Below are 72,089 nucleotides of genomic sequence, written 5' to 3' on the forward strand. Positions count from 1 at the left end.
TTTTTAATCCCACCGGGGACTACGACAAGGTAATGGACTTTCGTGCCTGTTGTTCAATATTGCACTAGAAGGTGTTATGCGGAGAGCCGGGGTACGATTTTAACGAGATACAGTCAATTTGTTTGCTTCGCGGATGATATGGACATTGTCGGCCGAACATTTGAAAAGGTGGCAGACTTGTACACCCACCTGAAACACGAGGCAGCAAAAGTTGGACTGGTGGTGAATGCGTCCAAGACATAGTACATGTAAGCTGGTGGGGCCGAGCGCGACAGGGCTCGCCTAGGTAGCAGTGTTACGATAGACGGGGATACGTTCGAGTTGGTCGACGAGTTCGTCTACCTTGGATCCTTGCTGACGGCTGACAATAACGTTAGTCGTGAAATATGGAGGCGCATCATCAGTGGAAATCGGGCCTACTGTGGCCTCCACAAGAAGCTGCGGTCAAAAAAAGTTCACACCCGCATCAAATGTATCATGTACAAAACGCTCATAAAGCCGGTAGTCCTCTACGGGCATGAAACGTGGACGATGCTCGAGAAGGACCTGCAAGCACTTGGAGTCTTCGAACGTCGGGTGCTAAGAACGATCTTTGGCGGTGTGCAGGAAAACGGTGTGTGGCGGTGTAGGATGAATCACGAGCTCGCCCAACTCTACGGCGAACCCATTATCCAGAAGGTGGTCAACGATGGGCAGGGCATGTTGCAAGAATGCCGGACAGCAACCCTGCAAAGATGGTTTTCGCGTCGGATCCAGTTGGTACAAGAATGCGTGGAGCGCAGCGAGCTAAGTGGGCGGATCAAGTGCGTATCGATTTGGCGAGCGTGGGGCAGAACCGAGGATAGAGAGATGCGGCCACGAACCGAGTATTGTGGCGTGAAATTGTTGATTCAGTGTTATCTCTTTAGATGTTAACTAAATAAATGAATGAATGACTAGTATTGGCGTCAAAAACTAAAATGTCGGAACTAAGTTAAAATTGTTACATGGGTTCTGAAAAACATCACAAACCTTCCTATATATAGGTAAGGTTTTGTATCTTAAAATAAATGATAAAGCTGTTTTATTTTGTACATGGGATAACGTTATTATGGATTTGAAATAGTTAGTAGAAATCAAAACTCAATTTCAAAAAAGTGCTTCGATGTTTTCGTCAAGCATACCAATCAACCCATAACTCACCGTATTCATAAAAATTACGTCAAAAATGCAACTCAAACCCCTCCCGGTGAATCCGGAAATTCCAAAATATGCTAATTTGCAACCATCGTATGTTTCAAACCAGATACCATCGGAAATATTATCATCGGCGTTCTCTGCTCCACCTGCATGCTCCGTCTCCCCATCTCCCGGATGACATTGACCCTACCCCCAAATTCCGATCCAACGGGCATCATTCCACGAGATGGCATTCACCACGCACTGTTGACTCTACATCAACCGCAATTTTCTGCGGGCATCTCACATCGCCCAACGTCGCATCGCATAGGGGAAAACGGGGTAAAACCAACACCCCAAGTGAGCAGGTGAAATCAACTCTACGCGATTCTTGTAAGAGTTGTGAACAAAACTCGGTTAGAATTCTGATCATTTTTAGAATAATATTTTGGAATCAAAGGCACCATTTAACAGTAACACAAGTAAATGTTAACGTTGTATGAGTTTGGTTTCCGATATAATTCATGTATCCATACTGAAATAAATGTTTCGTTTTATATTACAGTCAACGTTCGATAAGTCGAAATTGAAGAGAGCATCGAGTCAGGGAGGTATCGAATTATAGAACACATGACCAGTGAAAATGCGATCCAAGGGACAATCGAGTTAGCCATGAAACCCAACTTTTACTATGGTTTTCTAACTCAATATCGAGATATGAAATCATATGACTGTACAAGCTCTATGGTGAAGGATTTATGAAGACATTTTCCATCTCGAAGTCAGGGATTCCAATAATAAAAAAAATGAAAGTGTATTTCGCAGAAAAAAGTCAAAATTTCGTTTCGTTTCGTGAAATTCCGTGTCGTATTGAATTTTGTATCGTGTTTCACGAAACATTTCGTTTCGTTCCGTCATTATCAGAGTATCTTCGTCAATTGGCAAAAAAGTTCTCAGTTATTAACTGAGGCAATGTTCATAAAAACACTAACTGAGAACAAGCTATGTCCCAGTTTGAAAGTAATGACATAAATCAGAAGAATAAAAACAATATTTCACAAGCAAAGTATGGCAAAACTACCGTTTTGATTCATATTACGGACACTTAAGGCCTCAGTTAACCCCTCTTCATTTTTACCGCCAAAAAATATTGAAATCGTTGTTTTTCAATATTTTTGCACCATTTTTTCACAAGTTCTCAAAAAACTCTTCTAGTTTTAGAATCCGTGTAGATATTGATCATTGGTAATCTGGTTTTGAAGATATTCCGATGTTTCTTGGGGGACCGACTCTCTTCATACAAAATATCTTTGGCGGCCATTTTGTTTTTGGTCAATTAATAAAAAAAAATAAATTGTGGACATTACAACGACAGGTTATGAGGAGCTACTCTGAACAATTCATACAAATCGGTAGAGTATTCTTGGAGATGTCTAAAAATTACGATATGATGTTTTTTGAAGTTTTCAAGATCTTTATTTGGCCAGCGTGGTACCAGGCATCAAAATGCTCATAACTCAAAGACGGCTGCACCAAATTGCTTCATTTTTTCACAACATAATCTCATTAATGTATTATAACGAAGAGTAAACATCCGAATACGATAAAAAAATCTGTAGCCTGAGAAATTCAAATAGGTTATGGCTACGCGTTGGTCCCCAAGGAGTTTTGAAATATCTCCGGATCCAGATGACCAATGATCAATATCAAAACAGATTTTAAAACTAGATGAGGTTTTTGAGAATTTTTGAAAAAATGGTGCAAAAATATCGAGAAACTAAAAAGTTATAGCAATTCAAATTTTGTTTTTGCGGTAAAAAATGAAGCTGCCGGTAGAGGGGTTAAGTATGACCGATTGAAAAACATAAAATTTGGAACATAATTTTTGATACCTGTGCGTTATCAGGCTTTTAAAACACTTAACTTCTGAACGGTGGGCGAAGATTTGGATTACAGAGCTTGAATTACCTGAAATAAATAAAAATTAGTGATTTTCCATGATTCTTATTCCGGACGCAGCCTCACTTTCGCTTCATTTTACGGACACCTTGTTTCGAATTCCGGACAACTCACAATAATTAAAACGTAAATAGTTGAATTATAAATTGAACTCCGGCATCCATAAAAGCAACGTTAAAACTAGTTGGGCATTATAAATTTTCATGGATTACTTTTTGAAATTTTCATTAAAATGCGCCTGAAAGTAAGGAACTTTCGAACGGGGAATTTTGAAACATTTCATTTGAAACCTTTCCCATGCAAAGTAGAGTATCCGCAATTAGAAGCTGTCCGAAATTCGAATCAGAACGGCACATCAAACGATGTCGATTTTGCCCCGTTTTCCCCTATATGCAGTCGTGACCAACGAAACAAACGACAAACAAAGTTGAACTTGCTAAATGTGTGTATACTAAATGACGAAAATTAAATAAAATGATCTCCGCTAATATCGCACCGGCCTGCGATCTGACCTGGGAAAGAAGACAGTCGATATCATCTTCTTATTTTTTGCATCTTCCGATGCTGCGACGGATCAGTCTTCATCATCACACCAACGGACTAATGAGGCTCGCATAAATCAAACTTTGGTGCATTTCACACACTGACGCCGGATTGAACATATATAAAGCTTACCCAATTCTTTCCAAAGCCATCAGAGTGCCATCATCCTCCGTATCATCTAAGCAAAGTGATCGCAATCGATCCGTGTGTGCCATAGAAGTTTAGTGTCCTTAGTTCGGTAAATTATGAAGCTGTTTATTGGAGCTGTTGCCCTTCTGGTGGCCCTTGCGCACGCTGCGCCCCAAACTCGCTCGGATGCCGGAAGCCAGATTCTGAGCCAAAACTCCGATATCCAACCCGACGGAAGCTTCAACTATGCGTAAGTGTGACACAAAAGCTGCATCTAGGATTCGAAAACTAAGTTTTTTGAAATTTTCAGTTTTGAAACCGACAACGGAATCAAGATCGAAGATCAGGGAACCATCCGCCGAGTGAAAGTGCCCAAGACTGACCAGACCGGAAGAACTGTTGGCGAAGAGGAGATCCCCGTTTCGGTTCAGACGGGATCCTTCCAATACACAGCTCCCGATGGACAGGTTTACACGGTCAAGTATGTATCAAAGAGATATCCCAGATTAGATCCTGCATGATGCTAATCAATAATCTTTGTGGTTCTTCTAAATTACAGATACATCGCTGATGAGAACGGATTCCAGCCACAGGGCGCCCATCTTCCAGTGGCTCCGACTGTCTAAGCAATCGATACTTGCTTGTATAGAGACCTGTAAATTTTGTGTCTGTAAATTAATGTAATTATGTCTGTAAATAAATTCTGTTTCAACAACATTAATATTAGTGCGAGTGCTGCATTCGTTCGATATTTCCGATATTCCATTAATAGCATCCCATTCCAATAAATGATCTTTAAGATTATCGTAAATATTTGCTTCGAATGTCCGGATATGAAGTATTCTCTCTAATAATACTAGATGAAATGGTGCAATTTCCATAAAAAAAACTGACGTGAAATCCCCACAAAAAAAACGACGATGGTCTTTTCTACTTGAATAAATATGATGCAATGATGTCTTGCTTGTCAACAGTAAACATTGAGTGGCATTTAGAGCTGGAAACGTTCGGTTTACGTTTACAAGGTCAGTATTTGATATTGATCTTTATCAAGGTGAGCTAATATCCATATCAGTACGGAATCATTAACAACCACACGTTAATTTATGGAATGTGATTTATCGTTTAGAGAATCATCAATGAAAAGTAAGCGATAACTGTCACATTGATTGTACCCCACCACCTCAAACTGTATATAAATCTGTATAAAATTACTTCTTAAGTCTTAAAAGACTATTTATAAATAATATATTTAGGGACAAAATGTCGGAAGCCAAAACGTCGAAGAGACAGAACGTCGACTAAGTTATTCTTTTGGAAGAGAACATTCTTTTAAAAACTTTTCGTTCCCTTTCAACTCTTTCCTTTCGACGTTTTGACATTCTACGTTTTAGAATTCGATGTTTTGGCTTTTAACGCATTGTTACCCAACCAGTGATAAATTGTCATCGATAAATGCTGATTTCTCATCATAAGTACACAAATAACAGCATAATGTTATGATTCAGAATTTGTGCAAGTTAACTTGTCTTCTTCTTCTTGACATTACGTAAACTCGCCTTAATGAATGGTTATTGAAGATGATTTAGCTTTCGCCGATCTTTATGGTAACCAAGAAGCATTCAACAAAGTTTGACAGATTGGACGTGCTGTAATTAATAATATGAACGAAAACAATGAAAACGAATATTAGTTTCACAATTTCTCATAAGAAATATACTAGATTTGTTAGATATAATAGATAGATTTATTATATTTATGTTTTCAATTTTTGTATAAAAAAATACAATTTACACCGTCTTTAGCACATAGGCTGCACAGTCTGAACAATCACTAAACGTTAGGCAACGGCAACACAAAACACCCAGTAGTCCAGTGTTTGACGAAAAGTTTAACGAAAAGTTTCCACCGACTGGAGCGGGAATCGAACCCACACTTCGTGGCACAATACGCCCACTTTACCACTGAGGCTGTAAAAAAATAAGGTGGATTAATTAAAATTTCCTGTGGTCATTTTGACAAATGTACCCTAGGAATGAAAGAAAGTTAAAGAAAAACAACAATTTATTCAAATTCGCGTGAGCAATCTAAGTTTGGGTTCACCCCCTCAAAAACATCCAAAAGTGTTCAGTCCATATCTCTGTGATTACGCGTCCAATTGAAACTCTCTTAGACGCATTCGAAAGAAGTTCGGTTGAAAAATTGCAGAGATATTTACAAAAATGATTTGAGTGAGGCTCAGGTAAACCCAAACTTTTGCACGATTTACATCATACTGAGGGGTGAATCCAAACTTTTGCACGATGACTTGAATGACTGTTTCATTTATAAAGAATAGTTTCCAGATTTTTCCGCAAAAAGTTCATGAGTGCTCTTCAAAGAATATAAGATTACGATTCTAATGACACCTTGTTTTTAAATTTTGGTCTGTCCAATGCTGAGAAAATTAGCTATGTTTTTTCAGTGTGTTTTGTGAAAAATGCCACAACTTTAAGTAAAAATTTAGAAAACAAAATTCAAAAAACGTGTTTGAAAAAATACATACGAAGTAAGAATAACTCTTTGCCTTTCGAATGCGGCTAAGAGAGTTTCAATTGGACGTGTCATCCCAGAGATATGGACTGAGCACTTTTGTATGTTTTTAAGGGGGTGAACCCAAACTTATGCACGGGAGTGTATGTTCATAATACTTGATCTACAGGCACACATACGTCATACTTTCACCGATGTTCATCGACCACCTTTCAAACGGTGGATTCAAATATATTCATGAAAGAAAACATCCGGACATACAGATAAAAAAGGCGTAAACAAGGACGAAAAAGAAGGTACATGCATTCATTATCATCATACTCAGGATTGAGTACAACAATGTGCCACTCGGAAACGCTAAACACATCTATCAGTGTACCACTGGAATATAGCCTGCTTCTCAGCTTAGTGTTCAATGAGCACTTCCACAATTATTAACTGAGAGTTTTTTTTGCCATAGTTGCCATTTTCGTATTCGTATAGCGTTTGACAGGTACGATGATACTCTATGCCCAGGGAAGTCAAGGAAATTATCATTACGAAAAGATCGTGGACTGACCGGGAATTGAACCCAGACACCTTCAGCATGGCTCTGCTTTGTAGCCGCGGACTCTAACCACTCCGATAAGGAAGGCCTATAAGAGCTAAAGAAGGACTAAGGAATATATCATATATAGCTCATAGTTTACATCGTAATGTGATGCAGGTATTTTATTATGAATTGTACAAAATTGAATCTGAATCTATATATGAGAATTATCAGTAGGTTGAATAGAGGAATGGGAATACAGTGGGTAAAAATCATACCATTTTTGGACTTTGACGGCATTTTAATGAATCCTTCTAATTCTGCTCATCTCAAGCAGAAAAACAAGTCCAGCCGCACAAGTAGAAGCAAACTTTCGACTCAGTACAGTAACGTGCCATGACCAGCGTTAAAAGCCACATGTTAAAATGAACACTCGTAAGTTTACAACTTCTGCTTTTCAAAACTTGGAAATTTTCGATAAAAATCACCAAACCTGTTGGCCCATCGGCTAAACACACTGATCTAAGCATTGGGCGTGCATGTCCTCGTGACTATGATTTTGATCACGATTTGTTCCAAGTGTTACGTCTGTTTATCTGTGCTTGATTCACATACCCAATCCCATTAGAAAGTACGGGGCAGGGTACCTTTGTCCAATAAATCTGTTATTATTTTTACAAAAACAAGTTCTATTAATTGAGAGGCATTCAATTAGAACTGAAATGTTCACCTTGTGTTGAAAAAAAAAACAAACAGTGTTCGATCTTAGACAGAGATACGATAGATATTTAAATGACATAAAACAATTTTGAAATTAATATTTTTTGCAGTTAAGAAATTTGCTTGTATCAGATTGAATGTGAGAATATAACCTAAAACGAAGCAGTTGTGCAAAAACATTAAAACTATTCAAGGACTTATGCTCAATATGAGCAAATGATTCACTTACCCTGCTGATGCACTTTCTATAATGGAACTTATTAGGGTTAAGGTCAAAATTCATTATAGAAGTCGCCATAGAATTTTCGAAAGAAACCTTTTGGAATGTTACAAGTAATTGCTAGAGTACCTAGAGTACTTGCTAGGGTATCTATACTACTGGACGGAATTTAGGCTGTTCATCTCCTATTTCTATGATTTGCTCTTGATAATTGCCCAAAATTTTTCGATCGGTTAGATAAATGGACAAATTGGTGGACTGATACGTTTCAACTTCTCTCACTGAAATCGACGTTATCATGCAACCATACCATGTAATACCAATCTATGACATCACGACTTAGGGGCCTTCCTTAGCCTAGTGATTAGTTGCGCCTGTAAAGGTTTCCTTTAAAAAAAATGTCAGAATTTTTGCCGTCATTTCTCGCGATTATGTTGGTTTTTAAGCGTAGTTGTGCAGGATTCTTTCGCATCTTTGCATTTCATCTACGACAACTAATAAGTACCTCGCTATGACAGTAAACTAATTAATTATAAAGAAGCGGTCAAATACTAAGTAGAACAGTCTTGAAAGTACGCATTGGCTGGTTTTCACACAAAATGGTCAAGTTTAGATGTCTGGATCTGGCTTCTAATGATCCGATTGATCCGAAATTTTCACCGCAGCTAATGAAAAATGAGTTTTACTCAATTGTAAAATAATAACATTTTGCGGAAAAATGAATTGCTTCAAGTATTTCCATTTTAAAATTATTTGTTAGGGTAAGTGTTCCCTTAGCTGTGGGTGTTCCTATAGTTGCAGTAGTACCATTTTCACTGATTTTATTACATCAGCCACAGAACCGACACTGCCAATCGACGTCTTGGCTTGTTGATACGCAGAATTGTTGAAAAGAGCGTTCGAATTGCTTTAAAACTGATGAAATATCACTTAAATTGCTAAAACTGTTCTTGCTTGTACCAATAGTTGTGGTAAAGTATTCCTATAGTGGAGGATCCCAAAAGAAACCCACGGATACCGCAACTATAGGAACACAAATTAAAAATATACCACTACTAAAGGAACAGTGAACCAATAGTGAAGGTATTATTTTTCACTGACATGCCGTGGATTACTGCGATGAAATCATTTTTCTCATTAAGTCAATGGTCGTTACTTCCCGTTACAACATTAACATTAGCATTAGCATTAGCATTAAGCATTTCGCACATATTCGTAGGTGGTACAGTCCTAGACCATTGTATGAGGGATACCTCCTTCCCGCCCGTTACCAAAGTGAGAAGTTTGGGACTAACCTCTAACTCTTAGACAAGATTGACGCATCCTCCAATAGTCGAGAGCTGCCCTGGCTACGTCCTTGGGAAAGCTGGGGAATGGGAAAGGATGATTGATTGAACACCTACTTAAGAAAGATGCAGAGAACTCTACGACCTCTCATAGGTGTTACGGGATGTTGTGGAATGTTGATGGAAAGGGTAGTGCCATAGGATACGTTCGGTAAACGTTCTAGCCGACAAATGTTCAATATTTACGCATTGTTATCATGCGCTGCTTATCTGAACGAACCTGCAATCCGTCGCTCCACTAGCAATGAATACTTACAAACTTTCTGACTTCTGCCATCACAAAATACTCGTTCTTCGCTTTTCACTTTTTCGAAAGATTCGAATTTTTCCTCTAGCTATAACTTTGATTCCTTCGTCAAAATGACCCTTTTTGCACGGGGAACTGCCTGTTGTCATAATCAGCTTCTGTATTGACTACTTCACTGAATCATTTGAGCAAAATACGTAACACGATACAACATGTTTCAGAGTACTTCTTAAAACTTTGTTTTTGGAATTTTTGCCTATGAAAACACTTTTCACTTCCACACAGCATTTTATTGCACGAAGACCTTGAAAAACACTCACCAATTTAAAGCTTTTAACCTCGCTTTTTAGAAAATTGTTATACATAAGAACAAATTTCAGAAAATTATCCTTGTTTTAGTATTTTTCAAAGAAAAAATAACCCACAATAGATCATTTTTATTTATGTACCAAATGTTTTGGAGGTACCGTCAAACGGGGTAACTCACAACAGCGGTAAAACTTGCAACACTTCGACATGATGTTAAGTAGACGTTTTTTGTAGGGCTGAGTATTTTTTTAATATGATTTATAACATCGGTATTGATCATAGTCTTGGAACAGTAGTGTTAAACGTTGTAAATATTTTTATATGTTGGTTGTTTGCTGTTGGTTGAGATATATATATATATTTTTTTTTCGTTTGATGGAATAAACAAATTCATAAAAATCGTTCCCTGTAGCTCACAAACAGTAACAATTGGAAGTTTTACGTCTTTGCTATTAGTTAAAGCATGGCTTTAAATAAACTATTGCTAATGTCGTGCTTTTCAGAAAAAAAAATCACAACATTTTTACCCTTGTGGGGTATCTTGCAATAAACATTTCAGTTTCAGTTTCTAGATTTTTCTTGTCGTTTGTTATAGTCAATACATTTAACAGCAAAATTGAACATCTATTTGTACCGTAACATTTAATTTATTGTGCCCCATTTATTTCATCGTTGCAAAATTTCAAAATACAGTCAACTCTCCCTAACTCGATATTGAAGGTACCATCTCTAACTCCATATCGAGATACCGAAAATAGGCAAATATTTTCAAAGCTAAACGATCACTCCGACATCTGGTGGCTAGTAGAAGAACCTTCAAAAAAGAGATTGGGTTGAGAACGCACCGTGTGCAGCAGAGAAAGGAGCACACAATTTACACTTTTTTTCGGAATAGTTATTTTGTAGAGGATCATAGAGCATTGAAAAACATAATAAACTTGTTTTCCAACGAAAATGTACAGATCCGGTCAGTGATCATGTACGATTAGTGGGATAACATTGGAAAATTGGTGTTTGGAAACATAGGTTATAAACTTCCGGATTATTTGTTAGTGGTTAAATTTGTTGTGAAATCACGCGTATCGCAAGAATAATGGTTTCAAAGAATTATGCCAATGGAAAATAGTTCAATAATCGATTGATTAGGATAACGGCCGTATTTTAGATCCCATAAGGAAGTGATTTTAGTTTTTTGCCCCAGTTTATTAATTGCACAGCGTAACCAAGTCAAAGAACATGCCAAAATGTAGAGAAAAACTTCCTCTACGATATAAAAATGCTCATACGGTCATGTGGGATCCAAACAACGTCGAAAATAATTGAGTTGTGAAGCACTGTTTTTCGTTATTTTGGACACACCAATACATTTTGGACCCTCAAAGTATATATTTTGGACCCCCGGCAGTTTTTATCTTTTGGAGACAAAGTCCATGACACTGGTTGTATAATTGCTTGCCCATAGTCAAATCAATGGAAAACGGAAGAAATTGTACGCTTTTAGTTCAGAAATTTGAAAATAGTTTTTGTTTACATTTGAAAAATTTCTGACGGCTTGAATTTCTATGTGTAACGTGTTGTAACGGTTGCTTGGATGAACCGATTATATTAAATTAATTTCAGATAATAAAACAACATTTTCTATGTTCGAACGGTTGATGAAAGTGCGGAATAGTCCATTCCATTCATTTTCATTCCAAATGGCATACGAATTGAGTTGGTCTTTCGATTTAAACTGGGAAATTTGCAGGAAAATGGCTCAGGGAGTCAAAATATAAAGGGGTCCAAAATATATTGGTTACCCTATTACTCAATTTTTGGGTTAAAAAATTGAATTTTGGTCGTAAACAAACATTTTCAGTGACATTTATTTCATTCTTCCCCAGCGACCTCTATATTTACCTATCGAGTAAGGGAGAGTTGACTCTACACTGACTACACTGACTATTACATTATTGTTAGAATTTGTATTCATTACTCTTTAGAAAACTCTAAATTATTCTTACTTGACTCAAAGCCAGTTTTAAGATCAGGTGATTGCGCCAATACTAAAATTAGAATAACCAATTACGTTGCAAGAACCACCCTAGTGTGTGGTCACTCACGCCTAGCATAGCCGCAATCGTGTCCAACACATTGCACACACTATCTCCTATACGCAATATAGAATAGGCCTTTTGCACCGATCGCTTCCCGATCGTGTGTGTTAATTTTACCACTTCTAGCCAGGAGAAGCAGGCAAGATCAGTAATAAATAAACCTTTGCCGCGTTCGGTTGAAACCCGCTTGTACCGTAAAACGGGGTAACTTTGATAGTTTTTTCGAAGAAAACTTCAATATTTATGCATGCTGTTTCAAAAAATTACAATTTATATTTTTAAAACAAGTACTGACATCCTAGCTATCGATTGCACTTGATAAATTGCCAAAAGATTTATTCTGAATGGATATATAATTTTTCATATAATCGAAAGTCGGTTTTCTGTTTTGGGGAAACTTTGATAATGGAGTATGAATCGAACAAGATTGAATGAATTACGGAACATTTATAGGGCGTTGCATACCTCTAGGCGTTTAACGCTATATGGAAATTTCTGACTTAGATTACAAAAATGGTCCCAGTTTGTAAAAATGGTTTTCGCTAAGAGATTTGAGACCGAATTCATGTTCTACTATAACTAGGCTATCATGGGTAAGTGACGAACTCATTATGACTTTATCAAATAGTGGTCATAGAACAGATTGTTTGTAAGCGTTGCAAAAATGCTAAAATCTTGTAAATTTTTAATATTTGCATAAAAATCCTCAAATGCACTTGATTCCAACGAAAATAGCTTTGACATGAAGTGTCATATTAAAACTCTTTACTTTTGCATTCGTTTTTCTTAACTAATTGACAGAAACTTCATTATTTCGTTTAGTATGTTGGGGGTCTCGCACTATCAAAGTTACCCGCATTATCAAAGTTACCCCGTTTTACGGTACTTTAATTCTAAAATAAAGTGTGTATACCCTTCCGCGAAATAAAGTGTAGTTCATTGACCGTGGACAAAAAGTGTTTACCTCCGTGATAATATCACCGCGCGTAATTAGTGATACCGGGATTGATTACACGAACTACCGCTTTATGTGCGTTAACATCAGGCATCGTGAACTTCATATGTAAACTGTAATTTTAAGGCATATCATAAAATGTGGAATGTCTCTTTGATTGAAATCTATATAAAAATCAATTGTATTAAGCATGAACCAAAAAGTTCACTGTCTGTTCAGAAGAAAATGAATACAATTTTGTGAATGGCTTTCTACTAGCAGTCAAGTCTTTATTTCCAAGAGTATCACGTTATATTGCATCAAGAAGCAATTTTGTTTATATAGATCAATTTGATGATTATGGTACCTGCGTTTACAGTATTTTTATGCTTTTACCGTAGCACATTAAAACTGTTTTTGTACAGTTATCGCACATGGTGGCATGCAACCATGTGCGATAACTGTACATTTTCGTCCCTCTGGGTCCAACGAATCTGAATTTCAATAAAATAAATACCGCGTGGTATGGTTTACGTGGAAATTAGTAGCGAGAGATCCTCCAGTACTGGACAGCACCCAATATCGGATGAAGTTGAAAAATTGAGAAATAATGGTGTAATCAAAATGATGTATTAGAAGAAAAAAAAGCTATTATAAAGACTGGAGAGTAATGTTTGCGTAGAATAACATAACCTTGAAATATGCATGCCTTTAAAAAAAAGTAGAGATGTTTGAAATCTTTAAAAGGGCCAACTTAAATTTTTTGCCTAAATAGTAATCATTTTGAATTCATTTTGAAACTGTCTTTTACATCACGAAAGCATGGTCGAATATAACACTGTTCGAAAAAAAAAGTCGATCGGAGACCGGACACCCCGGGCTTGAAAGTATGAAAATAAACAAAAATGATGGCGTTTTCAGAATGTTTGTGTCTGTCCCAGATCATTTTTAAAATATACTTGAACATATCACATTTTTTATTGTAAAATCTAATCTAATCAATAACCCGACACAGGGTTTTATTTTCAAGACAGCACAATCCATGTGCCATATTATGTTTTTAACTTGAAATCAAATTTGAAGAGTTGAACTAAGATTTGAATGGAACCCCCTCCCCTTTTTTTGTACCCTCCTTATCTTTAAAGTATCGCAAATGATGGAATATTTGATATAAATGATTGAAATAAGCGAGTGATTAGTGATACTGCAATCCATCAGCTATCTCTCCAGAAATATCGTGGTTTATGTTTAACCCCTTGACCATACTGTGCAGCAGTATTATAATCATAATTTGAAAGTATGAATACATTTAATACCATATTAAAACTAAATGTGAATAAACTATAATTTTGGTCAAGCACCTCCTCTCCCCTCGTTTCATCCAGCTTGATTTGTAATATGAATTGTTGCACCCGTGTCTCAAGATACCTTAATTTTTCACGGATTCCGTCGATCATGGTATCCAATATGCAGTAAAATGAGAAGAATGAACATTCAGAGCAACATCGTAATATGTGTTATTTTTCATCATATTTGAAAAAGATTTTCGTTGGGCACCTTACCAACTAACTTAAACTGAAATTGTTTTTGTAAAGGTTTCAAATGCATTAAATTGGCAATGAAACACTATTCCAAGAGTGAAGTCATTTGATGATGTACAAATTTACAGAGTTTGAGCCATTTCCAGATTGTGTCCGGTATTGGGAGCCACCTTTATAATTGGGCAATTTACAACATTATAAAAAGATGATGTCGAAACTCATATTAAAATTATTAAATTTATTTGTGTACACTACGAAAATATAAATATTTGTCATATATGGGTAAAAGGACCACATAAAATCACATAATATTTTTCTGTATTATGCATTAATGAGCGGTTTCTTCATTACCGATTAGGTCTTAAACCAGGTATAATGGTATGGGTAAACGTGGTTTACGGCTTAAGCGAAGGTGAAGAAATCGGCCCTAAGTAGCATAAGTGTCCGGTGAATTAATCATTTTTCTACCCATATTGCTCTGGAGCTCAAAAGTGTTGCATGTTACCTTGTTTGACGGTACCGTAACATTGATCGAAATGTCCCTCCCTGTAAGTACTTCAAGACAACATACATCGATAGAATATTTTCCATGCATGAATGGTGCTTCTCTTTCTTATATTCATAGGCTTATAAAAATAGGGTTTGCGTGAAAACTTTTCCAAGGAATGATTTCCATAATCATGGTTGACACCATCAAAGATTCAAGGCTTACATGAGTTTTGCAAACAATATAACCCTTTCGGGACGAAGCATACTTTTTTGAAAAGTCTCATGCAGGGCCGGATTCACATATATTTTCTCTCCGTCTTCAATTCTTTATTGCCAATTAGTTACATTCACACATCATGTAGAATGCAATTAGTTTTGGAGTGTTACCACTTCGTAAAAGAGATTTGATTATAAAGGTGAAGAATCGCACATCCCGAAAGGGATAAACAAGGAAAATGTAGTGTTTACTAAAAATGGCATCGTCTTTATCGATTAAGTAGACACAATTTCCATAGGCATTTGAAATTTAACAAAATTACAAATAACTATAAAGAATAAAGAATTTCTTTATGAAATTGCCTTCTTTTAGGCGTATCCCAAGGTTAGAGTTTTTAAATTTTCATCTAAGTCTTAAAGTTTGATTTGTAAGAGTTTAAACCTCATATTTGGCTTCATATTTGGGGCCGGGATTTTAGAAAGTAATGTCATTTTCAACCTGAATCAAAAATTCATGTAGGGTAAAAAATTGGACATGCATACAACTTGGACAGTAGACAGTTTCACAAAAATCAAAATTTCTGGGATTCAACCAGTCACCCCCTAGTCCTAGTTGCAATACTAAAACAAACTACCAGACAAATTTTCATCCAATTTGGAGAAGATTAGGAGGTGCCTCAAGTTGAATTTGTGTTTTTTTTGGCTATTTTGTACCTTCAAAAAATTCTAACGAGAATTTGGAAAAACAAAAATCAAAATAAATACCACTAGTTGAACGTATCCACATAATACAGTTAAAGGTAATAATAAACGGATTCGTTTTGTGATAACAGCGCCACTAGCGTTCTACTACTAATATTTCTATTATTCTCATGCTCATTCCTTCCTTATAACGAATCAAACGTTTCGGATCCCCAACAACACTCGTTTCAATAATAAAGTAAAGTTTATTCCATCGCTTGTGGATAAGCCATTCTTTGCGTTTACGCTAAACGCTAGAGAAAGGAAATCACAGTCTTCTTTTCAGATAAGTCGTTCTCGCAGCCATCATTTGATACCGCGAGCCATAGCAAGAAGTTCAGGTTCAACAAAGATATCATCATTAAGCTAGGAAGCCTGATGTCAGCGCTTCGGTTTATCCTAATATAAATACACACACGAATATCCTAAGTCTCGCCGCCGCGTTCCGCGCTCACTGATGGTAGTATTGGCCGTTGTAGTCAAGTTCCGCTCGCTGAGCAGCCGTTTCCGCGTACTTCGGGTTAGACTTGGCTTCCTGCTCGCGACGCTTGATTCCGGCGTAGATCTCCTCCAGACCCTTGCGGATACCTTCCGGGATTGGTGGTTCGGTTGGCAGATGGTCTCCGGTCACACGGAATCCCTTCTCGTCGGCGGTGTACTGCACGTGGATGATCTGTCCGTCGGGAGCTTCGTACGAGTAGGCACCCTGCTGAACGAGCACTCCGTTCGGGTGGGCATCAGAGAAGTCCTTAAGGTAGCCGGATTCTTCGTGGACAATGTTGTTACCGGTTTGATACCTTCAAAAAGGAACAGTTAGGCAAATGCTAGAAATTCCATGGAAAGATTGGGCACTTACTCGGTTTTATAGCTGCCATCTTCGCCCTGTTCCTTGTTGTATTTCAGAATCGGAATCCAAGTGGTGGTCTCTTGAGTGCGCTTTTCGATGTTTTGCTGGTGTTGGTGCTGTTGTTGCTGTTGTGGTTGGTGTTGCTGTTGATGCTGTTGGTGATGGTCGTAGTCATTGTTGCGCTGCGGAAAAGCGCAGGCCGAAGCTAGGAGCGCTGATAAAATCTGAAAACAAAAAAGTAGGCAAATGATAAAGATAAAATTGTTCAAATACAAATCCTAATGGGACTTTCGCGATTAGATCACTACAAAGCAACGTCGTGTCTGGATTCGATTCCTGGCGGTCCACATTCTGTCACACGACATAGGAATGCCAAATGCAATGATAACTTCTGAAGGAGCAGCAGAAAAAAAAATCAAACATTGTTGAATGATTCTTCAAGATTTTTTGGTCCCAAAATTGGTGAAGGCTCTGCAATGGATTTTTCTGCATGAATTTTCAATGGGACTGGTGTTCTAATGGCAGATTAAGGTTGAGAGAAATCTTTGAAAAATCAAAGTGAACTTTCCCATGAAATTTACATGTCTAAGTATCTTCTTGAGTCTTGCATATTACTTCGTTTAAATTATCCCTTTTGAACTCTCGCCTTAAAAAAAACTGTGATAGAATATTGAAAATTGAAGAAATAATTCACTGAATGTTGATCAAATTTTGAAGGTTGAAACTTCAATTATTTGAGACTCAGATTTTATTTTTCATTCTAACCTCCCTTCCTCTTCTTCATTCGAAACACAGTGGGTCTAAATAATCGAAAAATATTTGCAGGATAGTAAAGACTGAAAACCCGTTGCATCATTTCTGAAACATTTATAACTGTTTTTCTTCTTAAATTCTTGGAAAATATCAGTAGCAACCTTGAAGGAATATCTGGAAAATATCTGGAACGATTGATGAAATACTCCACACTGAGTGCTCTTCTAAAATCGTTCAAAGAAACCTTTTAGCATATCCATTGTGTGAATCACATGACAGTTTTTAAAGAATCATTTTCACTGCAATGATTACATTAGAAATTTTGAGCTCATCCCCTAATAATTTTGTGCATAATTGTAAAGAGTATTGTATTTGTTTTTAAGTAAGAATATGAGAAATAAAATAAAAAAGCAGTTTATTTTTTTAAGGATTAATGAAAATACAGATAAAGAAGGCTAAAAGAATAAAAAGTAAACTTTTAAATCCTAAATAATTTCAAACCGAATATTAGAAACCGCACAACCACACTATAATTCTAAACACGCATCAATCGATCGGATGCATCAATCATCACCGATTGAGGAAATTACATAACCTCAATTGAGGGGGGCCATACTTTACCCGGTAGAATGCACACACCAATTTGCATTGAATCTTCCCATTCTCTTCGTGCTCGGTTGCTCTTATTCAAATTAAATGCTAATTAGGCACCGTCGTCCGCCACTCACTTTCAAGCAGCATCAGCTGATTGAAAATTCTCGTGCTCCAATCCAGTCCTTTCGATTTCCGAACCCCTGTCGAAATCGAAAGTGAACTTCATCTCGTTGCGCTGCCATACTATAAGGTATTTAGTAAATCTAGGTGGCCATAAATATTTCGATGCGTTGTTTTGCTATCTTTGTGTGTAGTTAGTAGCGGAACCACGGTGCTCCCCTGACTGTACTCACCAGTCGTTTTCTATAGTTAAGCTGCATGTCTGGGCAAACTTTCAAAAAAATCGTAGGGCCCGTTTTGAAGTTACGCCCCTTTCATTGTATAAGTCTACTAATTCAAAGGAAGTCTGAGATATTCTAACGAATTTTTATTGGAAGTGATTATCAGAAAAAAATACTATCAAAATTTGGTTCAAAATTAATTTGTTTAGTAATTTATAACCTATTGGTGGAGTTTTGAATGAGAAAATAAACGAAATTTGAAGTTACTCCCTTTCTGAGGTGTAACCATTGAAAACACTAATTTCAAATAGATTAATTTGGCATTCTAATACCGATAAGCATGTTCAATTAATTTTAATGACACATTGCACTTACATGTCGCCAAAGTCTTTGACAATTAATTAATTTTTCAAAAGCTTAGGCGCTGTAAGGCATTATGGAGCCATTTTTGCGACATTATTATTACTCAAAAAATATTGTTATAGCCCAACTAGCTACCCCTTCGGCTGTTCCGGAAAACTTTGGAATGCCCTCGAAGTTAATCTTCAATCGCTGAGTACTGAACTATTGGTCAAACTATAGAACTTTAGACCACTGTCAATACTTTTGTAATCGTTTGTGATCATTTCTACATTTAGAATTTGCACAAATCTACAATTTTTCCTTTGGGTTTTCCGGTCTTTTCGATTACACAAACACATAAGAGCCCTGGATAAATACAATAGTGAAAGAATTATATAAATTAATTAACTCATTCTCAAGCTAACTCGTGAAGAGCAAGCCTCAGTACGTGAAATACGCTTAAGAGAAGTAAGAAACATGCGATATTATTTGGTTTAATTGATTTAAAAACATAACTGAATGCTATTGTCCAAATATATTATTACCTTGAATTACATTGTCCCGTGATAATGGAATTCGAAGTCATTCCATTCTAGGAACTGAAACATAGTTGTTCATCGATACGTAAATTCCAGTTTTGATTAACGGAAAATCGTAAATTGTTCTGTGGACCTGTTGATTACCTGATAGGCTACCTACCATAATATGGTTTGAATTCTACACAAACGGAATATGTATATGTAATTTGTTTTTTCGATCACGAACTGTGCTTGTGAAGTAAAGACTCACCAGCTGCTACAACCCTTCACAAACGAAAAAAAACATACCTTGGAAGCTACACAAAGTTTTTCAAGCGGACAAAGCCAAACATTTAAAATTAAGCTCTGTAAATACTACGATTTTGAATTCCATTAGACAAAATAATAACGGATTTTTTAAACTTTGCATTATTCTCTTCCATTTTGTATCGATGCTTTCTACGTCATTAATTTTATTTCAATCCATACACTGCTACCCATAACCGAAAATTCAACTCGTATAGTACTTCTTGACGTATGCTTTGCTTCGATATACAACAAGTAGCAATCAGTAGCACGTGAAAAAACCTGAATCGTGAGTACATGGGTTCACCAACCTAGCCAGAATATTGTGCTACTAGAACTAATTTGATTACATGATGAAATTAGCTCCGTAATGCTTTTACGCACTTGAGCCTATGAAAACTCAATTAATAGTAAAAGACTTTTGTGGCATGTTAGTGCAATGTGCCATTGAAAACAATTGAACATGCTCAACGCTATTAGAATGCCATATTATTCTATTTATAATTAGTGTCTTCAAAGATTACACCTCAAAAAGGGCGTAACTCCGAATTTCTATTTTTCCTGTAAAGTCTATTTTCTCATTGAAAACTCCACCAAGATCTTACAAATAACTAAACAAACCAAATTTTGATAGAATATTTCTTCTGATAATCATGGGCCAATGAAAATTCGTTAGAATATCTCAGATTTCCTTTGAATTAGTAGACTTATACAATGAAAAGGGCGTAACTTCAAAACGAGCCCTACGATTTTTTTGAAATTTTGCTCAGACATGCAGCTTAGCTATGGACGACTGATGAGCACAGATTTGATGGAGATTTTTTTCTGATAATAACGGTCAGGGTAGCACTGTGGGAACACGATTAAAATGATATTTTGACGCATTATGCTTGATTCACACCAGTGGTTGCCAACCATTTTGAAGCGGTCACCCCCTTGCAAGAAATGATGCATTTGGACGTGTTTGATTCGCGTTCCATTTCAATTTATTGATCGAAAAAATTTAACGTGGTATAAATGGAAGAAAAGACGTTCCTCCGGAATGCGCGCTTTCTTCCATGGGTGAAATGGATAGTATTGATAATTGCATCAAAATGAGCAATCAGTTCGATGCTTTAGACAAATTTTCCGAACACCAAACCGAAGCAGTCTCTAGGACTGGCTCTTTAATTCAAGTGAGGAAACAAGTTATTCCAAATTTGGGGGATTAAGGCAGGAGATCTTGAACTCCATCAGGGGAATCAAGGTTTCCTTCCAAATCGCAAAGAAAGGAGACTGTCGGTTTTTTTGCTGGAAACTCGTAAAGATCTCGAACTTCTTCTCAAACATTTTGAAGAGAAGAAGCACAAAATTTTTACTTAGGGCGACAAAACTGAACGTTTGTTGAAAGTCGTCTTAAAGGTCTCAAGTGACTATAAATCACCTGAAGAGATCGAAAGTGGAATAAATGATTTACTTGGATTTTCCCCAGTCCAAGTAATGATTATGAAAAAAAGAACCCAATCTGGCATTGTTCGGAAAGGGCTTTCTCATGAATATTATTTAGTTCACTTTAACAAGAAGGAACTAAATAATATTAAAGCTTTAGAAAAAGCAAAACTTTTGTTCGATGTCCGTGTGACATGGAACATTTCCAGAAACCTGGAGGAAATTTCCAGAACCCCACTCAATGCCGTCGGTGCCAAAAGTGGGGTCATGATACAAAACATTGTCGCATGGATGCTAAATGCAATATTTGCGGAGCTTCTTCTCACGCTGAGGACGTCTGTCCTGTAAAGGATGATACCACAAAATTTGAATGCGCAAATTGCGGGGGTCATCATATATCTAAATTTTCGGATTGCCCTTCGCGTAGGCGAGTCGAGGCTCGTGCCAGGCAGATGAAAGATAATATCCGTTACGATAACAGTAACGGTCGTATCTGGAATTCCCTTGGTAGAGTATCGAACAATGCTCATTTTTCAGTTAACGATCACTTGATTAAGAATCATACCCATCAGGAAGATTATAAACATGCTTCACAAACTTATTTTATTCCTGCGGGTAGTCGTTCGAATCTTTCAATTTCGAATAGATCTACCCAAGAAAAATCCTAAGAGTGGTACAGCCATGCTCAGAGCAACACTTTGATCACAGAGTAAGCTTGAGTAACTCAGATTTTGCTCAAAACTATTTCCGGTTACTATGAAAGCATCCGGCATCACGTGTTCGCATTATTCAATATATCAAATCGATTTTTTTCGCAGCATCCAACTTAACGAATTCAAAATTTCTCGAACACAAAAAGGAATTTCGACTATGGTCCCTATTTTGGTGTTTTGATGAAGTGACTGAATCTTAAATTAAGTAACGCCAATAATTAAATCTATCAAGCACATTTCCCACCATATTGAGAAATGTCTAATCTTACATTGCTTTCGCGATCTCCATAAAAAAATATCGATATTATCACCGAATGAGAAATTGTTCATATCTGAAGAGAATCATAGTAAAGACAAAAAAATGAATTTATAAATGATGAACAAGCTTTCAAATTCACGCTCACGTGTAAAACTCTTTATTAGGCGCTCTAAAAGAATAGCATCCACTCTAAGCTGAAAGCATAAATGCTCTTGTAAATTTGAAAAACTCGGACGTTTTGCTCCTAGTGGACTTTTGCCTTTTACAATGGTCTAGCTTACAGTACTCATTGTAGCAGCCGGAAAACGTTGAAGCGGTATTCTACACAGAAAAAAAAATCCGTTCCGTGAACAGCAGACGTGAACTTGTCAACAAGCAAAAGCAAGCAAAGTTCACGGTGTATGAACTAGATCATGTTTATGTGACCGTTGGTGGTTGGTCATGGTGTATTTTTGACAGTTCACGTTTTCCAGAACTCTTTTTTGAGCGTGAAATACACTTTTAAGACAAACAAGTCCGGATATCGGACGACAGTAACCATCCACACGCTTTCATAGTCTATAAATTGCTCGATCTATCCCAAATTCAATAACGATTGCAGCACATAGGATAACGCGTTTCTGCTCAGCCCATTAGCTTCTAGTAGTATTCGGTAGAGCACTAGCACATTTTGTAACAGCTGTTATCAACTTTCTCTGCCTACCGTGAAGCTCTGGTACTCGATATCACTCATACCAATAGCATGAGTATTCGTTAAATGTGGACTTGCAGCTCGGGGAATTCGTAGCCTACGTCCTTCTGGCAGCAGCTGTCCATTCCGTCAATTTACAATCAGAGAAATAAAAATCTGTCTACGTAAACTAACGTCATTTTTGCCATAGATTTCTACTCAATAACAAGCTACCCTACGGGTTGCTATGTGAACTCCTAAACAAGAGTTACTCTAAATCTAACTCAAGAGTTAGCTCAAAAGCAAAAGCTGTCCCACCCCTAGGGAAAATCCTATGCCAATATCGTAGCAGGCAATTTAAACTCCTCCCCTTTTTATACTACACGGAAAAACCCCGTTGCCGGATTCATGAACAAAAAGTCATGAAATCATAATCTTTTATATTTCATGATTTCATGACTATAAGACATGAAAGCATGAATATTTTCCAAGAATTTGAGTGCTCCTGGCGTAAAAAAAAACAAATCTAACTCTCACTTCTTTTCATCTTAGTCAAAGCGTCTTTTGCGTTCGGTGGTGCTTTCAAGTGTAATAAAAAAACACAATATTTGTGTATTGCTATGTATTGCTTGACAAGCTCGTCGGAGCTTTTAGCTGTTCAGATATGATAAGTTCCACACGTCTAACAATACAACGGTTCACACAAGCAGCATGTTCCAGTTCCACATTCTATCTACGCGCAGTGCGCATCGTACCTTCGTGCTGTGCGTACACGAATTCTCTCTGCTCTTGGAAGTTTTCTTAAAAACTACCTAAAGCAATAAATCAGTACTTTTCAGTGCTACATAAACAGTACTTTTCAGTGCTAAAATTCAAATCAGTACTTTTCAGTGCTACTAAAACAGTACTTTTCAGTACTACTTTTTCTACTATTGATCCCTTTACGATCCTTGTTTGGACCCGTGCCTTCGATTTTTCGTTGGACCCGTTGGCGAAAGCTAGCGGTGGTAATCCTTCTTGGACACCGTCTTGGGAAAAAACCTTTCGAAGGTCACGTCTTCTTTCGTTTATTAACTAAACATGGTATCAACAACTAACAAAAGGAAGGGTGAATCTCTGAATTCACTACTTCCTTCCAAAAAAGTGGGTTTTAAAACTGTCACTACACGTGGCAAGAATGGAAGAAAGGACGCTTCCCCGGAATGCGAACTTTCTTCCAAGGGTGAAATGAATAATTGTATCGAAATGAGCAATCAGTTCGATGCTCTAGACAAATTTTCCGAACACCAAATCGAAGCAGCCTCTAGCCCAGGCTCTTTGATTCAAGTGAGGAAGCAAAGAGTGCCGCCTATCGTGGTCAGTTGTTCCGAATTTGCGGGATTTAGGCAAGAGATCTTGAACTCCATTAGGGGAATCAAGGTTTCCTTCCAAATCGCAAAGAAAGGAGACTGTCGCGTTTTGCCGGAATCTCTTAAAGATCGTGAACTGCTTCTCAGATATCTTGAAGAGAAGAAGCACAAATTTTTTACTTATGACGACAAAACTCATCGTTTGTTCAAAGTTGTCTTGAAAGGTCTCTCAAGTGACTATAAGTCACCTGAAGAGATCAAAAATGGAATAAATGATTTACTTGGATTTTCCCCAGTCCAAGTAATCATTATAAAAAAGAGAACCCAATCTGGCTTTGTTCGGAAAGGACTTTCTCAAGAATTTTATTTAGTTCACTTTAACATAAAAGAACTAAATAATATTAAAGCTTTAGAAAAAGCAAAACTTATGTTCGATGTCCGTGTGACATCGGAGTATTCGGAAAATTGGATTGATCAATTTGCTTCAAAAATTTGCCCTGATTTTGCTCCTACCTCGATTACATTCAAAACTCATCAATTATATAATTATTATCCTGATCTTTGTAGCGAATTTTCAATTGAAGAAATGAATTTGGCATTATCTATTACCAAAAATACTGCTCCAGGTATTGATAATATAAAATTTATTGTGCTAAAAAATTTACCTATTGATGGTAAATTACATTTACTATCCCTATATAATTCATTTTTGTTTCAGAACATTTTTCCCTTAGAGTGGCGTTCCATAAAAGTAGTTAGTTTACTTAAACCTGATAAAAATCCTTCACTAGTAGAAAGTATAAGACCTATTAGTTTATTATCGTGTCTTCGCAAACTTATGGAAAGAATGATTCTTAATCGTCTTGAATTATGGGCTGAGAAAAATAACATATTTTCATCATCTCAATATGGATTTCGAAAAGGTCGTGGAACTAGAGATTGTGTAGCTCTTCTAGCTTCACATATTGAACTGTCGTTCAACAAAAAACAAGATGTTGTTAGTAGGGGAAGCTGGTCCAATTCGGACCCTGTTCTAATACGGACCATCAAGCATTTCTCAATACTGGCGCTATTGTAAAGATCGTGTGTATCGTTTTTCTACCCACCGTCTGGCTAGGATCTAACTCAATACATTTGACGCCATTCAGTTTATTCGTTTGATTTTTATATTAGTTTGTTGTTTTGAAGTGCTCTAGTATGCTAGCGATTAGCATTACTTGCAAGCTTCTGTAATTGACAATAATTTTTCAATCTTTCTGTGTTATTTTATAATCGAATCCTCTTAGCCTAAGCTTTCATCTGACCATATGGTTTTGATACATATATGCACTGTTTGAGCTCAACTAGTTTGGAAATCTCAAAATGTGTGTTGGTCCAATCCGGACCTTTTAATATGGTTCAATACGGACCTCCTGATTTTCAACGAGCATTAAGTCTATTTCATAAGCTCCACCCCTTGAAAATCTTCTCGACTTGCCAGAAAATCACAGAAGCTGTAATATTGATGGATGGTGCCTCTGTTTCTGTTGCAGTCAAGAAAAAGTCTTCGAAAAAACTAAGAAATACGACAGACCACCCAAAAAAGAGTCAGCTGCTTGAAAAGCATCTGCATTAAAATACCACAGTCTATTTTGGATACAGCTTTCAAAATATGTTTGACAATACGATAAAAAAAAAACATTTACGAGTGCTGAGAACAATACAGTCAACTTTCCCTTACCCGATACAATGTGTTTTGAATATAAAAATTTGAAGTTTGGCTTAATTTTATAAATACTTTAATATAGCGTACTTGAACGCTAAAATGTACTCCAACTTGTAGTCCCGAGACTCAATGCTGTCTCTTTCAGTTTCTCGGACAAGTTCAAATTTTTAACCCGATATATTCATGAGATGATTCAATATATTAAAATTTTACTAAATTCTAAGCAAAACTAGATGTTTCCAAAGATTTTTGTCAAAATAATTTTTGTCAAGAATTCAAATATATGTATGTGTTCTTGATCTCGATATCTCCCATACATGATACAGTCAAACCTCCATGAGTCGATGTTCCATTGCTCGATATCGACTCATGGAACCATACTAAAAGTTATAAACCATGGTTACTATGATGATCCCTAGAAACAGCGTTCCAAAGAATATCTGTTCCATGACTCGATATTTCCATGAGTTGATGGTCCCTTCAATATCGACTCATGGAGGTTTGACTGTAGTCAGTTTAAAATTGAGTTAGGGAAAGTTAACTGTACTCAATTTTGAACCAGGCTCGGATTTCACGAATGTTTTATTTTATTGAAAATCACATTTTATTTGAGCAAGTTCTGACTCGAATTTTTTATGCTTGCGCTTATAGGAGAAGTTCAACAAGCTTCGATACCTAACAAATCGGAGTTATATTTTATAACTACCATAGCATAAAACGATAAAATAAAGGGTGGTCCGAATTAGAACATGGGGGGTCCGAATTTTAACAGGGTTGGTCCAATTCGGACCTTTTGGAGAATTTTGTACAAACATGTCTAGTCATGTCCTGGTAGGAGATATCACAAATCTCTCTGGGAGAAAAATTCGCACGCTAAATCAGGCTTTCACGAAAACATAAAACTTTTCATGTCGTCCATCGTGCTGAAAAGATATGACCAAAAAACTGTTACTAGGTCCGAATTGGACCATGTTCCCCTACTTTTCTTGATGTTTCTGGTGCGTATGACTCCGTCCTAATTGATTTGCTTTATAAAAAAATGAATGATTGTAAAATTCCAATCATTATTTCAAATTTCTTGTGCAATTTGTTTTCCTTCAAAATAATGCATTTTTTTCATAATGGATCTTCCAGAATGGTCCGTTATAGTTACTTTGGTTAACCACAGGGTTCTTGTTTAAGTCCATTTTTATACAATTTATTCACCAGTGACATCATTTCCATTATTCCAAATGGATGTTATTTCATACAGTTTGCGGATGACAAGGTAATTTCTATTCATGGTCGTAGTAGAGAAGTAATTCGTCATTATATGCAAATTTGTTTGGATAATATTTATACATGGGCTCATAATAATGGTTTCAGCTTTTCAGTTCAAAAAACAAAATTCATATTATTTTCACGGAAACATTCTCCAATAAATATTGATTTGTATCTTAATAATCAACAAATTGAACAAGTTATTGATTATAAATATCTTGGTATATGGTTTGATTCGAAATTAAAGTGGAATAATCATATAATATATATCCAAAAAATTTGCTCAAAGAGGATAAATTTTCTTCGATTGATAACTAGGACATGGTGGGGTTCACATCCTAATGACATGATCACTCTTTACAAAACAACTATTCGTTCAGTAATGGAATATGGTTGTTTTGCTTTTGGTAGCGCTGCTCAAACTCATTTTTCTAAACTAGAAAAAATACAATATCGTTGTTTGAGAATTTGTTTAAATTTGATGAATTCCACTCATCCTAAATCTATTGAAATTCTTGCTGGTATTATTCCCCTCAAGTATCGCTTTCAGGAATTAAATTGCAAATTTTTGATAAATTGTTTTTCAAATGAACATCCTATAATTGATACATTAAAATCTTTGTTTGAAATTAATCCTACTAACAGAATATTGAATTCATTTATTTATTGTTCTGCAGAAAATATTATTCCAAATTTATCTGTACATTTTCATGAATATAGCATGGATGTTCATTCTTTTCAACCAATTGTTGATTTATCTTTACTTGAAGAATTAAAACAAATTCCTTGTCATGCTTATCCCCGTTATGCCCCATTGTTATTAAAACGTAAATTTATTGGGGTAGATAATGATCAGATTTTTTTCACCGATGGATCTTTAATTGAAAATGTGGCTGGGTTTGGTGTATATAACTTTCAACTGGCTCATTTTTATAAATTAGAATCTCCTTGTTCCATTTTTACAGCTGAATTAACAGCTTTATATTTTACATGCAATTTGATCAAAAATAATACACCTAATATATTTGTGGTGTGTTCAGATAGCCTAAGCTGTATTCAAGCTTTGAATTCCATTAGCTTCAATATCAAAACCCATCATATTGTTTTATCAATAAAAGGGTTATTATATGATTTATATTCTAGAGGATTCGTTATTAAATTTGTTTGGATTCCAGCTCATTGCAATATTTATGGTAATGAACAGGCTGATTTATTGGCAAAACTGGGTGTTTTTCGCGGACCGATATATAAACGCGATATTAACTATTCGGAATATTTTACTAATTTGAAAAAACATTCAATAAATGATTGGCAAATTTCTTGGAATACAAGTGACCAAGGTCGATATTGTTATTCCATTCATCCGAAAGTTAAAGTATTTCCCTGGTTCCGACATCTTCCTGTTGGACGTAATTTTATTTGTTCCTTTTCCAGATTAATGTCAAATCATTATATTTGTAGTAGTCATTTGTACCGCATGAATATCACAGATTCAAATATTTGTGAATGTAATAAGTCATATGAAGACATAGAACATATTGTTTTTGAATGTTGTCGTTTTGATGCACCTAGAGAAAAATTACTGGAAAATATAATTAGTTTGGGTCTTGATATTCCTGTGTCAGTTCGAGATATTTTGGGAAATCATTCATTCCTTATCATGAAAATTTTATACAAATTTTTAAATGAAATTTCTTATCGTGTATGATACTGCTCGTTTGTTTTTTTCTGGTTTTACTTTCAGAGACAACAATTTTGGCACTCATCCCATCTAATCGATTGGCTTTTTGGATACGTGCTTGTGAACATTCATACTGATTGAACATGGAAGACTTCGGCTCCGCTATGGATCGATTCCGGGAGAGCCTTTATTTAATGTATATTATTTTATAACGTTATTCGAAAAGATAAAGAGGTTTTGTGCCTTTTTGAGAAGATTTCATTAGAATATCACTCAAAGGGGTTTTTCCTTCTTTCAAAATTCGTAAGTTAAATAAATAAATAAATAACCTGTGATCTTATGCGACTTAACTTATGATAACAAATGGTGATTTGACAGCTGCTACGAATTGATTCGATTTACTTTGTACAAGTGTACGGAACGAAACAAAATGTACAAATGAACTCAGAAAAAAAGCGTTTTGTGCGAGGAAACTCATCAATCTGACGATATTATCCACGGTAATTTGCGAGTTTGATGTAATTAGTATGAATAAACGAGGTATAACGTTAACTTTCGTGCGATTTCTGGTTGTCTGGGAATCCAATCAGCTCTACTTTCAATTATTTTTGAGCCGACTGGAATATATATGAAACATATATTGACTCTATTCTTGATGTTAACATTTCTTTACAAACAAAACTTGATATTGACAATGTCCTTGAAACTTTAACAAATTTCATTGTTGAAGCCAGAGGAATTCAAATTCCAAAATTTGTATCCGTGATTGTAGACGATGATCTTAAACTCTTGATCCATCTTAAAAACGTAAGGAGAAGGCAATTTCAACGCACTCGCAATCTTGCAATGAAAATTATATTGCAGGATCTAAAAAAAAACAAATTTGAAAAAGGTTTTCTCAGTTAAGAGAAAAAAAAATTGAAAATAAAATTTCTCAATTTAACCCTAGCTCTGAGCCTTTTTGAAAATTATCTCAAATCAAAAAAAAAGCTCAGGAGCCAAATCCGGCATTGTAAGAAATATTCAAATTATTACTGAATCCGAAAAAAAAACTCAAAAACTTGCTTTGCACGCATAATTTCAATTTAGTACTCACTAGTTCAATTGAAAATCAAGTTACTCAGGACTTCGAAAGCATTCTCAATCCAGAGAACGTTTTCGAAAATTCCTGATTTGGAAGAAGTGAGAACTATTATTGAAACATTCAAAAATATGAAAGCCCCAGGTGATGATGGAATTTTCTTCATCCTCATCATGAAACTTCCAGAGAGTACCTTATTATTTTTAGTTGATATATTTAACAAATGTTTTCAGTTGGCATAGTTTCCTGACAAATGGAGTTGAACCATACCAATTTTAAAACTGTAAGGGATGAATGACCTTCGTCTCTCTCAAACAACAACAACATTTAAAACCGGACAAAGATCCTGCAGAAGATTCTAGCTATCTAGGAGAAGGTTTCGACCGTGATTGTTTTTAAATTATTATTATTCTATGGCTATATCGGTCATGCGACTCAAAGGTAAAGGGAGTCTATAGAAGCAAATGATGAGCCTGTGTTGGTAGCAAAGCTCAAAGCTTTGAGCAAACCCTTTTCCAGTAGAGAAGCTAGGCAAAATACAAGACGCTTCGATGCTTACTGACTTTAAAATGGCTTGCTCAATTTTCACCACCTAATTATATTTCAATCTTGTCGCTCCCTTGCGACGCCTATGCACCTATTCGTTTCCATCATTTGCTTCTATAGACTCCCTTTACCTTTGAGTCGCATGACCGATATAGCCATAGAATAATAATAACTTCTAGCTATCGTCCGATTAGTTTGCTTTCCTCCATCAATAAACTTTTTGAAAAGGTCATTTTGAACAGAATGATGGTCCACATCAACGAAAAATCATTTTTTGCCAATGAATAGTTCGGATTCCACCATGGACATTCGACCATTTATCAACTTTTACGTGTAACAAATTTGATTCGTGCCAATAAATCCAAAGGATATTCTACTAGTGTTGATCTTCTAGATATAGAAAAGCATTAGACAGTGTTTGGTATTGAGGCTTGATTTTTTTTTCATTGCTGTCTTTAGAGCTCGGACCTAGTTGATCCATCTCGCTGATTGAGGCTTGATTGGAAAATTGAAAAAAAACTTCAATTCTTCAATAGTACACTTCAGGTTGATAAGAACTCCAAGTCTGAAAGCAGGTATTCCTCAAGGCAACATTTTGGGACCAATATTAAACAATATTTTCACATCTTACTTACCTGAGTGAAATCAGGCATGTCAAAAATCTTTGTTTGTGGATGACACACCAAAGAACGAAGCCTGCGTGTTATATGTAATAGATTGCAAAATAAGTTTGGATATTTTTTCTTCACGCTTGCAAAAATGGGAGATTTCTTCTAATGCTTCCAAAACACAACATATAATACCATTTTATCTGTAGAACATTTGAGATGTTATGGCAAACAAAATGTAATATGTTGTTTACAAAATGTTAGTAATAACTCTTTTCAAAATAAGAACAAAGTGTTGCCTTACACAGACCACTAAGATGTAGGAATTGAAAATAGTGTTTAAAATTTCCACAACTATTCAAGTAACACATGCAGAACATTATTTCAAAACACGACCGAATTTCCAGAAAGGATTTTTGACCAGCTAGATTCGCCAAACATCCCTTAGTGCGCCGTTTGCCTCTTCTCAACTTCATGCCCTATTTACTTTCCAGTACAGCACACGATCTACCCAACACTGTTCTTCTCGTTGAAACTCTAGACACATCTCTACTGGCTGCAACATTTGGAAAGGTAAAACCAGTATCGGCGCGTGGCTCGTATTACCACTCCCTACAAAGCACAGCCTCTCTCCCATTCCTGAAGTACCCTCAATTACCTCCACACTTCGACATTTGATATTTCAGATTCATCTAGAAGTCATCGGAGAGCTCACCCACAACAGCACTCAAACGAAAACGAATGTAGGTGGTAGACAGATACCACGCGACTATGACGGTTGTTAGGTAATCCAGGTCGGGGTCCGTATTTCAAAATCACGAATCACGATGTTCTACGAGGAAAGCCAAGCCCAAGGAATAGACCCTTGGAAGTCAAAACGGAGGGCTTGACACCTTTTCATGTCGAAAGCCAGAGAGTCTGCCAACTGCTCCCCCAGATGATATATTGCAACTAGCGACCACGCCGCTTTTGTTCACGATCGCGTTTCCAGGTCACACCGAAAGTTCATTCACTCTTTAGAGCTGCCCTTTGCCGCAGGAGGGTCACAAGTTTTCTTACATAACCAATTGCTCTACACACACTTACCAGTAACTTCATCTTTATAGAGATCACGCACTTTGCACTTTCCACTGGAAATGTCACCACCCCCTTTTTCAAATTGGTTTGGATTCAGAACCGAATTGTGCTTCAGGGAAGAAAGTAAGATCTAGACTGCGGTCGGAGATCCCCATTGATGGGTCTTTATATACCAACCGTCTAAATCTGATGCAGTTTTTGTTTTTGTTTCGTACCTACACCTCTTTCGGCGTGGAAGCGAGAGCCCCCAAGTCACAAAGACGAGCTGTGGTGCCCCTCTCTGCCCGCATGGCAGTGGATCATTATTGGGGGAAGGTCTCTTTCGCACGCCAGTCTTTTGCGGGTCTTCGTCAGGCTAATGCCAACTGGTGGTCAACTGTTTCCCGGCATGCACACTAAGGTGGCCCGTTTTTATGTGAGAAAATTTGATTTGTTAAAATTCTAAGCTACATAAGCCACTGTGAATATTTGAGGGGAATCCTTCGATTATAAGGGGGACTAAACGAGCTTGAAATTTGTATGAAGAAATGCGACCGAATACAAACAAGATTCCAATTTTATTTTTGACCATATATGGTACTGTAGTAGATGAATTTCTTTCATTATTGATTTGAAAGTTCTGCAATGAATGCAGAAGAGACCGTAACAAACCAGACGTTTCCGTTTAGATACGAAAACTTTATATCTAGAGAACTTTAATTCGCTTTTCCCACGGGGTGGAACTGGCAGAAAATTTTGATATGTACTTCGGGGGAAGGGTACTAACGGGGTAGGTGAATCATGTAATCTATAGGCAGGGTAATTTGGGATAAGAGTTCGCTGTTGGGCTTTTTTAGCTCACGCAACAGAAATTTGGCACCTTATTAGCTCAACTGTTTACAGATATAAACATAAACATTTTATTAGAAGTACTATGAAGTTTTAAATAAAGTAGTGTTTTGAGCCGAATATTGAAAAAGTGTTCAATAAGAGCTATGTGGTGGTGAACGTGAAAAGATCAAAAACTTTTGTAATTTTTCAAGTTTTTATATAATGAATTATTGTTTGGGTACCGTCAAGCGGAGTAACTTGCAACAATTTTCAACTTAAAAGCTATATGTATGAAAAATTTGAGGATCCAAATGAAACAAAAACCATCTGGTACCCTTATTGCCACGTAAAGAATACAATGCGTTTTTTATCAGTTCATGGTTTTCATGGATCAAAAGAGACAAAAAAATGAGGTGGGTAATGTTGGTTACATTACCGCGGGGTTGACGTAGAACTACTAGGAACACAACTTCGATCAATTCTGGGTCAGACTCTTACAACAGTGCTGTAGCTTTTTGCAGGTGATAGGATGTTTGATGATAGGTGCCGTGATTGTGAGTATTCAATCACGTTATGGTTTTAAGGAAGATCTGTCATTTGGCTTGGAAGCTTTTTCAGAGTTTCGGATTTCAAAGTAGAATACTTTAAAAAGGATTTGATTTGATTATGATGTTTGAATGATAGTGAAGTTGTACTAGTTTTTGTTGTTATTGATCGGATGAAGTTTTTGAAAATTAACTCTTTTTGGAATCACTTTGGTGGTCCTGAAACGGACCATTTGTCGTTCTGTGGTTCCGAGAACCAGTGTTTGGCGTTCCAAGAATAATCTAGTGATGTGCAAGATGATTGAGTTTGTTTGTTTGGTCATCGCTTCCTTGTGTTGTTTGGTTGGGTGATCGGTTTCAGTTCTGGCTCCAGCTGTAGTTCGCCAAACTCCTCCAGTAGATTAGATGTTTGATAGCTCGTGTGCTTCGATCGTGGGAATCGATAGAATCGGCCTATGGTAAGAAAAGTATGAACAATATCGACTGCACTCTACACTTATATTTTTTAATAAACGTTAAATCAATACAAAAACCACCTAATGTTTTCGTTTCATTTGGACGATTTACCAACTTAAAGTCACTGGTGACTACAATAAGATTATATTGTTTTACATAATTGAATAAATTAATGGGGCATGAACATTTTCGTATCTTGCACAGTAGTACCTGGAGAAATGTACACTGTTATTAGCAGTACTTCAATGTCCATAACCATAATCGATGCCGCACAAATGTCTCCAACCTGATCTGCTACGCAAAGCATTGCATCATATTCCTCACTAATCTTTTGAATTGTGTGAGGAACAGCTACGTTGAAGGGCGTATCCTTCTGGTAAATAGCCACACCTCCAGCTCTCACGCATGGGCGTTTGAACTGGTTATGCAGCTGTAGCCAGCAATGTCGACGGAGGAGTGACCGTCTAGCCAAGTCTCACTCAGTGCAAGGAATTCTACACTGGTCAGAATTTGGTCTGTAACAATATCCATTGCATTAGCATTTAGGCTCTGTACATTGATAATCTTCAATCTGCAGGCAGAGCTGCTACAATCCAGTTTGTCTCCAAGAGTCCGTTATCGATGACTGCCTCGTTCCTCAAGCCAACCCTCTTGGGAGAATTACTGCCTTTGGCGTGATGGAAAGAATTGGTAGAGTTTGTCAAAAATAATCCTTGCAGTGAAGTAACCCGGGAAAAACCAACAGTTAGTGCTCAGTGTCAGTGCTCACCGCATCAAAACAAAGGCGCCACTGTATATGGGATTTAACATAGTGACAGCATTGCTGTTCTGTCAAACACACAAGGCTATGGTGGCGCTATATATGCTTTCCATAGCGGCCGTTTTGGTTATTTTAATGATCCATTGCTGATCCTGGCTTTTGTCATAGTCGTACACGACCTCGGGGAAAGCTCCACCTTGCAACTTATAAACAGTAAAAGCACAGGCACTAACCACCGGAATCTGAATGCGTTTGCATTTGATTATGCCGCTCAGTTTGATGCTAAAATAACAATTCTCTATACAGAAGTGAAATTGGAATTTCAAAACCAAGAGCGTTACGTCGGCATGAAATATGTTGAACTCTCAATCGAAAGACAAGGCATCAAAGGTTCATTTCGTTTACTTACTGAATCCCACATACCTGTCCAAATAGATTGATAACTGTTTCAAAAGAGAACGTTGATTTCAAGCAAATTTACAAATAAGAGTGCTATAGAAAAGTTGACGTTATTTGCTTTTCACTCTCCGCTTGGATCGCATCTCAGCAGGCAACAGATCGTCTTGCTCTGACCAGGCCTGCTTCTCAGGCACAGACATCGATAGAGAGGGATCCCCCTCAATTGTCTTGCTTGAGAATGAGATGGTTGTGACCAGCATCTAAGTCCTAAATTTTAAATAAACGATAATTTGAGGATGTTTCCGAGGACACTGCTGCAGTGCCGTCAGGATGTAACGACAGCATAATGTTCATCTTGTACATCCCTTGTCAAGACATCAGTTTCATATTTTTATGATATTTTTAATGGATTTCTTTATTGAAACTAACATGTAGAAAAATTTCGGATCAATAGATGCTTATTACAATTGGTCAAGAAAAATTTAATTAACAGTGTTTAAAATCTGTTGCAATTTTAATACATTTCCCAATTTCCGTACTCGATAATTTAGGAAGTGCTGAGTACTATGATGTTATTACGGTCCGACGGCGCTGCAGCGATGTCCAGGAGTAAATTCTCAAATTTCATGAGGTTATGTGGGATAGATTATGTGAACCAAATCAAGTTTTGTACAATACCGCAAAATTTAGATCGTGATAGATAAACCAGGAAATATTATTCAATAAACCCTTTAACAATGTTTGTTGGCCCTGAAAAGGGAATGCTGTCACAGATGAATGGCAATACGGGATGTTATCAGTTGACTGCCATGGCCAGTTTTTACAGGTTTGTTACATGGAATTTGTGGAATATGCCCTGTACATCGTACATTTTCAGCTTTAGACATTTTCAGGACACTAAATCGGGAGATTACAAATACTACATTATATTATATTATGTTTCATTTCATTACATTACATTTTATACTATATATTATATTACATATTAAATTATATAGCATTGATAATATACTGGGAAGGGAGAGAGCATCAGGGCATCATTGAAGTTGCAACTGGACAATGAAGTAGAGTGCGCCCTTCTTCTAACAAACTATCTCGTGGAAAGCTCGATAAGTACTGCAAATTCCAATACTCAATCTGTTGGATCATACTGTTGAAAGGAGATTCTCTACTTCCCGCGGGTTTCACGTAAGTGTCTCTGCTTACGGGTCCGCCACCTACCATTTGGCCCTTCATACAGCAGTATGTTGAAATCAGGTTGGTAATAAATTTGACCTCACTGTTGAGTGGAACCGCAAGCAGAGCAAGATTCAAGCAAGGATGGTGGCTACCTACCTGCATGCATACACAAGAAGTCATAAATAAAGTCGAAAATATTTCTTTTTTAACTCTTTTCCACTAATTTGATGGCCCTGAAAAGGGCTTTGTTAGTTTCAATGCTCTTACAGATAAATAACACTGTGGGATGTTATCAGTTGATTGCCATGGTCAAACGGGGAAGCCTTTACTCAAATGTAAAAATTTGAGCAAGTTATTTGCTTATACAACGAACCAGCTGAATTTTTCGTGGCGTGGATGGCACACAACAGCAACGGGTAGTGGATCACCGGGCTTAAGTCGAAATCTGGAAACGTTGCTCACTCTTGAAATCTTGAGCGATTTCACTAGTCCAACGCTCGATTAGCAGCTCCTCAGACCAGCAAGTCAGGGGGCTTCAGGTATTTGTTCCTAGCGGGATTGCTTCTCGACCACCAATGCTGATTTCATCACGAGTCGAAATCTTGAAGCGCGGGTCAACAGCTTCTGGGCCGATGAAATTTGCGGCTGCGATGGCTGGGTGAACGCAAACAAGCAGTGAACCGCAAAGCGAGAATGACTCGCCCGACCGTGATCACAGTTCGACCACAAATTCTCCTGTGAACTGCTTCCTCTTCTTCTTGGCGGCAGCAGCGGTGATGGCTTTGGCTTCGGACGGCATCTTCTCTCGCTCGCTCGACAGTTTTATTTGAGCGAAGCAAGACGAACGGGGGGGGTCCTTCGCTATCGATGTCTGTGCTTGAGAAGCGCGCCTGGTCAGAGCAAGCCTTCCTGTTGCCTGGTGAGATGCGATCCAAGCGGAGAGTGAAAAGCAAATGACGTCAACTTTTCTCTAGCACCCCTATTTAAAAATTTGCTTGAAATCAACGTTCTCCTTTTAAAAAAAAAATATTAAACTGTTTGGACGGGTATGTGAGATTCAGTAAGTAAACGACATGAAACTTTGATGTCTGGTTTTGTGATTAAGGAATTTCGTTAAGCCAGCAAAAAGTTATAAACGTTTAAAATATTTCATGCCAACGTAACGCTCTTGGTTTTGAAATTCTAATTTCACTCCGGTATAGAGAAGAAAGACGTAGTCCTACGTTAAAATATACATTTTTAATATTATCTATCTCGTGTTGTTATGATCATTTAATATTTTTCTGCAGTAAAAGAATGACGATAATGAGTAACAGTTAACTCTACCCTTAGTAAACTAATTATTATTGAATGAATTACGAATATTATATCAATTGGATTGAAAACTTCATTGGCATTGCAAAGGGTGTCCCCACGGTGAATTTCTAGCATATCATAAGTCTTGAAAGTTATTGGAAAGCCATTAATGCAACTTTTCCACAAATAACTTATTTTTTATACAAATTTAAATCAACGCGACGTATCACACATTCATATGTATGTCGTATGGTCTCTGTTGGCGTTTCGACATAACTTTCATCATATTTCATGCAGAAATTTTCCAATGGTAGATCTAAAAGTTAATTGTTATACAGATTTTCAAAATTATTCATTATTTTCACGAAGAAAATAAAATTATATCTAATAATTATGCGATTCACGTATATTTTCTAAAATTTAGTACCAAACGTGTATTCAATTGTATGAGGTACACAAATTTTAATGTTACTGAAAAAATATATGTTCAATTTTGCCTTTTCATGTGTTTTAGATGACAAACGGCAAGAATTATCAAACAATTTAGATCAAAATTGCTGTAGCAAGTTACCCCACAAGGGTAGCCAAAAACGTTTTTGAATTTTTATATAAATAATTTAACTCAATACTAAATGAAACTACAATTCGATTACATGTCGAAGTGTTGCAAGTTACCCCGTTTGACGGTAAATTTTGTTTGACCTAAATTTAAGTACGTTCAGAAGCATAAGTGCTTGTTGTTACCTTGGCTTCTGGGCAAATGTTTGCAGCCGCCATGGGCCAGTGGTTGCTCTAGGTTTTAAAAGCAAAATAAACATTTCATTTTAACAAATGCATCATCCGACACATCCTGTTTCTCTTTTGGAACGCAATGCCAAGAATTTCCTCTTAACGTTTTGTAGACAGGAACAGTAAATGAGTCGGCATAACCTTGTCGTTCTTCAGTGCGAACGTTTGCCTCCACAATGATCATTTGTCCACACCATTTTTTTTAATTACTTTAAAATTTCTAATTTCGGTACGAAGAAAACTCGTAGTTAATCAAACACATAAACTCCAGAATACTAACTCGTGGTAGAATTTTTATAGAAATTCCTGTTTTCCTGATCAAAGTTCATTGAAGAAACGAATAACTTGAAGCATTTTTAAACAAATCTGTTAACTAAATCTACAGAAAATTTTCCATTTTGTCGGATTTCTTGAAAAAAAAAAAACAATCGTGAATAAATTTCAAAATATTCGAAAAAAAAACATGGCAAAATCCAACATTCAAACACAATTAAAAAATAGAAACTTAGGGTAAATTTGTGGCAGAATTTCTATAAAATTTTGGATGTGGAAAATAGTAAAACCAGGACACAATTGATTTTTGATGACGAACTCGTGAGAAACCTCTGGATATGACTAGTTTTGCATACTAAGATTTAAAAGCAAACAGTAAACGATAAACATCGTCCTTGTTAGGTAATCTCTATTTATTGGTGGATTTGACGTTAGAGAAAAGTCACTAAAACTTTTGATTATTTCTAAAATTTATTCAAATATAAATGTTGGAAAGTTAAATTAACAATCGCTTCCTTAGTTTTGCTAGAAGTAAAACTTCCGCCTGAAACTTCTACAAATTTTGCGTTGTCTACCAAAAATACACTTCAATTTTCAACAAAGTTGACCAGGAATCCTTATCATTATTTAATTTTGATTTCCACGCACACTACATTTGCCTTTATAATAACTTATCGCCCATATTCTTGTTTTCGTTCAAGTGCTCATATGATCGACAACTGTTTTTAATTTCCATGTACGCCAGCAAAATCAAGTGGGCCATGGATTCGAACGAAAGTTGGATCCGCCGTTAACAAGAATGAGGGTGTATATCTATTTTTTGCTGTTTGTGCTACAGATGTATAAAAAGCTACAAATGCATAGCATAGCATAGCATAGACTGACTGTACATGTCAATGGTTGCTACTCCGTGATTGATCGGAACTGGTAATAATTGCACTGCGATCCAAATGAATAAAGGATGGGAGTTCCCGCTTACTCTCGGAGTGCAATTTTAGCAGATCTAATATTATTGATCAATAACGGCGCCGGCCAAGTCCTTACAGTCAGTTGGGATAGGGAAGGAATGTTAGGGTGTAATGATTGTTGCTTCTAGAGACCGAGAATACCTCTGCATCTCCACAATCACCTCGGGAAGGGTATTAATTAGTGGAGAAGGAAAAGATCTGGGAGTCACCTTTGGTCAGTGATGCGATCCATGGATAAGGAGGAAAAATACGGTTTATACTTAAGGCTAGTTTTTAGTTTTGTCTCAAAAAGTTTTTTGTAGAAGATTTGAAATAAACGTCAACATCTGTAATGTCGAACCATTCAAAAGAAGTTTTTATTAATGGCGAAAAGAGAAAAATATATGCGTATATTTTAAATTATATGAAACAGGAATAATGCCGACACTTGTAGAGAAGAACCATACAAAGTTTGTTTGAAAATTACATAAAAGTATTACTGAACATTTATGCCTCAAGAAGAAAAGTCCCAGATAGCCGTAGCGGTAAACGCGCAGCTATTCAGCAAGACCAAGCTGAGGGTCGTGGGTTCGAATCCCACCGGTCGAGGATCTTTTCGGGTAGGAAATTTTCTCGACTTCCTAGGGCATAGAGTATCTTCGTACCTGCCACACGATATACGCATGCAAAAATGGTCATTGGCACAGTAAGCTCTCAGTTAATAACTGTGGAAGTGCTCATAAGAACACTAAGCTGAGAAGCAGGCTCTGTCCCAGTGGGGACGTAATGCCAGAAAGAAGAAGAAGAAAAGTCTTTGGTAGAAGTTTCAAAATAAACGTCGACATTCATAATGTCGAACAATTCAAAAAATATTTTAAGTAATGTCAAAAAGTTTCTATGTTTATAAGAATTGTATAAAACAGGCATAATGCCGACACTTGTAGTGACGAACCACACAAAGTTTGATTGAATACAGTTAAACCTCCATGAGTCGATGTTCCATTACTCGATATCGACTCATGGAACCATACTAACAATCAAATTTCATGGTTACTATGATGGTCCCCTCAAACAGCTTCTCATAACATTGCTGTTCCATGACTCGATATTTCCATGAGTCGATGGTCCCTTCAATATCGACTCATGGAGGGTTGACTGTATTACAAAAAAGTAACGTTTACATGAAAAAATGTGTTATCATAAGCATGAAATGAGCTCACCAGTTGGTAATCCATCCTCGACTGAACACGAATATCTTTTCGCACTCACACAGCGCGAACAGCAAAACTTCTCGGCGCCTCGAAAACGAACCGTCTTACTTGGGCTTTGCAATACACGCGATCCGAAAACCAAACTCCCGGCGTCCCGAAAACGAAGCATCTTGCTTGGGCTTTCCAAAACACTGCCAAGCAAAACCCGCGAACCGGAAACCGAACTCCCGGCGTCCCGAAAACGAAGCGTTTTGTTTGGGCTTTCCAAAACACTGCCCACCCGTGAACCGAAAACCAAACTCCCGGCGTCCCGAAAACGAAGCGCCTTGTTTGGGCTTTCCAAAACAAGACCAGCAACTGAAAACCAAACTCCCGGCGTCCCTAAAACGAAGCGGCTTGCTTGGGCTTTCCAAAACACTCGGTGTTAGAGTTCTCCGGATGAAAATTGAAAAACCATTGCCGTCAAACGTTGTTGTGGAAGGTAAGCGCAGCTACGTTAGCTACCCGAAAGACGATCAGATGTATAAAAAGCTACAAATGTATGAAAAATCCAACTTTTCATAAAATTATAGCTGAACAAAAATTTTCAAAACAAAAATAACAATTTTATAATTACAAATAAAGAATAAAATAATATGTTAATCAGTCCTTAGTCCGAGAAGTAAAAGGTTCCAAAATATAAAAAAAAAGTAGAATAAATAATTCTGCTTGAGATAGGTATTTAGACATAACAGTGTTTAACCTTCAATGAGGTGCTTCGAGAAATAAAAAAATAAATAATTTACTTGAGTATATTTTTAGTTTTCTATCCAAATTTCATACCAAATGATCAAATGAAAACGAATTGGCAGGATGCCAAAGTTGAGCATTATGTATGAAAATCGGCTTTTTCTGCTATTATTCTGAAAACAACTGAACATATTTAGATATTTTCTTATAATTGTTTCGTTTAACTTATATTATCACATTCATACTAATAAAACTATAAATTTGGTATTATGCAAGCATTTAAACAATCAAGTTTGTTATTTGCAAAAAATAAATTTGTTTCAAAATTGTTATCGGTTAATTTAAAATCCATCGTATTTCTGCCTAAAAACGAATACCGTAATTTCGATATTATTTACATAAAGACTGGAACGCGCAAAAATTGGTCAACTTCAAACGCTTCAAACGCGGTAACACAAACTAATCAAAGGACACATAGCAACTATGATCGATATCACCGCCAAACTAGAAAAAAAAAATTATTCTTTGACATCGCCTTCCTTGAGAAAAATCTTAGCGCGTTTGGTGTTCCCACATTTGATATAACCGTTTCAAACGCACACAGCAATATTTTAGACTGGCCATTATTCAAAAAAGATGTAGAACTCATCGCCCAACAAACATTTTGGTTGAAAAAGAGTTGAACAAATCACTCTCAAGCAGATTTCAGCTGAATAAACTGTTGTTTAGCTATTAATGTTACTTGGGCGGGGCACCCCGTAGATAAGAGCCATAGGGTAAGAAAATAGCTCTCCCAAAATTTCAACTCAATTGGTTGCGCCACCAGCTAGCACATTCAATTTGAACTTTGTATGGGATATTTGTTTCAAATATATTGAAAATTGACCTTATGTCTCTGTTTCGTTCTAGTATACTGTTGATCGCTTTTAATTGAGCCCAGAATGATAAATACACTAGTTGACACCCTAATGAACACGCAATTTTTGGAATGAAGGACATGATAAGGATTGGGATCAGGGTTCTTTGCACCTTGTAGCTCATCCGAAAGATAGTAGTAGCTCAATTATCGTTATATGGTTATATAGTTACCAATTTCTTACCGGTATTCGTCTAATTTATAAATTTTATGTCATTAATTAGATGTTTAAAAACGTTTGTCATTGTCACACCGAACATGATTCAGCAATTTTACATAGTTTTCATTGGAAAAAAATCACAATACACAATGTGATGAAAAATGAATAAATAAAAAATACCTATGATTTCTATAAATTAGGTGGGGGGCGAGAAAATCTACAATGCGCCTTAATGACTTCCACCGCTAACCGCACGGGCATGAAGCAGAACCTAACTAATGGTGTTCCGCAGTGCAATGAAAAAAAATAAGAATTCTGTTGTTTGATCTTTATGGGCCACCCTAATGCACACATGGCAAACGGTTCGAGCCGGTTCGATGATCATCATCTTCAGATGGTTTAGATCTGCTTCTGCTGCTGCTGCAGCCAAGATGGTCATTTGAGCCTGTAGAATGGTATACCAACCAACCAACACCCTCCCGGCGAACTCGTTTTTGTTTTTGGTCAACGTAAATCAACTGTGACCGGTTGGTTGTTATGCAGAGGGCGGTGTAATAATTAGTGATTTTTTGAATATATTATCACCATTAGGAACATATGCAGGTCAGAAAAAGTCAAACACCAGTTGAAGAATGTGTAAATTTGCTAGTTGACGTTGAAATGTATCTTGACGTTTGTAAGATTCCAGCGATGTTAAACCCTGGGCAAAAAGTGTTCTGGCTAGAAGCTACGACTGTCGATAATTATATAATTATTAGTTGTGGATCAAAGGAAAGGAAGAGTAACAAGACTGATTTCAAGACAATCACCGAGGCAATAAATGGAGGACATGGATTGGAAAGTTGGATCTTGGAACGTGAGAACTGTCAATACAATCGTATTGGGCTTCAAGCTCTTAAGTCTCTAGTAATAGGCAGGCCCAGAACAGTAGGACAGTACATTTGCAGCTTTTTCGATTTTCCGTACAAAAGTATCAAATTTGGAGAATTTAATCAATTTATATGAGATTTTCACAGTTTTTCAGATATGAATTGAATTTTTACATATAGTTTTGAGCGATTTTTTGTTTGAATTATAACTTTAAAAGCCTCATTCTTAACGGTTTGACTAAAGAGAAAATTTTGACTTTTTTTATACTTGACAGTTTTTTTTTTAATATCTATTTATTCATGATGCTTTCAGAAAAACTGTAGAGTTCCTTTTCTTTTGAAGATAAAAAGAATTCTACTACATTGCACTCACTACGTGGACTTCGGTAGATAGCATTTCTGAGAAACATTCATCCATATAAACACCGTTTAACCCGAGGATTGAATTGCCTGCAGCACGCGACCCATGTTTAATCTTTGCTAAACCGTACAATCATGTCTTCACACATACAGGATAGAGTCATCCATCGCATCGGTCACCCTTTCATCAACTATGACGCCGCTTCATGGCAGCATCTTAAACCGTGCCGAAGAGGATGCGAAGATCTGCCGTTTAAAAGGCAGCAGCCGCGTCTTGAACGGGTGGTTGATTTTGGCATTCGTATTGTCTTGAGTTGTAATCTGTGAGTAGACATCTGCTACCGCTGCTCCACATCCATGCCAGCAGAAGTAGGTGACGTTCTTTTACCATAAGGTAGGGCAAAGTGGTAAAAATGCACTCTTGGGTTAAAATGGCCCGGTTCACATTTAATTAAATTATAACATTTATAGCACTTGCCGAATAGGAAATATACAAAATCAATCCATGGATAGTCCTAGAACTAGTCTCTTGCTAATCCTCTTTAACATAAAATTATTACAGAAATTTGAAGCTTTGTGTTGATTCTCATCAAACACGGATTTCCAAATAAGCTTTTTACATAATCAAATATTATAATACTGTTCAATAGAACAACTTTCCCGGGAAGCCCACAAAGGCTAATAAGAGCAACGATGACATGTATGCAAAATTGTAAAATGCGAATGAGCCTAAGTCAGCACTTTGAACCATCTTCCCCTACTAAACGGTGCTGCTGAGATGGTTCAGATTGCGGATGAATCTCGAAGAACGACCTTAGAAGGCAACGATTGTTGTTTCGGATGGGTTCCGATGTTTTAGATTGTTTTTCGATCGTTTCAACAATGAACGTGATTCGTTTCGTTTGTCTATCTCGAGATCAGCCTAACTGGAAATCACGTGTCCTTGTTTCTTTTTTAGGGAGATCCAATCGTAATTGCGCTCCCGCACCCATTCCGACCGACCGCAAAGTTGATAATTGTGTGGTTGGTGGATGCGTTTCGAAATACCTAAAAGTTTACGTTCACGCGGCGTTGTGATGGACGACCAACGGTGAATACCTGAATAACTGACCTGCGCAGTCGAATTACGTAAGAGAGGCGCAGCTATTATTGAGTTTAACACTAGCCTGGAACGTTTACGCACCCACATTTACGGGGTCAGCGTATCAGATGAATCTGGTTGACATTTATGATCTCAGTTCGAGACAATTTTTTATTCAACTACCTACGGTAAGAATTTGCTTGCTTGTTGGTAAATATGGTAAATACTCGAGAACATGCCATTGCTGAGAATACAATGATTAGGTCATGACAAACTTTTTGGTAAAGTCTATGCTTTCATAAAAAAAATCTGACTACTGAAACTCTTCTATATGGTTGGCGTTATGTCCGAGTGACCAAGCATTCTCCAATTAAAAAAAAATGTTAGAAGTTTAACACTTTGTAGTTCTTGAGCTACAAAGGGCGGGTTTCAACATGCGGGCACGATCTTCAATAAATCCAGTCAGTTCATCTGTTTTGCTGAAGACGTGGACATTGTCCGAAGAACTTTCCAGGTGGTTTCTGAACAGTATACCAGACTGAAACGTGAAGCAGACCGGGTTGGATTGAAGGTAAATACCGTAATCCGGGGGCAAATTGATCACTATTTTACAACTTTTTGTTGTGTTGTCCTTCAGAATTCAAATATTGTCAAATAAATTTCGACAAAATCAGTACACCATTGATCTTTATCAGTTTACGTAATCGAATATTCATGAAATAATATTTAACATATCATAAAAATAGTTTTAATATCAAAAAAATAAAATGTCACTTTGGGGCGAATTTGATCACCATACAAAAAAGCAGGTTTAAAAATAAAAAAAATCCCTCTCTACTGAATTTGGGTCTCCTGAATCTGAAAATGATGTCAAAATTCTTACAAGTCGAGTATTTAATAATTTTATTGCAAAATTAAATTTTGAAAATCTGCCTAAATTGCCTAAATGTAGGCAATTTCCCTTAAAATGAGCACATTGTTTGAGAATAAACGGTTTAATGAGCAAAAAACTATACTTGTTATTCTGCATGATATGAAAAATGAGTTCAGTAGTTCATACTTAAGCTTACACAACATTTTAAATACCTACATGCATAGCACCAGTGGATTGTTTAGCACCGACATTTCCAACTGTGTTGCTTACACCATCAAAAAGTGTGAATATTTCTATGCAAAACTCACTCTACTAAAAATGAAATAGTTGAAAATCATCATTAGACATCTATAAACTAGAAAACGAGGAATTTATGTGGTGCCAACGAAACCTTTAGCATCCTTGGGAGGAATTGTGTTGTTGTACCGACCTGATCAAAATCGCTCCAGTGATCAATTTGCCCCCGGTTTACGGTACCGTAATCCGGGGTAACATTGATCATTTTTCTGAATATTTCTTCAATATTTCGTTTGAAAATGCAAATGTTGCAGGTTTTATATTTTTAAAACAAGTACTGCCACCCATAGCTCGAGACTATATACTGTATTTTGTTTATTGAAAGATTTAAGCTTGTTAGGGGCCTTCCTTAGCCGAGTGGTTAGAGTCCGCGGCTACAAAGCAACGCCATGCTGAAGGTGTCTGGGTTCAATTCCCGGTCGGTCCAGGATCTTTTCGTAAAGAAAATTTCCTTGACTTCCCTGGGCATAGAGTATCATCGTGCCTGCCACACGATATACGAATGCAAAAATGGCAACTTTGGCAAAGAAAGCTCTCAGTTAATAACTGTGGAAGTGATCATAAGAACACTAAGCTGAGAAGCCGGCTCTGTCCCAGTAGGGACGTTAATGCCAAGAAGAAGAAGAAGCTTGTTAAAAAAAATGTTTTAGGCGATTTTTTGATTTAGTTGATATGGGGTAACATTGATCACCTATATAAACAACGCTCGGTAATACTGAAAATGTCGTTACTTACTTAAATCATGGCCCCTGAAGCCGAATATGAAGGCCAAACGCTTACAAGTCATTTACTTTTTGAGTTATTTTAAAATTAAAAACACCTCGAACCTCGGAATACGCCTAAAGGTAGGCAATTTCCAAAGGGAATTTTACATTCTTAACAGTAATTCGGTAATGTTGCTTAATTGAGCATACTTATAAAAGTTTTGACAACGGAATCGTTTTCGGCGATGTCATTTTTAGTAAGAATCACATTTCCTTGCTTATATCGTTTGCAGAACTTATGTGAGACATGAATCTTCGGTAGTGTCATCCTAACCAATCAAAATCATTATTTCGAAAAGTTGACAAATTTACGCATAAGGTAAACGCAATTTTCACAAAAATATTAACATTTTTTAGCTCATGAATATAAGAAAGAGAAGCACCATTCATGATTTGGAAATGTTTCATCAATAAATGATAATACGAACTTTTGATGAGGTGAGTCATTCTGATCAATGTTACCCCGCTGATCAATGATACCCCGGATTACGGTACGTCGAAAACGAAATATATGCTGGCTGGAGGTAGGGACGTTCCGATACTGCGAAGTATCGATATTTGATTCCATACGATTATCGAATCGAAGTATCGATACCACCGATATATTGAATGAAAATATCGATATATCACAATATCATTTGATACATTTGAAGGGCGCAGCATTCTTGTATCGCCTAGTTACCTAACGTTTAGTTTCCTACGATTCACAAGCAATTCTTAGAACCCTCAATATTACCGGCATTTTTATCGATATGGACATTGATATTTTCTTGTTTTTGATATTTTTTTTTTGTTCAGAGAGACTTTACCCAGAAGGGGCATTCGTCTCTATGTTTTTGATAAATCATATAACAATTGGTATGTGAACTGCTTTCAAATATTTTTAAAAGCAATTGAATTTCAAGAATACTCTACAATTATTATCCAAATATTGGTTAACGATATATCGGAAGGAAATATCGATACCTCCGATATATTGAACAGGAGATATGGATACCAACATATCGAATATCGAAAGCAAAATATCGATATTCCGATATATCGGAAGTATCGGAACGTCTCTATTTACACATGATGTTGACGAAATTTTGTTCGAGCCTCCTTGTCTGTTCTCTGTGGTCTCAGTTCCATTAAATTTTTATTCTTAACGTAGTAATCTTTCACTGTTTATTCCTATTCAAAAGAGTGCTTTTGATTATTTTGAAATTTTCTTCACGTGCAATGATTTTGTGAACTCGGTACAAGTAAAATTTCTCATATGACAATTCCCGCATAGAAAAATACAGTTTGCCTTGTTTTCCAAACAATGAGATTCTTCTAACCGGTAAGGTTAATATATCAAAAACAGTTGCTTCTTTGTTAAACAATATCAGTGGTAGAGCATTGAACCATTTCAAATTATTTGTGTAACGAACAACAAACAGTGACAATATTGGAAAGTGTCCAGAAATTGTAAAACTATACGGGAATGAAAAATTGTGGGAAAGGGTTCATTCACAAATTTCATAACGCCAAAAATGGTCGTTTTCGTTACCCACCCACCCCCTCGTAACGCATTTTGTATGAATATTTTTCGAATTTTGTATGACCTGTAACATCTTAAAGACACCCACCCACCCCCTTCAGCGTTATGAAATTTGTGAATGGGCCCAAACAGTAAATATATAAAATTACCTTTTGTCGAACGGTTCGTGTTCTACTTGCACAACACACTAATACATATGAGCATTTCACCATATGTTACCTCAGCCTAACAGTTTGGCAAACAGTTAAAACATTATATACACTCCTGAAAACTTCTTTCAACAGCTTTGCAAATCTTTGCAGCGATCAATTTTATATATTATTTTATTTTTTCTGGTTACGCAACTTGACATAAAAAATAATATATATTTGAACGATTTGTGTGAAAACAGGGATCCAAAACATAAAATTATTTTTATATTTATGTGGAACCGAAAAAGTGGCTGTATGTTTTTTAGCATGTTTGTTTTTGCAATGTCCATCGAAAAAAAAACAAAAGAATAAATTTCTTTGCTTGTTTTTCTTTAGTTTGAACAGAAAATCGTAAAAAATATCTAGTGCTGGTAAGTAATTAATCCAATCTAAGTATTACAAATGGATTTATTTATTTTATTTTCTTAAAAGATATAGGACAAGATGCAGATACCATCGATGTTGGACAGTGAATCCATTTCAACGGTCGTAGTTACGCGTATGGCCAGACGCGACAGCCTGCTCCTTGCGTTTTCAGATGCGCAACCGATCAATTATCAGCTAACAAAACCAGAACAGCCAAACCAGCAGGATTATTACCGGTGAGAACATTTTCGGAAGCTGATACTTCCGGAAGTTGCCGAACATTACAACCTGGTAAAACATTCAATCAACGCCCCACACTGGGGCAGAATTGAAAAAACGCGGAAACAACCTGTAGTTACTCGGAATGAAGAGATAGACGTTTGGTGTCTTCAGCGCAAATGATCCTTTCAATGAGGCCGATGTTTCGAGATAAAGTCATATTTTTTCGTGTTATTCGCATAAATGACTGATATGCCATTTCGGTCAAATGGCAGTTTATGGTTTCTTCGGCAAAGTTGATCATTATTTTATGCTGAAAATAATTGCTGAAGACGTCAAATTTCCAAGGTATACTGTTTTTCAAATAAATATATTTATTTAAAAAAATGGGCTTAAAACCGAAATATTTGAGTTTTGCTTGCAATTTTTCAATTTCAATACCATATATCGCCTATGACTATGTCGTTATTTAACATAAAACAGGTCTGGTGCAAATTTGATGGTAAAAATAAAATTTTGTTTGATTTTTCAAGTAAAATTTTCAATAAACATGGATATTGCGTATAGGCCATTCTTGCGATCGGGCAAGTTCGGGCAGGTGTTTTCATCATCATTCACTTACGAAAGGTCAGAGCATTCACGTCTAATTTTTCCACGGATACGATATTTAATATATTTTTTTATGTGATCTGAAAGAATGCTAAGCTTATAAAAAGGTTCAAAATTATTTTACATGACAATGTAATAGTTTTACAATATGAACAAAAGTTGAACATAATCATGAGTATGCTTGCGGTTTACTGGTACCCAAATTCACTTAACTATTTGCTTTTTACATTGCTTGTATATTTGCTATTCACAAAAACGCCCTAAGCGCCAGACTCATTATGTCAAACCATTTCGGTCGAATGGGAAACAGTACTCGTACGGTTCTAATTTATGCGGGAAGAAAGTATAAACATGAATCCAGAAAGCTCAGTGACGATGATCATTAGAGTTATTTCAATAACGGTGGACATCTTCCAAGACCTGAAATTTAATCATTTTCGCTTTCGGGATATCATTGTCGTACTTCACCATCGGCACTATTATCTGAATCAATCGGCCCCTTTCAGGGCCTCCAAGAGTTTGCTCATGAGTTGTTTTTAATTATATTTTTCATAAAGAATATTACTAGGGTAGGTGTACCAGTTATGGACATAATGGTTCCCTATTTCGCCATACGTGATAATTTGATTATTTTCAAAATATTAATGATTCTGTGTGTTTTAATAGTTTAATATCAAATGAATCTTGATGATAAAACATTCAAAAATATTCAAAATTTGACAGTTTTCGAGAACACCTATACGGCCAAATAAGGAACCACTATAGTCATAACTGGTACACTTTCCCTATCTCAATCCAATCAATTTTGGAATAATCGAAATATGTTTTGTTAAACTGAACTACACATTGAATCGCGATTTGCTTGTTTGGTATTTTTTATACTGGGTACGAATTGTGAAGGGACCTTCCTTAGCCGAGTGGTTAGAGTCCGCGGCTACAAAGCAAAGCCATGCTGAAGGTGTCTGGGTTCGATTCCCGGTCAGTCCAGGATCTTTTCGTAATGGAAACTTCTTTGACTTCCCTGGGCATAGAGTATAATTTGGTATAATAGTAGGTACTTGCCACACGGTATACGAATGCAAAAATGGCAACTTTGGCAAAGAAAGCTCTCAGTTAAGAACTGTGGAATTGCTTATAAGAACACTAAGCTGAGAAGCAGGCTCTGTCCCAGTGAGGACGTAATGCCAAGAAGAAGAAGAATGTGGTTTTAAAAAATATATTGAAAACGTTGAACTTCAAAATTTCACCCAACGTTCATGCAAGTTTACCAACTTATATGGCAATTTATTTGCTTTGTTTGTCACAGAACTCAAACTTCATGAGTTAAACAATACATATTTTTCATAAATCTTTTGAGATTCAAAAGTTATATTTTCATACTTCTTAGAAGTATTGTATTTTATACGGAATTTTATACGAATACTGCAAGTATGTTGAAAAATAGGATTTATTCCAAATTTATTCGTGCATTATTACCGTTTTGATTCATATTACGAACAGCTTGAAATTCCGGATACTCTGCTTTGTATGGGAAACATTTCACACGAAATGTTTCAATATTTTCCTCTCAAAAGTTCTCACTTTCGGAATTTGAGGCAAAAGTAAGGAAGCGTCTGGAAAAAAAATCATGAAAAGCCCACAAGTTTATATTTATTTAAAAATTTTCATGTTGCGGAATCAAAATTTTCACCCACCATTCGAAAGCTAAGTGTTTTGAAGGATCGATAACGAAGAGGAATCATACAGAATGCTTGATTTTATATGCTTTCTGAACAGTTACACTTCACTGAGGCCTTAAGTGTCCGTAGTATGAAAAAAGGTATATCTTAAATGAAAGTTTAAGTCCCATTTTACATGCTTGGAGAGTTGAATCACCAAAAAGTTTGATAAATCATACTTCAGTTTTATTGCAAACATCCATGAAACAAGTGTTTTATACATCTTTGGCGACCTGTACCTCAAAATTATGACGTACTGGAACATTTCTGAAAACGTCATTCAGCAACATTCAATCGGCTAGAAACATAATTCGATCCTTTGGGTAGGAGAAAATGTTATTTTTGCTATGCTGTGCAGTTGTAGAAGTGTTCTAAGTACGGTAAGACTTTATCACAGTGAGGATGTAAAACCGGTATCAAAAAATAGTATGATTTTAATTTTAAAAAATCATATTTTGTCATTTTTCTGCCCAGTTAACCGTAAGAACAGTCAAAAGAAGTTCCTTTCTCATGCAGGGACAGAGCCATTCGGCAACAAAGTAATTTTGCTGCCTCCGCCTTTGTCTTGCTCAGTCAGCATGGCGTCTTCGAGCGCGGCATCGTCATCGTTGTCCATCATTCCGCGAGGTCTGGGAAAATTGTGGCCCATTGAGCATCAACGACGACGACAACCGGACCACCGCCGCACAGACGTCAAGCTTTTCAAAAAGTTGGCAAAACCCAAATTTTCAAACAAAGTATAAAGTTGAAAAATAATAGCAGATAGTTAAAAAAATATACGATTAATAAAAAATAATAGTTTACGTTAAAAATTGCAGAATGATGATGTTTACAGTACGGGTCGTTAATTTATCCAACGAGACTTAAGAGGACACGGGAGACCGTGTTATTTTCCCTATCTTTCGTCTCACTCTAACAATTATCATCAAAACTTTGTGGAAGCAACTCTCGAGTTTTAATGAACCGATAAAGCTGAAAATTTATCGGGTTGTGCACTACATATATAGAATCATAGTGATACATTTTCGCATCGATATATGGAGTGGTTCTTGGGATTTGCTTCTTGAGTTGTAAAAAACTAACGCCCAATAAACATTCTGGACGTATTCCCTTAACGGCTAGGTTCAATTTCTTTTTTAAAATGCTGAAAACCAAAATGGCACTTAAATCACTTTATCAGATGCTGACAGTCTTGCCTAATTTTGCATAGACATAAAATTTTTGAAATAGTTCAGAGCTTAAAAATGTATGAAAAACAGCAATTTTATGAGAGTAAAAACCAAAAATTGGTGACTTTGCCAAAACTAGGGTCTTCATCCTAAAATCATGTTCAAAAACATTTGTCATGGCTAAAAATAGTAAAATGTTGAGTTTTTTATTTTAAAAAATCTGGACCACTGCGGGCCTCCCAACTACAAAGATTTCGTTCAGCACCCACTAACTGCCTTAGGCGTAGCTTCGACTAAGTACCAGCCAATCCGACTAGATGGAAAGGTGTTGAAAACCACAGCGATCCAATTCATTGCGGTGGTTGTTGTTGGTTGGTTGAGGACTATTTGGTATGTTTACGAGTTGATACAAACTGTTATTTGTCCAACGGTGATGACTAATAAAATACAGTCTTATATGAAAACCGCTTGGCAACTCAATTGGGAATGCTATCCACGGAACATTCGGCGATTGAACTAATTGCTCACATAATTCTTTGAACGGTGATTAACGAGGATAAAATTTTATCACATACAGCCATCGAACCACTTTAGTTTTTATTATGATACGAAAAGGAAATGAAAACTACTTATTCCAGCTTGCCATTGAATGCTTGCACGTATGGTACAGATTGCAGATTTTGAACTTTATGATAAAAATCATCACCGTTATAAGTTGGTAAGTAAGAATATGTAAGTGAAATTTAAGTGTAGTCGACTGGACATGAATGAAGTAAAACTACATTTAATAAAGATGTTTCAAAATGGAAATTTTACGTCCTTATAACGATACTTTCTCCCTTTAAAGTGTTAGTTATGCCAATTGTTGCAACACAAATAACTTTCATATAAATTCTCTGATTCGACGAAGTAAAATAGTCTGTATTTTTCTGATGATTTAATGATGATTAAGGTAAATGTTCAACTATTCAACGAGACCATGCTGAGAACGGTAGGGTCTCCTGATATTCTGTAAAGAATCCTTGAAATGTGAAATAGTCAACCGACACTCATCAACTTCAATCTCCTCTTTCGATCTAACTACGCGACAAAATGCGACTTTCAAGACACCAAAAGCAGCCAAAAGAGAAGGTCTATTAAACATTGTTTAATGAGCGCTAGAAAAATTGCCCATCACGATTCCTTCCAATTTAAATAAACAACCATCAACGACAGGAAATACCACCGTGCATCCGTGGAAAACAAATCAGCTCATGAAGCAAGGTTTGCAGTGCTCTGCCAGGGCCCAGCGCCGACAAAAGCGTCAGAAGATTCTACACTCAGAAACACGGGTAGTCACAGAATTACTAAAGTTTATGCATTAATGACTATTTTCTGTCTGCCTCTCTTTCATTCTGCAGGGAATTTTATTCCTATTTGTCATTTCACCTGGGTTGAAGCATCGCTAAGCTTCAACCCAGGCGAAATAACATTTAGTGTAGAAATTCACGGCAGAATGAAAGAGAGGCAGATAGAAAATAGTCTTTGATACATAAACTTTAGTAATTCTGTGACTATTATTATTTCTCAGTGTACTATTCTGTTAACCTTTCGGTTGTCACGAGAATATTTGTAACGCGAATCCAGCCCTGTCGTCGTAAAATTTGAGCTTCTTAGTCGTCCCTTCTTGATTGGGAGGGGGGGTCGTTCTACTCCCAGAGAGCGCTTCTACTGCCAGGCGTTAATGATGTCGCCTTATAAGTAATATCACAAATATTTTAATATGTAGAAATCACAAATATCATGAGGATTTTAAAATACATTCCAAACAAACGAAAACCAATATAAATTTGGTATGTTTATTTTCCACAACTCTTACGACTTCTTTGCATGTGTCAATGTTATATGGAAGGTGCTGAAGTTCAGAAGAAGTGTTTGAGTTTAATAATCAATTGAAAATAGTATGAATAATCGAATTATTCTCCATGTTAGTGGTTCAATAAACAACATGGAACTGCAACGCTTAGTTAACTGAACTAAGGTCAGGACAAGCACCGTCTCGGGAGTCGATTGTGTTCTGTATTAACGTGCTAAATTAGAGCATGCTCATTTCACTTTTGGTTCGCATTCAGTGTAAAATTTGGTACTGCCAAGAGTAATTTTAAATATAAATTTTCATACACTTAGATATGCCATGAAGCATTAGCTGATAAACAATTGTGGGCTCCGTGGCCATGTGGTTAGTCTTACCAAGCATTTGGCCGCATAGAGTCAAATAGTATGTGTTCGATTCCCACTTCAGTAAGGAAAACTTTTCATCAGGAATGTTATTCTACTAGGCGTTGTATGTGTTGTCTAGAGTGTTGCTTTCTTTGAAGGACAAATCAGCTGCTGGAAGCATTAACGTGTCGATGTTTAAAAAAAAAACAGAGTATACGGAGTACGGCTGCCGAAAATTGGCGATTCAGTAGAAATTTGGCTGGAAAAGTAAGTTATTGGAGTTTACGATTGATGCCATACAGGGCGTTAAGATGCATGGTTTACGAACGAAAACCATATTTTTCTACTTGTTTTTAATTATGAATCGTGGTTTACGGCTAACGAGCCGAGTGGAAGTTTAACAACTACCGAAAAGCTAAACATTACATATAATTTGCAATTGGATTAGATGGACAAATTGATGTGAAGATTTGCGAAAAAGTTACAAGTCTTCTCAGTGAGAATCGAACTCACGACTCCCTCACGACTGATTATTGAGCTGAAATCGAATTCAGGTTAACTTCTGCGTTCATGAGTCCTCTCATGACGTAGTGGTAACGCGCTCCAACTAGAGATCGGGGAGTCGTGAGTTCGATTCTCACTGAGAAGACGTGTAACTTTTTCGCAAATCTTCACATCAATTTGTCCATCTAATCCAATTGCAAATTATATGTAATGTTTAGCTTTTCGGTAGTTGTCATATTTTTCTAATTTTTGATTTTGTCACACCCCTTGGTTGAAATCAGTGATTCCCAAACTTTTTTTACTTTCGCCCCCTTGAGGTCAATATATTTCAGAATCACTCCCCTGAAATGCAATTTATATTTTTGTGTTAAATAACCACTATACAGTGTTGAGATTATGATCTACATCTTATCATAAGTGTATCAAAATTTGATCAAACTTTCAAAGTTACTGGTGAAGTATTTTATATGTGATGGCCTAGGGGGTGCGGAGTCGAAGATTTAGGTTGTTCAAATTGAACACAATCTTTTCCACGAGTGCTAACCATTGTGAGTTTGCTTGTCTCGTAGGAAACCACATTCAAAATGCACACTTAAAATACTTCACACAAAGCTCCTTCAGTTCAATGCAGGAAATGAATTCAATGAATAGATTTAATCAGAATGTTTCGGTCCGTATTTAAGATAGAAACATATTTTGAGCAGTTGTACATGACTTAGACATAATTTGGACCAAGCACAACAGTTTTACAGTTGGCGCTCTTTTTTTATATAAAACCATTTTTAGCGTGTCGAAATCACGACCGTACATTTCTAGGCGTACTCTGATCATTTTTATGGAAGTATTAGTTTGACAGCAGTCTGGCTGCTTGTTGATTTTCTGTTCGCATCCCCCAGGTGATGACAATGTTTTTGATTTTAAAGCATATTGGTCGATATTCAGACAGACTAGACTGGGGATGTTTTAGCCTTCCAAAGATAAGTGAAGGACTCCAGTTCTGATCTATTTGGTGCTTATTCTATACCGATGTTTATAGGTATATATGTTAGTTTAAATACAACATAAAATAATACAAGTATCTTGTTGTTATGAATGCTTAGAACACGTTTTCCAAAAACCACTGAGAAACACTTAATCCGGGCTAGGTCCTAAAAAAATATCCTTGATTTGCATATCCATAAAAGAGTTATGGAATAACTATAGTCGACTCTCCACATCTCGATGTTCTACATCTCGATATCTCTCCCTATGTCGATGATTGCTTCGGTCCCTTTGTTCTGCATATATTACCTCTCTCTATATCTCGATATCCTCCTTTTATTAAAATTATTAAAATTGCCAACTGATCAGTAACTTATAATTGCAAATGCTCATTAATTTTGCGTTCATTACTGTCTTCTGAATCAGATTTCACTCTACTGCGCCCATCGAAATAATTTTGGTTGACCTCCTACTTTTCAAATCTATATGCATTCGTAAGCGTTTTATTAAAACAAAAGTTGTTTCTAAAAATGATTTTAACGTTAGAGTATCAAATTTTTCACAATTTCTACAAGTCTTTGCTGTAGATACTTCAAGTAAGATGTATTTCATCTTATGAACCATGAGACTTTAAGCAAATTATATTTTTTATTGTGTTTCAGTTGAAACATAAATGCACGGTGAATGGACCTTTTCAATATGTATGGAACCTATTACCGTGCATTAGTATAAAAGGCTTGAAATTATTGGGTGATATTGTATTTATTATTATGTTGTGATTTAACTACTTTACATTTAGTTTTTGAGCGAATATGAAATGGTTTGGATAATACAGTCAAACCTTCTACAGTCGCCTCTCCACATTTCGATATCGAAGGGACCATCAAGATAGGGAGAGATCGAGACGAAGAACAAATTTTGGAGGAATACTAGATTGAAAAACACTCCGTTGCCAAGAAAGTAATACACAAAAAGACGTCATTTTGAGCTCCCTATTAGTTTTGAATCCCAAAACTTTGGTCTAGTAACCTTCGATATTGGTCACATCGACATACGGAGAGAAAATTGAGAACGGAAAATCATCAGAAACACATCGAGATATGGAGATATCGAGATAAGGAGGATATCGAGATATGGAGAGTGAAAATGTATGCAGACTGAAGGGACTTATGATATCATCGACATAGGGAGAGATATCGAGATGTAGAACATCGAGATGTGGAGAGTCGACTGTATAACGATTTTAATGGAAAAATAATTATTTAGCTACTTTTTCAACTTTCTGTGGTTTTTATTATAAAATAAGATCTGAATACCCTTAAAAATGAGTGCGCACGCTACTAGCAACATAGTTGCTCCACCAACAACTTTTTTTTTCAATATACGAAGTTAAATCATGACGAAATCTATACGCACAGTAAATGGTGCACCAACGTGCACGGTAAATGGTGACATAAAACGGTACGAGGCGACCTTATCATGACATTTGTAGACATATATTTTGAGTATTTTTTTGTTATACATCACTAATTTTAGATTTTTCCCTAAATTATTGTATAATTTCACGCTTCGTAGTGGTATTCTAGTTCGCTTTGAATGATTTGGAAAAATTATATAATTTTTTGAAGTGCAGATTTTTCTTAAATGCACGGTGAATGGTGGCTTGTCGGTATATGGAAATCCAGAATATTTTACCACTTCTATTGCACTGTTACATAACAAAAATTCACAAAAGGTACAAAAAAGCTGTATGCATTACACAAATATTTTGATCTTGACTATGGTCAAGTTTTACCTTATATGATTCTGAAAAAGCATACATTGAGTGTCTTCTACAAATATCATGAGTCGTTATTTTCAATTACTCACGTACTAGCACTTTCGCCCCCTTTCTTCACTCTAATGCAATTATTGATTTTCCCATAACCCCCATAACCTATTGCAGGTAAGTCGTGATTTACAACAATGAAAACCTAAAAAGGGAAAATTATCGGTGCTCACTAACACCAATGCAAATCATCATCGACACTACAAGAATTCATGACAGATCCTTTCCCCTTAATATAAGCGTTTAAGGCTAAGTAGCCCGTCATTCGTTTTGGCAACAATAATGACTTTTCAGCTTGCATTTCTGCGTGATAAAACTCAGTCGTGATAGTTTATATTAACTTGAAAAAGTATCACTGTACGCGCTAACATGCATAAAGTATGATGATACTTTTTCAGCAGTGCCAGTGCAAAACTAACTGATTTTCTTTGATTCAAAATCGTGAGATGAATAAGCAATAATCATCAACGACGCGTACAAATTTCAATGACGGCCTACTTCGCCTTAAATCGGAACAAACTCACCAAATCCGATCATTTGTCTGAACGTCGAGTAAAAAAACGGTATTCTCGAAAACTTAAATGATTCTGTTGGTAATTTGGATTGTCATCCTCTGAATGGTTTCGTATCTGAACATGACTTAACGGCATGGATCCATAGATAATCTTTTCCGTCCATGTCAAAATCGCACAATAAATGGAGCAAACTTGGTTTAAACTAATCCTGCGTTATTATTATCATCAAATGTGGTTTCCATATTTAACACAGGTTTTTCAATGTTTATCGTCAGAAAGCTTTAAATAAAATTTACGCAAATCTCACAACCGCTTTTTCATCTTCATTTGCCAGTCACTCTAACGAAAAAAAAACTATCCGGGTTGCGTAGCACCAACGGAATCATGTAAAACACTTGCAAGCCACAAGGAATCTTTAAACTCTTCGCAAAGAAAAAAAAATAGCACGTTAACCACAGCACCATCAGCCAGCTATACAGTGAGGACCCGATTTTGTCAGCCCCTCGATTAATTTTAGGCTGACAAAATTAGGAACCTGACAAAATCGGGTCATTTTATTTTGTTCCTGTTTTTCAAATGTTGACGTGTTACAAGGTTAGATGGACTTTTAAGGGGGCGCGGACATGGGCGTAACCAGGTTTTTTTATCAGGGGCTTCCCCCCTTTATATTGGCAATATCGAATCTTAACACTTCATTCACGATGTTCACACCAAAACGATCATTATACACTGCCTCTGCACCAGGCTTGGGAACTGTGACCACTTTTCACCACAGTTCATCGATTCTGCCAGTCAACCAAAACACAAAGCAGCAGCAGCATCAATACCATCAGGCTTTGCGCTGCCAACAGTTTACACACTGCCTAACCACTATGACCGTTTTCGGGCAGCCATCACGAGGCGGACAATTGAAAAAAATGTTAAATAATTCAATCGCTAATATTTCGCTTGTGTTTTCAACTAACTGAAATCTATTAGCGCCAATAGCAAGAGCACAATCATTTCGTTGCGATACATATAAACAAGTTTAATTTCATGCTGCCTTTATCGAGCAAAAAATGCAAAACCCCGAAAACCAGAAAAATCGTGTCACCACTGTGCTCGAGTCATTTCGCATTCGGGTTTGAAAAAACGTTGGGAGCGATCCATTAATTACGTAAGATAATTTTCGGGGCTTTTCAAACCCCCCCCCTCCCCCCATCGTAAGATTTTTTATATGAAAATTTAAACTAAATTGTATGGCGCGTAAGAAATCTCTAACCCCCCCTCCCCCCACAAACCCTTATATAATTAATGAATAGCCCCTTGAGAAGAAGAAGATTACAGTTTTGAGGAGCCATGACATTTTTTTGTTTTGAACGGTCATGGTTTGTGCTGGATTTTGGTGGTCGTGTAGAAAAATGTGAATGTCGTGGTTGTAAAACTACAGTACATTTCCCATCCCTGCTCTGCACCCTTTTGCATGAAACATAAAACTATGCAAGATATCCCCCCTATTTTTTTTTTTTTTTCATAATAAGCAAAGGGAAGTCTAAAACGCGTTTTGTTTCAATGTTGAGTGACGCTCTATTAAAAATCTTGGAGCTTTAGCTATTGGAAAAATTCTGAAGATTCGATTCGTTGTGGCCCCTTTGATTGGCAATTTTGCTCTGACCAGTAAGGAGTCGTCCATAAGCCACGTGGACATTTATGGGGGGAGGGGGTCTTTGGCCAATAACCACGTTCCATTTTGTATGGACAAATAACCACGTGGGGGGGGGGTGGGTTTGTTGGGTTCTGATAATTGAAAAATATGACCACATGATTAATGGCCAGCCCTTAGACAAACGGAATCAACCTGAGTTCCTAATTATACATAATCGTTAAATTATCTATGAATTTCTCCCAGAACACCAAAATTCTTGAGCTTTATATTAAAATTCCTCTATTTGTTTTAGAAACTCCTTCGAAATAGCATAAATAATTACCGCGAAGCTCTTCTTGAAATTCCTTTAGGTATAATTCAATATATGTTTCATCCGAAGATTTGCACATAAATTTTCCTAAACTTTATTTTTAAACTCGTTCAGAAGCGTTTTGAACATTTTTCAAGGATTTGACCCGGAATGTTTGTAAAAATTTCTAACAGTATGAAAACTAATAAGTTTTCTTCAGTTTCCATTGATTATTTTAGTGCAGAAGTATTCATAAATTACATTACCTGAAGGTGTTAATGAATCTCAGAATTTTTTTTTATTCCTATGGAATGATTAATTGCTTCAAAATTCCTGGTCAAATTCCTGAAAATCCGTCAGATGATTCCTGTGAAAATCCGTCCGTCGATAGAGCATAGAAGTTTTCCAACAAAAAAAAAACTCAATAGGGAAATTAAATAAATTTATGAAGGAATCATTGAACCAGTTTTTAGAGGTATATCAGAATTATAGAAAAATAGATTTTTATGAATCCTGACGAACTTCATCAAGAATATCAACAAAACGTATTTTTGAAGGGACTTTTAAAGAGTCATAATAATTGTAGGGTCAATCTCAATAAAACTTTAACAAGCAATTTTTGAAGAAATATCTCGAGCTACACTGAAGAAAAATAATAGAAGAATTTAACAAGGAGTAAAAGAAGATAATTCTTGAACTTATTCCTTAAAAATAAAATAATCACAAGATTAATTCCCGTATTAAAAGGCATTGCCCTTGCCCCCTCTGGCTACGCCCAGGCGTGCATGACATCATCCATCGTCATCAATTATAATGTAAAAGTGGTAAAACATGACGAAAACAATTGTTTGACAAATTCAAAATAAGCTGACAAAATCGGGTCAAAAAGCTGACAAAATCGGGGGTAGACAAAATCGGGGGCAGACAAAATCGAGGGCTGATAAAATCGGGTCAGTACTGTATTGCGGCTATTTAGCGTTGCACAAAGCACTACAACCTGAATGACATTACACCTGCTAATATCGGCGGAATCGCAAACAACGGGAGCACGACAATTTTTACAGGTGGCATAGCACCATCGGCCGAATTTATTTTTCACCATCCTAATCATAAAAAAGCGGAACCGAATTAAACGTGATTAAAAATTCAAAACGCCTAAAACTATATGTACCCAAGCTGTATTTGAACAAAAACACACAAAATCTCAAGAACCTTTGAGTCATATGACGGAAAAAGTTGATGTTTCATACAACGATGAATGATCATAGCAATTTCACCATATGCTTTATGCAAGCGATCTTTACGATAAACGAAAAAGTTTTGATGTCTATCGAATTACAATCACATGTCAAATAAGTTTCAGTAATAACTAGTAATCCGAGATGAACTAGCCTAGGGCTAAAAATCTCGTTAATAAAGTCAAATCAAATCAATCAACTAGTAATTATTTTTACTTAACGTCATAAAAGTTTTATGCAACATTCGATCTCATCAAATATCAAAATCGGTTCACCACTCTAACCCATCGGTAATAATTCCGCACCATCGCGAATTTAATGGGCCAAAGCAATGAACTTGAACACAAAACGGCTCTTCAGCGCGGCGACGGTGTTTACCTACATGTTGTCGTATACTTCTCGCTTTAGATGCATTCAATTTCGTGTTTTGGATGCTGATGATTTTCTTTCCTACCGCAACCACATCGTTTCCACCCAGTCAAACGACGGTTTTCGAGTGATGAGCTTGTTGATCGTTAAACAAAGGTTGCATAAGTCGAGATTATCGAATCGAGCGTTTTAGATCAAATGTTAGCCCAAGCCAAGCAAGAAACCGATGCTTCGTTTGGAGCACTTACACCAGTGAATCCCAACCCTTTTGAATCTTCAACCCCTTTAAGAGATCTACAAACATCCCGTGAACCCCTTCAAAATGGATGCTCATGATATCAAATTTTACTGAAAGATCTCATAGGGTAAACGCTTGATCGTTCAACTTTTTAACGCAATTTCTTTATCAGTCAAGAAAACAGAATTTATTTATAAATAGATGAGTCGTCGTCATGGTCCCCTAGAGATCCGCGAACCACCGGTTGGAAAACCCTGCCTTACACATTACCCAGTGGGAGGTACAACTCGGAACGGTTGTGGCAATATTTAGTGGACCACCAATCATTAAGGGGTCCACGGAATACCCATTCACGGTTCGGGTCAGTAAGATCGAGTTTTTGCCAAAAGTACCGAACATCTTTTGCACCAAAGTAGATCATGCTTTGGCGGGCGAATCGTTTAATGAACTGAGACTAAAAGCTTATTAGGCATTCAATGACTTGGAAAGGTTGGGTGTGAGACCACAAAAAAGTGGCTCTCGAGACTTGCTCAGTCAGCTGCGAAGATGCATCTTGTGGGTTTTTTTTTTTAAAGATTCACAGTGGAAGATTATGATGTTAAGCTGTTACGTGCAGCTTGTCTAGCAGTGTGTCAGTGGGTCGCTTTTGTTTGAAGCACGGATTCTATCAACTCAGAGGAAATATAGAAACAAGTGGATAACGCACATCTGCGAAGCTGTTTAGGTGCGTGCATCCTTATCTTGCGTGTTGGTTAAAACTATGGTTTTTTGAAAGTCATGCCCTTGTAAACGTCTAAATGAGAATAGTTCAATTCGGTGCGCATTGTACTCGCCTGTTTTGCGTACCCAAATCCTCTCTGCTCGTGGAAGTTTTTTTCAACTATCTAAAGCATTAAAACAGTACTTCTCAGTGCTACAAAAACAGTACTTTTCAGTACTATTTTTTCTACTATTGATCACATTACCATCCTTGTTCGGACCCGTGCCTTCGATTTTTCGTTGGGCCCGCTAGTGAAAGCTAGCTGTGGTAATCCTTCTTGGACTCCATCTTGGGGAAAAAAAACCTCTCTTAAGATCATTTCATCTTTCGTTTATTCACTAAGCATGAATGTAGCCACGAACATAAGAAGAGGTGAATCTCCGAATTCTCAACTTTCTTCCAAAAAAGCAGGATATAAAACTGTAACTGAACGTGGCAAAAATTGAATAAAGGACGTTTCTCCGACATGCACGCTTTCTCCCAAAGGTTGAATGGATGGTGTTGATAATTGCATCGAAATGAGCAATCAGTTCGATGCTTTAAACAAATTTTCCAAACACCAAATCGAAGAAGTCTCTCTAGGGCTTCAAAGTGAGGAAACAAAGAGTGCCGCCTATCGAGGTAAGTTGTTCCGAATTTGGTAGAATCTGGCAGGAGATCTTGAACTCCATTCCCCTAATGGTTCCAAATCGCAAAGAAAGGAGACTGTCGCGTTTTGCCGGAAAATCTTAAAGTTCGCAAATTTCTCCTCAAACATATTGAAGAAAAGAAGCACACATTTTTTACTTATGACGACAAAACTGAACGTTTGTTCAAAGTTGTCTAGAAAGGTCTCTCAAATGACAATTAATCACCTGAAAAGATCGAAAATGGAATAAATGATTTACTTGGATTTTTCCCAGTCCAAGTAATCATTATGAAAAAGAGAATCCAATCTGGCATTATTCGGAAAGGGCTTTCTCAAGAAAATTATTTTATTCACTGTAATAAAAAAAAAGATCTAAATAATATTGAAGATTGAGAAAAATCAAGACTTATATTCGATTTCCGTGTGACATGGGAAAATTTCAAGAAACCTGGAGGAAATTTCCAGAACCTCACTCTGTGCCATCGGTGCCAAAATTTGGGTCATGGTTGCTACATGCATGATTTGCGGCGGTTCTTCTCACGCTTAGGACGTCTGTCCTGTGATGGATGGTACCACAGGGTATGTATGCACGTATTGCGGGGGTCCTCATAAGTCAAACTTTTGGGCTTGCCCTTCGCGTAGGCAAGTCGTCGAGGCTCGTGCCAGGCAGATGAACGGTAATGTCCGTTACGATGACGGTCGTTTCCGGAATTTGCCTGGTAGAGTATCGAACAATGCTCATTTTTCAGTTAATAATCGCTTGATTAGGAATCATACCCATCAGGAAGATTATAATCATACTCATTCACAAACTTATTTTATTTCGTCGGAATATTTTAATTTCAAATATTTTAATTTCGAATAGATCTACACAATGAAAATCCATGCTGATATCGTAGCATGTAATTTTAACTCCTCCCCTTTTCATACTACGAGTAACCGTTCTAATTGTTTCAAATCAAATTAAAAAAAAATCCCGGCCGTCACAGGAAACTTCTACTCCGCCTCAACGTCTACCGAAAACTCGGAAAATCATCAGATAATGTACCGTTAAGTCACCAGTCACCGTGCGGGCTCCATTCACCGTGCACTTATACAAATTCCTACAGAATATTCATACAATTTTCACAAATTATTCTTTTGTCAGCAAAATAAGATAAAACTGATAAAATGAAGTAGTTTTTGTCACAAAGCATTTTGAAAAACTTAGTTTATGTAGTCAAAATCATGTGAATTCTGTTTGATAATGAGATTTTTCAACACTCTTAGTAGAAACGCCAAAAATTACCATTTTTCATTTTAACGTTAGAGTATGAAATTTTTCAAAATTTCAACATGTTTATACTGTGGATACTACTAGTTAGATGTATTTCATCGTATGAGCAATGAAATTGTATGCAATATATAATTTTTTATTGTGTTTCGCTCAAAACCCAAATGCACGGTAAATGGACCCTTTCCAATATGTATGGTTCCCATTACCGTGCATTACTGTAAAAAGCTTGAAATTATTCGGTAATATTAGATTTATTGTTATGTCGTGATCAAAAAAATTCATATCGAGTGTTTGAGTGAAATTGAAATGGTTTGGACAATACAGTCAAACCTCCTATAACGATTTTAATGAAAAAATATTTATTTAGTAAATTTTTAAACTTTTTATGGTTTTTATTATAAATGAAGATTTTAATACTCTTAAAAATGAGTGCGCACACTATTAGCAACATAGTTGCTCCATTATCAACGTTTTTTCAAGATACAAAATTAAATCATGACGAAAACTATATGCACGGTGAATGGTGCACTAGTGTGCACGGTAAATGGTGACATAGAACGGTACGAAGCGACCTTAACATGACATTTTCAAACATATTTTTAGAGATTTTTTTGTTATCCAACACTAGTTTTATACTTTTTCCTGAATTATAATATAATTGCACGCTACGTAGTGGTATTCTAGTACGCATCAAATTATTTGGAAAAGTTATACAATTTATTGAAGTGCAAATTTTTCTTAAATGCACGGTGAATGGTAGCTTGACGGTATGCACTTCAAGTGGTATGTCTGCCTCTGATTTTAATTTTCTAACTGAACAATTGAATCTAATGATTGATGCAATGTTCAAAGCCACCACTATGACTGAAGCAGTCCAAGTTGGTGTAAAATTTACTAATCAAATTGTTATTGGATTATATATTCCAATATATATTAATTTAAATATTTTCAATTGGATTGCTCGTTCCTTGAACGGTAAAGAGGACGAGCTATTTATTTTCTAACAGTTAACAACATACATATAGTTGTTATAACTTAAACATATTAAAAACCTGAATCCTTACTTTTTTGTTTATCGTAATGATCGACTTGATTGGGCATGTGGGGGAGTTTCATTCTTCATTCATAGGCGTAACCTCAACTGTTTTCGTCATTTGAAAATAAAGTTTTTGAAACTTTAGGTGTTTCAGTTGAAACACAGCTTGGTAAATATACTTTCATAGCTGCCTATTTGCCTATTCAATGCTCTGGACAGCAAGCTAATTTGCTTCAAACTGACTTGCGAAAATTGACTCGCAATAAGTCAAAATGTTTGGTGATTTTAATGCCAAACATCGGTCATGGAATAATTCTCAAAGTAATTCCAACGGCAGAATTTTATTTGATAAGTGCTCTTCAGGATTTTTCTCAATCCAATACCCTGATAGCCCTACATGTTTTTCCTTTTCTAGAAACCCATCTACGATTGATTTGGTCTTAACCGACTCTGGTCATTTTTGTAGCCAATTAGGTACTCATGCTGATTTTGATTCTGATCATGTTCCTGTTACATTTCAAATATCCCATGAAGGGATTCTCAATCTTATCAGCTACACTTTCAATTTTTTCGAGCCAACTGGAATAAATATGAAACTTATATTGACTCTAATCTTGATGTTAACACATCTTCACAAACAAAACATGATATTGACAATGGTCTTGAAACTTTAACAAATTCCATTGTTGAAGCATCCAAATCCCAAAATTTTAATTCGTGATTATAGACGATGATCTTAAACTCTTGATCCGTCTTAAAAACGTGAGGAAAAAGCAATTTCAACGCACTCGCGATCCTGCTATGAAAATTATATGGCAGGATTTGCAGAAAGAAAGCAAAAAACGTTTTTCACAATAAAAAAACAAAAGTTTTTAAAATAAAATTTATCAATTGGACCCTGGCTTTAAGCCCTTTTGAAAATTATCTAAAATTTTGAAAAACCTCAGAGGCCAATACCGGAATTGAAAGAGGAAACCAAAATATTACTAACTAATTGCGAAAAATTTCAAAAACTTGCTATGCAGCTTGAAAATGCGCACAATTTTAATTTAGGACTTACTAGTTAGATTGTAAATTGAGTTACTCAGGACTTGGAAAATATTCTCAATCAAGAGAACGTTTTCGAAAATTCCTGGGAGACTGATTTGGAAGAAGTGAGAACTATTATTAAAAAATTCAAAAATATGAAAGCTCCTGGCGATGATGGAATTTTCTACATCCTCATCAAGAAACTTCCAGAAAGTAGCTTATCATTTTTAGTTGATATATTCAACAAATGTTTTCAATTAGCATATTTTCCTGACAAATGGAAAAATGCTAAGGTTGTTCCAATTTTAAAAGCAGGCAAAAATCCTGCAGAAGCTTCTAGCTATCGTCCAATTAGTTTGCTTTCCTCCATCAGTAAACTTTTTGAAAAGGTCATTTTGAACAGAATGATGGCCCACATCAACGAAAATTCAATTTTTGCCAATGAACAGTTCGGTTTCCGCCATGGACATTCGACCACTCATCTACTTTTACATGTAACAAATTTGATCCGTTCCAACAAATCTGAAGGCTACTCTACTGGTCTTGCTCTTCTAGACATAGAAAAAACATTCGACAGTGTTTGGCATGAAGGTTTGATTGTTAAATTAAAAAACTTTAATTTTCCAACATACATTGTTAGAATAATTCAAAGTTATCTGACAAATCGTACACTTCAGGTTGATTATCAGAACTCCAGATCTGAAAGACTTCCTGTAAGAGCTGGTGTTCCCCAAGGCAGCATTTTGGGACCAATATTATACAATATTTTCACATCTGACTTACCTGAGTTACCTCAAGGATGTCAATAATCCTTGTTTGCGGATGACACAGGCCTCTCCGTCAAAGGACGAAGCCTACGTGTCATCTGTAGTAGATTGCAAAAAAGTTTGGATATATTTTCTTCATACTTGCAAAAATGGAAGATTTTTCCTAATGCTTCCAAAACTCAACTAATAATATTCCCACATAAACCAAAAGCTCTTTATTTGAAACCTTCAAGTAGACAAGTTGTCACGATGAGAGGGGTTCCAATAAATTGGTCAGATGAAGTTAAGTGTCTAGGGCTCATGCTAGATAAGAATTTAACTTTCAAAAATCACATTGAGGGCATTCAAACCAAATGTAATAAATATGTAAAATGTCTCTATCCCCTTATTAATATAAAATCAAAACTTTGTCTGAAGAACAAGCTTTTGATACTCAAAAAAATTTTCAGGCCAGCCATGTTGTATGCTGTACAAATATGGACTAGCTGTTGTTATACCAGGAAGAAAGGCAAAAATTGTTGCAATTTTCTATTGTCACGATTAATGCGTTATATGTTTAGGTTAAGTTAGGTTTATGGACATTTACCAAGCGGACACGCACGAACGAACGGAATCGGACGAAATATCGAGAATCGGACTGCGGAAAAAACACTTACAACGCACTACTTTTAGGACACGTTTATTCTTCTCGAGTTTTCTTTTGGTTATGCGACAGGAAGTAGATCGAGCGGTAATACAAAATAAAATACACTGTAAAGTGGTATGGGTAGTTTTTACTCTTAAACTACCAAAACAACTGATGCCGTGTTGCCAGTACTTCTACACTCCTCCTCAACACCGGCTTTCTAATCCTCAAGGCCGCTCAAACGTCGAAGTTGTTCAACACGAATACGTGCCACCGGCTTGGTGAGCAGATCAGCTACCATCACTTCTGACGGGCAATAAACGTACTTGATAACGCCAGTTTGACACAAGTCCTTGGCAAAATTGTACCTCGTGTCAATATGCTTTGTCCTGTTGCTAAACTTCTCCGACTGCAGCATTTTCAAACAAGACTGATTGTCCTCATTTAGTTGCACTGTTGGAACGTTCTCACCCAGATCGCGTAGTAGCCGCTGCAGCCAGATTGCTTCCTGAGAAGCTTCGACAAGGCGACAAACTCGGCCTCCGCAGTTGACAAAGAAACGCAGGACTGTTTGCGGCAGGCCCATGATATGGTGCCACCACAATACTTGAACAGAAATCCGCTATTAGATTTGCGATCCACGCGGCATTCCGCCCAATCAGCATCTGCATGACCCACCAATCCAGATTTATCTCCATCACTGCTCAGCCGAAGCTTCAGGTTGACTGAACCTTTCAAATAACGCACAATCCTTCGCAGTTCATTCCAATCACGCTGTGTAGAGTTCGAAAGTTTTCGGCTAAGTATCGAGACTGGAGCTGCGATATCCGGCCGACTGTTTACAGCCAGGCATGGGAAAAGTCATTCATTCACGTTCTTCTTTGTGAATCCGTTCAGTGTGTTGTCAGGCTCCAACTGTTCATTCGCAGTCACATGATTCCTCTCCCAATGGAACACTACGACTCTAAATACAAATGAACTACCTAAAGAATGAGCACAGCGAATGACTAACGCAAAAGGGAATGAATCAAAGCGAACGTAGTTCGCGTGTTTGTTTTGGATCGCAGGATTGTCGCTCAAACATTCACAAGTGATTCAATTCATGGTTCGCAACTGAATGCGAAATTGCATTCATTCTTTCGATCCATAGCATTGACTTTTGATTCCGCAAGTTGTGCAGCTGATGATGCTTTACATACATAGGTAGTAGAGATGGTCGGGTTTGGGTTTGAAAATTTTATTTTGGTCAGTTTTGGGAGCGGGTCGAATTTAAAAGGCTAAAAAATAAATATCGGGTAATGGTCAAATTCGGGCCTGAAATATATCGGATTGGGGTCGGGTTTGGTAAGCATTAAAAACAGATCTACAATCGGAATGCGTGCTTATTCATCAGAAACGATGAATTGTAAAAATAGTATTATTTTTTCAAAACCGATTTTTAATAGGGTGTTTTATCTAAAAACATATCGGGTACAGGTTTAAACACTGGCATATTTTTGATTTCTGGTATGGTCTGGGTTTGGTAATCAATTATTGTCTCGGGTTCGGGTCGGATACGGGTTTGAAAAAATAAAATAAGCCGGGTTCAGTTTAATAAAATGTAAAACCCGACAATCTCTAATAGATCGCGAAACATATTTTTTTTGTTTCTTTATTAAGGTGAATTTTAGCACATTAACATATGGCTAGTTCTTCACCTGAATGGGAGAAAGAGAAGGATGGTCAGAGGGGCCAGCCTTTGAGCCCAACCATGGGGTCTCACCATTGTGGGTTTTTAACGTAGGACGATAAACACAACTTTAAAAAAGGGGTACGTGCGCCTTTGCTTGGACGACGACTTCTGCAGCCGAGCAAAAGAAAAAGGATCGTTGGCATGGTTGCGATTGATGACTTTGTTGTTGGATGGGTCTTATCCCCGAAAACGGAATCTTTCGGGGAGCCCACCAGTCGTGGCGGTGTGGAGATTCTTGCAGGTTCATTGAAATGATGGTGCGGTTGCGTTAGGAGTTACGTTAGTTGGATGGGACTTACCCCCGAAGGAGAGGTCTTCAGGGAGACCACCGGTTGTCCAATCCTAGGTATTCTCTGACGTAGATTGATAGCGGATCAGGTTGTAGAGTCGTGACGTGCGGGAGTAGAGTCTGACTTCCTTAAGGAAGCAAATTAGGGCCGCCAATGATGCGGGGTCATTTGCGAGGCCATCGCGGATGCTTCCGGGAATGTTATTTGTACGTCTGTGGTGTTCGTACAGAGGGTACTGGCAGATTACATGTTCCACTGAGTTGTAAATACCGCATTGTTCACACTCTTGACGGAAGAATCTACCATCAAAGTTATAGGCAAAACGGGTATGTCCGGTCCTGAGGCGCGAAATTATTTTCTGGTCGTGAAGCGAGGAGAGCTCTTCCCAACTAGAAGTATCTCCCTTTACCTTCCGAACCTGAGCCGAAGTCTTTTGATGCCACTCTTGGGCCCAATAGTCTCTGACGGACTTAGCGATCCAACGTTTTACGTCTGGGGGTGGAACGGAAAGGGTAAAACGAGACATTTGGTGTCCCGTACCAGCGAAAAATATATATACCGCTAGTTGATATTACATTTATATTCTTCAACTTTGTGAATTTGCAGCTCTAAGAATTTTGAGAGGATTTCAATAATTCTTGCATGTTTCTAAGTTGTAAATGTACAATGTAATTTTACATAGCAAATTTGGAAAGTATGAGGCAAATCCATCAAGCAATAAAAAGATGCATTAATAGCGAAAAAATGTGTCCTTCAAGATAAAAAGGGGCTACTTTTGAAAATCAATATTGATTTGATAATCGTAAATAATGATTTTTTTTTCATCTTTAACTGATTCTATAAATTATCGTCCATTGTGATATTTTTAACGTTTTCCATAGATAAACATAATTTAGAAAGCTGTTTACCTCGTACACTTTACACATATATAAAACTTTACAGCAGAACGTGCTTTTAATATTTTTTAATTTGCAGTATGATGTTTCTAGTTTACCATTTTTTGATGGAACTGTCAGTTACGAATGCTTTATTGTTTAAGTTGATACAAACGAATGATGTAACTGTCAAGTACTGCGATGATCAATTAGTAATGTTCAAAAACATTTGTTCTGATGTCATATGAACGCTATGAAGAAGTATCACATTAATTCTTGTAACTAAAAATGATTTTCCTTTTAAGTGCAATCTATTGAGTATAAGAATAATTTTTCAAACGATCGCAAACAAGCAAAATTTTGATTTTGTAAGAAGCTTTATAGTCCTCAATAGCTTGGAAATGCCGTAAGAGCAGTTCATTTTAGCAATTGAAGAATACAAAAAAACGTAAAATGTACAAACTAACACTTGATAATGAAATAAAAGTAGTAAAACTAAGACCTTTGATCAATATTGCAGCAATATTATTTTGATAAAATTTGAATAGATTAACCAATTCCACTATTTGTGAAAAATTCAAGCAATGTTTACATAACAAATACCCTAAACCTTGTGAATATTTTTTCGGTCTTTACTTAATTATTATTTTGTTTATCATTTTATTATTGAAGTTGTTCCAACAAATTTTCATGATTAATTGTAGAGCATATGTTGGTTGTTAAAAGTGCCAAAGACCCAACATGTATATTGTAAATAAAACCAAAACGTGAGTGTCCGTCCCTAGAATCAAAAGGGGCTACTGGCGATATTGTTCAGATGTTTAAGATTCATTAGTTACAAAAACTTATGTAATATTTGGAAAGAATGCTGATGTGTAAAAATATGATCGATGATGGTTACACACTTCCATATCGTGACTGCATTTAAAATCCGGAATCAACGAATCGCGTAAATCATTTTCTTTG

The 72,089-nt window shown here is 36.6% G+C and overlaps 2 protein-coding genes across 2 annotated transcripts; one reads left to right on the forward strand and one right to left on the reverse strand.

The window, feature by feature from the left end:
- Window positions 1-3,788: 3,788 nt before the first annotated feature.
- On the forward strand, window positions 3,789-4,510 carry LOC5577610 (cuticle protein CP14.6). The gene is made up of 3 exons (XM_001656554.2): window positions 3,789-4,039; window positions 4,100-4,270; window positions 4,349-4,510. Exons 1-3 carry the CDS (start codon window positions 3,906-3,908, stop codon window positions 4,413-4,415), a joined length of 372 nt encoding a protein of 123 aa, XP_001656604.1. The 5' UTR covers window positions 3,789-3,905; the 3' UTR covers window positions 4,416-4,510.
- Window positions 4,511-15,895: 11,385 nt separating this feature from the next.
- Window positions 15,896-31,952, reverse strand: LOC5577611 (endocuticle structural glycoprotein SgAbd-2). The gene is made up of 3 exons (XM_001656555.2): window positions 31,797-31,952; window positions 16,566-16,780; window positions 15,896-16,506 (listed from the first exon to the last, which is right to left on the reverse strand). The coding sequence occupies exons 1-3, from the start codon at window positions 31,806-31,808 to the stop codon at window positions 16,161-16,163; spliced, it is 573 nt and encodes a 190-aa protein (XP_001656605.1). The 5' UTR covers window positions 31,809-31,952; the 3' UTR covers window positions 15,896-16,160.
- Between the last annotated feature and the right edge of the window lie 40,137 nt (window positions 31,953-72,089).

Source organism: Aedes aegypti, chromosome 2 (assembly GCF_002204515.2).
Source record: "Aedes aegypti strain LVP_AGWG chromosome 2, AaegL5.0 Primary Assembly, whole genome shotgun sequence".
Classification (NCBI taxonomy): Eukaryota; Metazoa; Arthropoda; class Insecta; order Diptera; family Culicidae; genus Aedes; species Aedes aegypti.

Excerpts from the sequence above, each read along its gene's own strand:
- LOC5577610 (XM_001656554.2), top strand. The coding sequence starts at position 3,906 with ATGAAGCTGTTTATTGGAGCTGTTGCCCTTCTGGTGGCCCTTGCGCAC. Across the intron at positions 4,040-4,099 it reads GACGGAAGCTTCAACTATGC|TTTTGAAACCGACAACGGAA; the intron begins GTAAGTGTGACA and ends TGAAATTTTCAG. Across the intron at positions 4,271-4,348 it reads GGACAGGTTTACACGGTCAA|ATACATCGCTGATGAGAACG; the intron begins GTATGTATCAAA and ends TCTAAATTACAG.
- LOC5577611 (XM_001656555.2), bottom strand. Across the intron at positions 16,507-16,565 it reads GATGGCAGCTATAAAACCGA|GTATCAAACCGGTAACAACA; the intron begins GTAAGTGCCCAA and ends TCCTTTTTGAAG.